Here is a 72,089-nt window from a genome sequence, read left to right on the forward strand (position 1 = left end):
GGAGCTGCTGATTGTGGCGACCGAGGATAGCGCCCTGTTTATTAATAGCGGAGCGGAGTGGATCTGCTGGGTCCATACTGGCCAGTCCGTACTGTCATGAACCGAAGTTCCGAGCGCAGGCTGGACTCAGTAGCAGAACACACACACCAGGGTAGGAGAGAATAAAGAAAGTACATTTTATTACAACTAAAGGTGTCCCGTGAGGGTAGCCGGAAAAACAACGTATGGAACCAGAAGAAACCGAGGGACTGGGAAGGTGAACCGCGCAGGGAATGCCGAGAGCGGGGCTGTGAGAGGCTGTAAAACAAAACCAAAGACAGAAGTGACCGCATAGTTGCAACATCAAAGGGAAATATTAATTAATTAGCATCAAGTATATTTGTTGCTTAAGCGTTTGCACTATAACTTAAGTAGGATTATAACTTTTAAGGAAGGAAAGATTTCAGATATTTAGTTCACTGCTTCAGTTATTTTATATGAAATTAAAACATTTACGTTGGTCAAATATGATGCTCTAAATCAAATAAAAGTTTGAAAATAAATGATGTATTTTTAAATGCTGCAACAAATGTTCACAAAAAGTAACTATAATTAAAACCAGTTAAACAAAATCAAATGTTTGAATCATGCTTAACCAAATGCCAGGCTGGAGAGCTGAACCTAAAGTATACGTAGAAAGATTTCAACATCTGAGCAGTTTTTAATGTTTTTATCTAGTGCTGTCAAGAGATTAAAAAAAAATAGAGATTAATTAATTATGATTTTTAATTAATTGATCTAATTAATCTCTTTTTTAATCTCACCTAAAAATAGCTGAGGAAAGCCCTCAACTTATTGTGGCAGACCAAAAGACTGATATAACAAAGAAAGTGACTTTATAAAGTCATTTATTGTTTAACAAACGTTAAACAGATGCAACCATTTACATACTGTTGTATTCTTTTGTAAAATAAGTGGAAAAATAAATACAAATAAAATCAAATAAATTAAGTGCTGCAAGTTAGCACATCAGAGTTGCTCTTTTCTGAGCAATACAGCACTGAAATTCCTCTGCTTCAGATAATGAAAAATAAAACTGACATTGCAGTGCTGCAAGTTAGCACATCAAAGTATTCTTCCATCACAAAAAAAAAGTGCTGAACATCAAGCAATCTATTCTAGTAGGCTACAAATGACACAGCAGCTATGCTGACCACATGTGTCTCATTTCTTCTTCCTCAGCCAGTCGCTAAGACACACCAGCCTGGTAACATTTTCTGGAAGCAAGGCTGCCCTTTTCTTTTGCACTATGTGGCCTGCAAGGCTAAAGAGTCTCTCACAGGGTACAGAGGTAGCTGGGGAGGCCAGGTACTTTTGTGCTAGGACTGACAGCTTTTCATAGACTCCTGAGTGAGCATACCACCACTGCAGGGGACAGTCATCAATACTGATGCTGGGTTCTGCTCTGTAGCGCTGCAGCTCTCCAGACTCAATTCCATCTTCTGAGTCAGAGTCAGACCCCAGAAGGAGTTCGCTCCTCCTCTTCTTCTGAGCTGGTCCATCATCCTCTGTGGAGGGCTGGAGACTATCTGCTCTTCTGGGCTCTGCTGCCTGGAGCATATTCTCCAGAATGGTCCACACCTGAATGAATGAATGAATGAATGATTGTGATTAAAACTAAGTGCTTTTTTTTTTATTTTATTTAATCTTGTAAAGAACTTTGTGTTCCATATAATAAATAAAAGTTTGATTTGGTCAGAGGGCCCGGTGGCGCCAGTGTCCGGCAGCCTCGCCTCTGTCAGTGCGCCCCAGGGTGGCTGTGGCTACATTGTAGCTTGCCATCACCAGTGTGTGAATGTGTGTGTGAATGGGTGGATGACAGGTTGTGTAAAGCGCTTTGGGGTCCTTAGGGACTAGAAAAGCGCTATACAAATACAGGCCATTTACCATTTACCATTTGATAATGAATTGGACTCATTAGTCCAGCTTAACCTTATTGTCCTACCTGTTCCCTCTTTTCTCTTGGAAGACATTTCAAATCCTTAAACCGTGGATCCAATGCTGTGGCCACCTCGAACCATATCTCGTTGCCATTAGCTCGTCGTGCTGCCAGATCCTTCTGGAAGGCATTCTTGAACTTCACCACGTAGGCAGGATCATCATCAGTAATGTCCATGACACGGTACAGATGGCGAAAAGCAGGCAGCACTACAGAGCAAGAGACGTAGGCCTCACCACCCAGCAGCTCTGTCACATACCTGCAGAGGTGGAGAGGTTTGCTAAATAAACCTAGCTGGATTCATTTAAATCAAAGTGTAACTGATTTCCAATTTAATTGTCCTTAAAAGTTCCTTGTTATGTTCATTAATTTTGATTTTACACATGTAACAGTAGTTTATATAATTAAAATGGGAAGGTGTTTATTTGAACTTACTTGCATGGTTCAAGCAGGAGCTCCAGCCTCTGCAGTTTTGCCCACTCAGCTTCGGTTGGCAAGACCAACCTGTGGTTCTGTTGGTCCAACGTAGCCTGGACAGCCTCTCGGTTACATAGGAGGCGTGAGACCATTGCGAGAGTCGAGTTCCACCTGGTGGGTACATCCTGTATAAGTTGATCGCTCTTCTTTCCGAGTGCTACTTGTTGTTGGTTAAGTTCTGTGGTACTCGCAGGGCTTTGTTTAAAATGACCAACAATCTTGCGGCACTTTGCCAGTACACCGACAAAACCACTGCTATCGAGACATACCGTGATGGTCCTCTGGAGAATGTGAGCATTGCAGGCGATGTGCTCATATGGAAGTGCTCTCATAGCAGCCAGCATGTTTGCTGCGCTGTCTGTGCCAATGGTGGATATCTTGTTTTCAATACCCCAGTCATTTGCTACCTTGAGGAACTGTTCGGCGCATTTATCAGCAAAGTGCCTGGTTTCTGTTCTCATGACGGTCAGTGCAAATGAGTTGAGGTTCCACTCACTATCAATAAAGTGTCCAGTCACCCCAAAATAGCTGTGGTTGCCAGCTGAGGTCCAGTGATCTCCGGTTATAGCAACACAGTTGGGAGAATCCTCCGCCAAAATCTCAAGTTTGTTTTTCTTTTCGCCGTCGTACATTTTGCTGATTTTGGTCGTTACTGTAGTCCTGCACGGCGGCTTGTATGACGGGTCATTGGACGCAATTTGCAACACCTCTGTCAATCCTTCGTCCTCTACTATATTTATCGGCCTACAGTTCATCGCTATCCACTTGGCAATAACATTAGTCAGCCTGTCGTTCGCAGACTTGCTCATACGAGGGGTATTCTCTAGTTTTGTTTGGCGAAAAGCTTTGCTCTGGCTTGCTATATTGCTAACGTCTTCACTGCTAGCTGTTGCTGCACTCGCGGCTGGGTGCTTTGCGTTGAGGTGATAGGCCAAACTTGAGCTGCTTCGGTGGTAAGCAAACTCCTTCTTACACTCTAGGCAGACCACTTTACCTTTGTCAATGGTGCCGTCGGGGCGTTTATGAAATACAAATTTCCCGTTCATTGGGCCAACAACTCTCAGATGCGCCTCCATATCCACACTGTAAGCTAATCACCACTTCTCACCTTGACCTCACGACGTGACTCCACCCCCAACAAGTCAAGCACAAGGAGCCCAGCACATAAAAACGGATTTTATAACATAGCAACTCTCATACAAAATCAATGACGTCAAGAGATTAAAAATTAGATTAACGAGATTAAAAAACACAACGCGCTAAATAGCATTGTAATTAATTAATCGCAATTAACGCGATAATTTGACACCCCTATTTTTATCACATATAAATGTCACAGCAGTGGGTCCTGGCCCAATGCTTTGTGTTTTTGGTTTTCTTTGACTCTTGTTTTTCTTGGTTTTTGTTCTTCTTATTTATCAGGCTCTCAGTAATCTTAGTTCTCCCTCCCTCAGTGTTCATTTCAGCCTGTGTTTAGTTTCTGTTCCCATGTCCCACGTTTCATCGTTTCATGTCGAGTCAGCCCTGTCTCTCTGTTTCCTGTGTCTCCCCAGTCAGCCCCGCCTCCCTCGGGCACTCATGTGTGATACAGAGTAATAAACCTGACTACATTTGCTACACTCTCTTTATTACCTGTTACTTTAAAATTCATACACTAATTATGTCTGCCCATCTCTCTAATGTGAAGGTCAAAGGTCAACATCCCAGTGACATAAGAATAATCCCAAAGGGGCAAAGGCAGCGGTTAATTTAGCACATTTAGCATTAAGGGTACAGCAAGGATATACTTTTACTTATTGTGGCAGGGGTGTGGTCTCTGGCCTGCTGCAGTGGAGTGGGCAAATTAGGGAGACGACACCATCAGATCCCGAGCCCTCCATGTGTTAATCAAGAGACGGCTGCTGTGCTACATCCATAAATAATGAATAAATTAGGAGCTAAAGCTGAAAGGACAGTTTATTTGTACCATCTTCACGTGAACACATTCAAGAACATCACAGATGAAGAAACATTAAAAACTTCCACACTACATAAAGCAAGAAAAATAGTTTTTCTTTCAGGTGGTTTCAGAAAAACAGAAACATCAAACATCTCCAAGACTCTCTTTGAAATAACTAAAAACCTTTGTTCTCATGGTCCAATCATGAGTGAACTCCCCGATGAAGCCTTGTGTGCTAAAACATGTCAGAGTTTTAAAGGTTAAACATGAGTTTCCAAAACGTTTTGCTGGAGAACAATGAACTATTTGACTGAGTTTCAATCATTTACAGACGAGCAAAACCAGGACAGAGAAAAAAGTACAAAACTGACTCAGTAAAACAACAGAAAAGAAGATCCCATGTAGATCTGTATTATGTAGAAGTTCAGCCCAGCAACAAGTTCAGTTCAACACAAGTTTAAATGATTCTATCTGAACTCTGTGGAGCCTGATCTCAAGCTTTTTGAGTCTGACCAGAGGATCTTTCTGTGTCTTCAGATTCACTGTGATCCAGTGATGGGAGTGATTTCAGCCCTGAGTGATCACGCTGATGTTTGCACAGAGCAGACAATGAGGTGAATGTTTGGGCACATTGGTAACAGTGAAACAGTTTATTAGTAACGTGGGATCGTTTGTGTGCAGAGTATGAACTGAGATTCCTGAAGCTCTTGTCACACTGGTCACAGCTGTAGTTTCCTTCCATGTGTCCACGTTCATGAATGTTACGATTATGTGAATGTGAGAAGCTTCTGTCACAGTGTCTGCACTTGTGTGGTTTCTCTCCTGTGTGGACTCGTTTGTGTGTTTTAAGCTGACCTGCTGTGGTGAAGGATGACCCACACTGATCACAGACGTGCTTTTTAACCCCACTGTGAATCAGTTCATGTCGTTTTAACTCACTTGGTGTGGTGAAGCTTCTCCCACATTCTTTGCAGTATTTCAGTTTGTCTCCAGTGTGTCTACGTTGATGTACTTTTAGGGTCTTTTGCTGACTGAAAGTTTTTCCACAGAGGTCACAATGAAAGTCTTTCCCACCACCACAGTGATGACAGGGTTGAGAACTGGATCCATCTGTGTTGCTCTGCTTCTAAACAAAGACACAAAGACAGTGTAAGTCAGTCCTTCAACATTTGTATCCTGAACGTCGCCTGAAATAAAGAGCATCTCTGCAGACGTCCAACTACATTTGACTGTTTCAGTTAACACACTCAGTTTACTGGGCTGCAATAACTACAATACTACCACCATAATACTACAGTAATACTAAAATCATAACTGAAAGGAAAATCTGAATAATCACTCAGAGCTGCTTTTCCATGCAGTAGAATTGCTAACATGCTAACACAGTTTAATGAGCAGAGTTGTTCCAAACAGTCAGGCTAAATGACAAGATAACAATATAAATACATACCTCACAGTAGCTGCACTTGTAGAGTCTCTTTCTGGTGTGGATCTGTTGGTGTCGTCTCAGGTCATGTGGAGATTTAAAAGTCTTCTCACACAGGTCACATTGATAAGGTCTCTCCTCAGTGTGGGTAAACATGTGTCGTTGTAAGTGTGCGTCTGTTGTAAACTCTTTGCCACACTGTTCACAGCAGTACACATCATGTCTGGTGTGAATGCGTAGGTGTTCATTTCGGCTCCCTCTCTGGCTGAAAGTTTTTCCACAGATGTCACAGCTGTATGCCTTAATTCCAGAGTGGGTAACTAGATGACTCTGTAAGTGGCTACTGTGAGTAAAAGCTCTGCCACACTGATCACAGCTGTACGCTTTAACTCCACTGTGGACGAGTTGGTGTTTTTTTAGGGAAACCTTGAAGGAAAAAGACTTTCCACACAAGTCACAGCTGAATGGTCTCTCTCCAGTGTGGATGACCTGATGCTGTTTTAGTGAAGCCTTCAGAGTAAACTCCATCCCACACTCGTCACAGCTGTATGCCTTAATTCCAGAGTGGGTAACTAGATGCCTCTGTAAGCTGCTACTGTGAGTAAAAGCTCTGCCACACTGATCACAGCTGTACGCTTTAACTCCAGTGTGGATGATTTGGTGTTGTTTTAGTGAAGCCCTCACAGTAAAACCCTTCCCACACTCGTCACAGGTGTGTTTTTTCTCTCCCTTTCTTCTGTGAGGTTTGTCGGCCTCCTGAGAGCGCTGACTTCTGGCTCCATGTTGGTCCTGCAGTGACAGAGATACAAACAGAGGCAGTGAGTGAAATGCAGTCGTGGAACAAACTCAACCTTCAAACTCCATTAACACTAGTTTTAAACCTGAAGGTGGAGCGTGGCACCAAACACCTTAAAGGTCTCTTATCCCCACCTGCTGGTAGTTCTAACACATTACATCCAACCTGCTGTTAAAGATAATTCATGACTGTTCAAACACTAAAATCATGCCCATCCTTCCTGATTGTGTACACACACACACACACACACACACACACACACACACACACACACATTATTTTATAATTTAGATTATTTTGTTGTTTCCTATTACATATTTCTATAATTTGTATAGATTTATACAGAATTATTCAGTGATAATAAATCCTATGTTTGTTTATTCTAAAGGAACCCCGTTAGCTTCCACAACAGATGTTGCTCGTCTTCCGTCAAATACTCACATAAAATATTACACAATAAAGTGGATTCAAGATATCCACATAATTTCACTCTTACATCCACAGTGAGGTTTCACAACTGTTCAAATATAAGCAATCAATAATAATAATAATAATATCAATAACATTGAGGCACATTACACAAATTTCAAAAACAAATCATGTCTTACAATATTTACAACAACTAAAAGCTCTGTAAATCAGCTTTTAAGTGTTCATTGAAGTTTTGAATAATTCTCTAATTCTTTAAGGCAACTTATTCCACTTAAAAGTTGCTCTAAATGTAACAGTTTTACAAAACGTTACTTTTAACTCGAGCATTTACTAAATTGCAGCTTGTTGAAAACTGTGTAATATGATGATGTATTTCATCTGGATACTGCAGCTGAGCAGAATAAATGTGGTGTGTTTAACAGAATTGCTTTCTTTAGAACTACAAGTAAGCCATAGAATATTTTAGCCTGTACAGGAAGCCAAGAAAGGTTATTATGCATTTTATCAATATTAGTATAGTATGAACATCTTCACACTAATCTGGACGCCTTATTCTGGACTAACTGAAGTCTGTTAAGATCTGTCTTATTAGCTGCTGACCAAATGATTGAACAATACTCCAGATGAGACATTACTAGTGCATTAATGACATCTTTCATAATGAAGAAGTGATACACAAAGAGCATTTCATAGCCATAGCTATGCCTTGTCGGCAGAGTTATGTGACATTAGTGATGTTTGTACTTTCAGCGTTAACTTGGTTTTAAAGCCTTTAAAATATACGCCGTTCAATAGTCGACCTTAATCTGACAGAGAATGTGATGATTTTGTGGATAATTAAAGTCAGTCATATATCCACAAACACAACAAGCTGAAAGTCAGTGATGCTGCTCGGTTTGCAGTCCTGAACATCACGGCACAAGCAGGATTCACTGCACTGTTAATGTTAGCTGTGTTATATTGCTGCCTCTGTTCGGTGGTGTCGAGCCAAACGCACTTTAACGTGTGTTTGAACGAGCTGACGGTTCACTCGTTAAGCTGAAAGAAAGATGCTTTAATCACAGCAGTCACACATGTGTCCACTGCACCATCTGGAACTCTTCTTGTTTACACTCGTAATAACACAAACACTAAATCCTGCTTCTCTGGTGCTGTTGTGTAGCAGTGTGTACACCTGAGACTGTCACCTGTCTGTCTGTCCTGCACTCTCTCTCTGTTTCTTTCTCTCTGATTGTGGAATAAAAGTATGAACATGTGTTTATAAGTTACACTTGTGTTTGAATCCTGCAGCTTATCACGCATTTGATTTCCATGTGTGACGACTGCAAGTGTCCAGAGTGAGGACAGACTGAGGGACCCACTGCTGCACATCATCTGTGAGGCTTTGCACCCCTGATGATCCACCAGGACAAACTCAGCAGTGTGTGAGGAAGAGGAGGAGGAAGAGCCAGCAGCAGCTGACAGATGGAGAGAATAGACAGACTGTTCCCTGTTTGTGAAGGACTGCTAGGAAAGTTTAACATAACTGTCTGTGCTGAATCAGTCTTATTAGGTAATGTTCAAATAATGTGATCATCCCAGTGTTTCCAGTGTGTACTCAGGGCCTTCAAGTTACACACTATGAAAGGCAGCAACAAGTTTAATGTTCAGAAACCTAAAGTCTGTATCAGCAGCAGAATGGAGCTAAAAATAAATGTTGGTTTCAGTTCTATGAAGCTTTGAGTATTTTGGATCAGCAGCTGCTGTGTTTGTTGCATCATATTGCTGTAACTGTTTATATGCTTTATATATTCTGAGCTAAGTTGATCTATAGTGTTACATGATACACTCTCAGAAATGGAGGTACGAGAGAAGAACATTTTTGTACCTATAGGAACATTTTTTTTTTAAATGTTCCCTTAAAAGTACATTACTGGTCTTTAAAAGTCCAGAAATGCCCCTTTAAAGGTTCAATCTGAAATAAAGTACAAATCTGTATTATAAAATCTTAAGCAGCAACTTCTCCAGGTTCCAATATTTATGCAATTCTCAAACCTTTTGGCCACGACTGTATAACCTCTTCTGAAGTTTAGTGGATATTATACATGGTTATGCTCAGGATGTGTCGGCCAGTTTCCACTGGAAAAGCCTTTTGGTTAAACTGTCAGTGAGGAATTTGCATTTGCACTGTTACATTTTTATATAACTTTAATGCACATAAACAACAGCTGCTTGTTTCAGTGAAAATACATTGATGGGTTTTTAATAAAGTTGTGCAGCTGTAAAGTATTTTGTCTGGTGTCAATTCTATCGTCAGCTACATCGTTATGGCAAATGTTCAAATGTATATGGTGATAAATATCTTTGGTCATATGGTCCTGCTGTGTCTGTCACCTTCTGTGTTGAGCTCATTGTTTCCTCTGTAGTGGCTGAGCTGAGTCCAAGTAGCTGAAAATGTTCCTCTGCTGCTCCGTCAGACTCTCCTCCTCCTGCTGATCAGCTGGGACACAAAACAGATCTTTGTTAGGCTCCACACTGCACTGAAGAGTCAAAGTGTCTCATATGTTCATCTGACAAGTAAAAGAACACATTTTTGTTTCCCGAGGTGGGCAACTTGTTGGAAACAAACACAAAAGGTTTGAACACTGATACCTGCCATTGCTGGCATTGAAAGATGCAACGCCAGCAATGTGGATTGTCAAGACTCAAACCAATCATCAAGCAAAGACAACAGGGATCATTTGTTTCTGTTTATTTAGCATTCACAGCATTTGTAGTTGCCTTCTGTGCAGGGGAAGTCCACGCACACTGTGTGGTACCGCCATCCGCAGAAGGTGCATTCAACCTCTGTAAGAGAAACGAGGTTGTCTGAGACTGAAATGATATTCACTAAAGAAGTGGTGATTTGTAAAACTTCACATTTTGATCCGGGACGTACTCTGCATGAAAACAAGCGCTCACTCTTCCTGCTCAACAAATGACAAGGGCGGAGCCTTATACCACGTGATACAGAAGCTGTGCCGTGTGATGCTAAAATTAGCAGGGAAAAAACAACGGAGAGCACGTCAGGGATGACGAGAAAGTGACAGGAGAAAATCCGTCCCGGTCAACCACCCAAACATCAATAACGGGAACCTTATACAGCGCTTCCCTATACACGTCGAACTCCCGCAGGCACAAAGACATCACGGAGGCTATCACTTATCACCTGACCAAAGATATGGCTCCATCAACACTGTGCAAAACGAGGGATTTAGGAAAACGATCAACACCCTAGACAAACGCTACACAGTGCCGTCCCGCAACTATTTTTCTATTGTTGCACTACCTGCTCTGTACACGCAGCGTCGAGCAACGGTGGAGACGGAATTTCAAGCAGGACAACATTTTGCTGCAACAACAAAACGTGAGACATTTGTTGTTTTATGTTTATTTATTGTTATGAGAGAATCATGATCTCAATTCTAAGCCAAAAAATCGTGATTCTCATTTTATGCAAAATCGTGCAGCCCTAACATTAACACAAAACTATTGTTTCACCAGAGAAACACACATGAAGAGAGAGAGAGAGACAATAACAGCTACCAAACAGTCGTCATAATTCGTCACACAATGAGAAAAGGACAAATCAACAAGTAACAATGACTAATTAATATTAAAATCTGTAACATAATGTATTGTTTGGAGTTTAGTCTGATTGGTTCAGGATGAGCTGCCATTATCCAATCACACGTCTGCTTACCTGCATCTTTTCTCTTTTTTCTAACCTGAGCACCTGATGGCTTTGAACTTTTGTTGTCCATCTTCCATTGGTTTGAATTTTGCGCTCCAGTACAAACACAAATCCCCCAACCCGAGGATCAGCACAATTAACCTAACAGACCTACACCTTAGTTCACAGATTCACTTTGTCTAAGGTTGATTTCTGGGATTTCACACAACCCAGGATTCAGATCGTGAATCCATGATGGGCTTGGATTTACATCATTATAAATGAAATGTGCTCTACTTGGAAGCAGCCGGCCCCGCCCCTTTTGACGGCTTGTGTGAGACTTTAAATCATCAAACTGTAAATTATAAATTAAATTGTTATTGATCCTTTACCCCGAGTCCTAAAGTGTAGATTTATTTTCTTACTCTTCTTATATTTATTGTTTGTTTACTTGCACCGCTGTAACTGCAGCCTCGTCGTCTCGTCTCTCTATATGCTGGACTGTCTGTAGCGGAGATGACAATAAAGTTTACTTTGACTTCAGCAGCGCGCAGGCGCACCGAGGGCTCTCGCGCTCACTTTATAGAATTTAGAAAAAACATCGGTGCAGATTATAAGTCTGTATCATAATATCTGTTTGTTGTTTTTATTTTGTTTTGCGAGTTGTTATTAGATGCCGCTCCAGCCAGCCAGAGACTCCCCGCCCTCTCCTCCCTGTGCCGCCAGCAGCAGGCGCACCTCGCAAATGGAGGGCGCCCTTACTCCCAGCAAATGGCTGACAGAAAACCGATCGGTGCCTACGAATTTCCCAATATGCGCTGGCATGACGTCGGGGAAGCATGGGTACGACCGATTATTTTATTTTTTTCTTGCCCGTGATGCCCCCCCCCCACCACGATGCATTCTATTGGTTTGCACACTTACACACACCCAGCTGTGGTTTCCTGTTTTGCTGGACTCTGGAGAGCCCCGCCTTTAACGCTCTTCTCTCACAGAGAGCAACAGAAAACTTGGAAAAACTCCAGATTGACTGAACTCAGTTCAAAGTTACCTTGACACCTTTAGATGTGAGAGGTAGTGATGGTCCGCTTGAAGCTGACGCTCCGGTGCGTGTGTCAGAAAGATCAACGCGCTGCTTCAGAAGCACCGTGTCGAGGCTTGATTCGTTTGGCCAGAGTCACGTGATCAGTGACGTCTGAAGCTTCGTTTAGAACGTACCTTTTTTTAAATCGAACTTTATTGAAACACAATGAGTATACAACATACAAACAGATGAAGTTTACAAAAGAACAGAACATGAACATACAGAACCAGGAGTAAAAAAATGATGATATGAGTAGGCGAAAAAATTCAACATATAAATATTGTTCTGAGAGGCTTTTTGTTGGTTGAGTCTGAAATTGATTGTATGTACAATTCATATCCTTATAAAAAGGCAGAAATATGGTGTTTTATTAATAAACTTACATTTATGGATATAAAATAGCTAAAAGTATTAACAATTTTTTTATAAAAAAAACATTTATCATTCTTCCTGGGGAACTTAAAGAAACAGAATAAAACATTTTCCATCGTAAAGAAAACTCCCTTAAAATATGGACAATAACAAAACTGCTAAATTCTTCCAGAATCTCTGTGTAGAGGAACCAAAAGAGATGTGCCACAGTTTCTGGATGATCCCCACAGAAAGTTCAATTAGTATTTATGTCTCTTTTAAATGTTACCACATAGTGACTGGCTGGGTCACATTTATGAAGAATTTTATATGAGATTTCCTTCACCTTGTTCACAATTAGATATTTATGGGATCATCCAGACTGTCTTCCAGGTGATATCTGGAACATGTCGGTTCCAGTAAGATATTCTATATATGGGAGAGACATGATATCTTCTTGGAATAAACTACGTATTCTCTTATTGCTGTTACCAAGTTCCTGTGAAAAGCAGATTTTTCCCACTGCTGACTCAGCTGGATCAGGGAGAGTGACTGAGGCAGATATTGAGATGTCAGTGTTTTTATATAACATTAAAGTCCCTGAGGGTATGGCACCAAGCACCATTGAGAATTCCCCAACACTGTTTGACAAGTTTGACGAGCATCTTGACTTTTGGTCTTTATATTAACAGTCCTGGATATGTGACTTCTTGTTTAACAGAAATGTTACAGAGAGCATTTGCAGTGCAGCCTTTAATTGCTAGTAATTCACATTTTTTTAGATTTCGACAAAAATCAAATGCCTCAGAGAAATCACTAATAACACTAAGGGCTGGACGGATTTGATTTGCATTCTTCAAGAAGAGTGTGGTGTCATCAGCTAGCTGGCTGATGATGAGCTCCTTATCAGCTGTGCTGATTCCTTGTATAACAGGTCAAATCTCGGGGTGGAGTCTTAATCATTTTAATTGAGCTATTGCCATTCGTGTACAAGGTTTTGATAGCTTTACAGAAAAATGCCAAATTTTTCCAAAGAGTGGAAAATAAATTGATGTTCAATTGTATCAAAAGCCTTTTAAAAATCCAGGAAGAGAATGAAGCTATAGTCAGATACCAAATCAGAGTAATCAAGTAGATCTAAAACCAGTCTCATGTTCTTAGAAAGGTGTCTGTTTCTCATAAAGCCTGATTGTGTCTCATCGATAATTGTGTCCAAGAACTCTTTCATTCTGTTAGCAAGTACTAAAGCCATAATCTCATAGTCATCATTGAGCAGACAGATGGGTCTCCAATTATCAATAAGAAGTAAGTCTTTGTTTGGCTTTGGAATAAGTGTTATGAGACCCTGAGTAAGAGTAGGAGGGAGGATGTTATTCTCTACACTTCCTATGAAAAGCTGCAGTAAGAACGGAGCCAGGAGATTAGAAAATGATTCATAAAACTCTGCAGTTAAACCATCTGTGCCGGGAGATTTGTTGGCCTTAAGTGCAGAAATAGGATTACAAACGTCCTCCACAGTCAGAGGGCTGTCACAGTGACTTCTATCTTCCACAACAATAGTTTTTAGGTTTTTAATATTATTGAGAAACAGCGTTGAGACATATATATATATATTCTACTTTTCTAAATGATTGACTATTTCAATGGAGAACCTAAATGACACGGACCCGTGTTTGTTATTACATATCTCTATTTTGAATGTGACAAGTCTATCATTGCCTGTTATTCATAGGTATTCACAGAGTTTTTGGCCTTTTTTCCTCTATAAAAGCTAATTGACTCTTTACAGTGGCCTGCTATGGTTAATAATAACATGTTCAGTCATGAGTGAAATCAAAGCTTTTCTTCACTTTAGCATTTAACATTCCCAACAATATAATGTGATACCTTAATTAAAACACAGCTAATAAAACACAATTTTCTTAATGCAAACATCAGTGACTCAACATTAGCAACCAAAGGGTTCAGTCTGCAGCTCACACTCATGTGAAGCTACAGCCTCCCCCTTTAGTCTCTGTCATCCTTCTGCTCCTGCACAAACAAAGCAAGACAAAACCTCCACCCTTCTTCTACAGGCTGGGTGAATTGTTGTGGACATTCACTAATCCTAAAGTCGGCACCGTTTTTGTCTCAGTATCAAGTCAGTTAAACTTTTAGTCGTCAGTCCGTCACAGTCCAGTCACATGCATACATCCACACACATTCATACCAGATATTGCTGATAATGGAGTCTCACGCGCAGCCTATTCGAGCCTCCATCACCAGCAAGATGATGTCATCATTTTAAAGGAAAACAGCTCCTTGTTTTTGGACTGGATTGACTCGCTGCAATCCTTTTAGGCTCAGGACTTCTCATGTGATCAATGTCCCATATAAGTGAATTTCTCCCAAGCCCATTATAATCATGGAGAAAAACACTTTGCCACTGTTTCCAGTAAGAATATTTTATAGCGCTTTAAAGTTCAACCTCTCAGGTCTGGATTAAAGAGCTGATTTGTTAAATCGGGAACTCACAAAATACCAAAATATCACCACCGGTGGATCACACCTCTCAGATGTTCTTATCTCAGTGCACTGTAACAAAAGCACAAACAAACGCAACCAATAAAATACTAATAAAGTAACAAATACTGGGGCCCATTGCAAACATGTCCAAGCATAAAACCATCTTTCTCTCTCTTAGAGAAAGAAAACAATCCAAACCTCACTGATAAAATCAACCTAGTGTCAAGCAAAACCCAAAAATCAACCAAAATTTCACCAGAAAGTTTTTCTCCCTCCCGGGACAATATTGTGCAGGAATACAGGCACCGTAACTCCTTTTGCACTGACAAAAACATGTTGGATTTACTTGATTCAATAGTGGACACTGGTTGCACACAAAGGTTTTGCTTTGGCAGAAACTTAAACACCTGAGTTAAATCAACACAACCTTTTCATATTCAGTAAAGCTGCATGTTGTGTTCATAAAACACGATTGAAACATGTTCAGATGGAGTAAGTTGAGCTCCTGGAACATTTTAATCCTTCAATTGAAATTGAATGGGTCTACAACAACTACCATCCTCCTATCTCTATCCTGGTTGCAGCAGGGCTGGGAAATAATCCTGAAGTGATAGGTTACCAGGCAGGGTACACCCTGGACAGCTCACCAGTCTATCAGATAGAAACACACAGCCGTTTACATTCATGGATAATTTAGCCCAGGACCTTCTTACTGTGGAGCAACAGCACTAACCAGCATGCCAACAATGGAGGAAATACAGGAAAGCTATGATTTCCTGTATTTGAGGCAGAATTATTTTGTTCTTGCCCTTGACAGGTTAATCCACAATAAATAGCAACAGCATGCATGTGGTGTGTGTGTCGTTGTCTGCCTCTTATAACTCCAGTGATTTTCCTGTAGTTTGAAATCTTATGCGGTGTTGACACAATAATTTGTTGTAAACCAGGAAATTCCCAACTGTGGTAGAAAGCACAGCTTAGCCTGAGAAAATGTTCAAAGAAAAGTCGTCACTTCCTGATTTCTGCTCCACTGATAAATATTGTCACACTGGGGTTTTTGCAAATGATATCAGTGAGCACTGTGTGGCAGCTGGAGTCAGACAACTGAAGCTCCCACAATCAAGACCACAAACAGCTTTCAAAGGAGATTTGAAGCTTTTCTGGCAGCAAGCTTCATGATTTATGGGACTGGAACTGGAACAGAAACTACCTGATCACCAATGGTGAGCTGGCATGGAATTATTTTTATGACATTTTATCAAAGTTATAAATAAGCATGCCCATTAACACATAGTGAGTGAGCATGTTGTCTTCCCACGCAGTGAACAGCGGATGCTAATGTTTTTGTCACTTTTTACAGAGTCAAACTCAAAGTAAGGTCAGTGCTTCCACGCTTTAAACGCTGCACGCTCACACTCTCTCCACACTCGATAGATTATCCATTGTTCATCTGCACACAGCTGCGGTTTTAGTAACGCAGTAACGCAGCGTGCTTACGGGAAAGTAACAGTAATCTAATTACCTTTTTTGCAATAGTAATCCCTCACTTTACTTGTTTCTTGAAAAAAGTAATCGGATTACTGCCCATCTCTGGTTGGAGCTGTGCACTTGTGGGTTCCACCTTGTGTACACGTTTATCTTTGCTGTGTGTACTTGTACCTCTGAGTGGAAGCTGAACTCTTGAGTTCGAGTATCGAAGCATCAGCTGTGACGTTAAAGTCCAAACAGCTCGTTCATTTGACGTGCAAATGAACGAAGGTAACGCCGTTTTCATGTGGATGTGTCACTGAGACACTTTCCACATCCACAGCTCACAAAATGGGAAAACTATAGAAGTATAACAATGAAGAAGTTACTATGTTACGGGTCCCAAGGATGAAGACCTCGATGACAAATATGTTACCTGTAAAAGCAGGTGAAGAGCAGAGTAAGGAAGACACGATGCGTCTCTGCTTTCCTCCAGAACGTGTCTGAGTCTGATTTATTTCACACAAATAAATGCTATAAAACACTAAACATGAGCTTTCAATATACTGTTCAGCTGGTTCCTCATTCACATCAATTACATTTACTTATTTCACAACATCAGTGAAATATACTCTTTTTAACTGGTTCAGTTTCTCAAGTTCACACTTCTTTCCATAACAGCTACATCCTTTTATCATATCAATAAACACATCACATTGTCTTCTGCAGTGTCTTACTGGCTAAACAGTTCTATTCAATAACAGCATTGGTAAATACATTACATTTGTTCCCTCCAGTAATTTACTGGCAAAATCACTATTTAGTGCATCATGAAACACAGCTTGTTGAATCAACCCATGAATGCCTCTGTTAGCTACACAGAGTTGCTCAGAGTGCTTGTGTTACACTAGCTAATCTACTCAGTCACTTTAACAGAACTATTAACATTCACATCTCACAGAACTGATTTGATTGGAGCATTACAACACGTTTGCACAGAGCATAGGAGCGCACTGACTCTGCTTCACGAGCGCTCCACCTAACGAGCGGGCTCGCGGTGCGGTCGCGCGGGACACTCCTCTGGTTTTCTCCCGTGTTTACATATAAATAACTTTGGCGGACCGCCTTAACTCTCCCATTCACATTAACGTGGGTAACCATGGTGACAATAAACAACATTTTCGGTGCGAGCACCGTGTACCGACCTGTAAAAGCAGGTGAAGAGCAGAGTAAGGAAGACACGATGCGTCTCTGCTTTCCTCCAGAACGTGTCTGAGGAAGCAGCGGAAGGTGGGCTCCACTTACTGCTCCCCGAAACCCCGGAGCAAGCACCAAAGTTCCGCCCTCACTGCTTTCTAACATAAAATGAATCCCTGTTACATGGATTTTCTATCCTCTTAAAGAAACTGAAAATAAATACATATAGCAATGAAAAATGTCCCGTTACATGAGTGTTTTACACAAAATAATATTCATGTGGTCATTCCCTCACAGGGGTGCCACAACTACACTGCTGTTTTGACAGAGACACAGTGTGTTTATCTAACTTGGCTGAAGCCAAAGTTCTCCAGACAAATTCAGTCTGTTTCTGCCAAGTGTGAACTCACTGGATGAGCGCCAGATACACAGAATCAAAAAGGGATAAATTACTTTTCTTATGTCATGTTCCCGTCACAAACTGGCTCAAGGAGAGGGGAAGCAGGAGTCCACAGATGAAATGTTCCTATAAATAAAGTGGAATTTATTCAAACTTTACCAAAACTTCAACACATCAAATACAAGCAGTTCAGCAGGGAGTGGATGTGTGTTGCATGTGCCAGGTGGATGCAGAGAGAGGCCAGGGCCACGTTCAAACCTGAACACGCTGCACAGTGTTTTGTTCCATTTGTTAGGGATGAATGAAATGCTTCCTTGAAAGGATGTGTGCAGTCACCAGTGGGCGTGGAAGCATGTGCGCCCTCATTTGGTGGGTGTGCAAGAAAAGTCCTCCTGTCACACAGCAATGCCTACATAAATCACACCACTCTGCTTAAAATAATAATGTTTAGTGAAGCAGGTGAAGCAAAGGGCTGCTTTTAATAGGCTGGGAGACCCAGGTGTGCTGCTTTAGCTGCTGAGCCTCTTATGACAGAACAGCGGAGAGTGGTAAGAAGGGAGGAGGGGGTCTGGCTGTGTTTGTGAACGATAGATGGTGTAACTCTGGGCATTTCTCTATCAAAGAGACGCTATGCTGTAAGGACATTGAGCTGCTAGCGGTTAGCATGAGACCGTACTATCTACCACGAGAGTTTACACACGTGATTATGATAGCTGTGTATGTCCCGCCCTCTGCTAACGCTGCAGCAGCCTGTGAGGTCCTGCACACTGTAACCAGCAGACTCCAAACACAGCACCCTCAGGCCCTTTTCCTGATCTCTGGGGACTTTAAAGATGATGTAACCATTTAATTATGGTTACATAATTAATTATGTAATTAATTATGCAAAATGCAAAACGCTCAGCTGTGTCTCCAATCAAAGCTCTGTAACTTCAGAGGTGATGTTCATATGTTGACTAATGGTTTTCTTTCATTTTTGATGTACTGCAGAATATTTGTATAAAATCCAGGCCAGGAAAATCTCCTTCATGTGTTTCTGTGTTTTGTCTTCAGCTACGTTGACACAAAGGCCTCTGCTGTGACGCTCACACCTTTGATAAAGTCTGGAGAGTGTCAGCTTCCTGTTTATAGATACAAAAATATGTAATGTTGTGAACTCTGGCCGCAGCGGCGCAAGAAAAAGGAGAATTACGGGAAGCACTCACAACAGGTAAAATCAAAATAACAAAGTAAAGTACGATAAAATAAAAACAACAAAAGAACAACACAATATACTTCCCCGTACTGTTACTGCTAACCTCTGTTAACCTAGTAACTCTTACCTTCTAACTGACAGCTGGTCAATAAACGAGCTCCATAAACGCTCCATATTCACCTTTACATGGAATATAAAGGGAAAGAAGAAACACAGTGCTGTGTCAGTGTTAGACATATAGATATATCCTTGCTTTTAATACATTTGAAGGTGGGTGGGAGAGGTGCTTCTCCGCGTAGTCTACGGTCTCTTTGGGATGGGTAAAGCTTTTCCTCACATCACCATGGGTCACTAACAGCTTTGCAGGGTATAGCAGTCTGTACCTGACGCCGGTCATCCCACGTAGTCTTCCTCTCATATTTGCAAATGCGGCTCTGCGTTTCCAACAGAGGGAGGGAAATCTGGGAGGATGTTTATTTTAAAAACCCTTATACATCAGGTTCTTGTTCTCTGCAGCTTTCAGCAGAATTTCCTCACCAATGTGGTAGTAGTGCAATCTCAAGATGATGGGCCGAGGAAGATGACTTTGTTTGGGACGCTGGCGATTCACTCTATGTGCTCGATCGATGAGTGGCTTCTCCTCGAGAGATAGCGCCTCCGCCAACAGGTGTGAACCAACTCAGTCATCTTGGGTCCCTCTGTGCCTTCTGGTATTCCTGCAGTTCTTAAATTATTCCTCCTGGAGTGCCTCAAGAGCTCCACATCTCTCATCTAGCTTCTTTACCTCCGCAGACAAACACTCCACAGTGGCCTGGAGAGTGGCGATGGTGTCAGAGTGGTTCGAGGCACAGTCCTGCAGTTCAGTCAAAGTGTTATCATGCCTGGCCACGTCGCTTTTTATGTCCGAAATTGAGGGCTGGATGCTCTGGTTCAAGGATGATATCTCGCCTCCTATGGTGGTAGAAATCTCTAATATGCAAGTGTCCAGTGCTAGTTAGTTAGTTCTAGTTCTAGTGGTTAGTGGGGCTTTATTTGATGATTCTAGTGTGTGTTACATTGTTGTCATATTGTTGAGTCGAAGAGCTGTACAGTGTTACAGTTTCTGTAGAGTCTGGTATAAGGAACTCAGATCCCTCTGTGAATAATGTTCACTGAAACTGATCTGTAGTTAATGAACTAGTCAGGATTTACACTAGAGAATGTTTCTGCCATTACATGGCCTGTATTTGTAGAGCGCTTTACTCGTCCCTAAGGACCCCAAAGTGCTTTTTTGCCCAAGGACACAACATGTCCAAGCCGGGGCTCGAACCGGCAACCTTCCGATTACAAGACGAGCTGCCAACTCTTGAGCCACGATCGGCCCACATATTGTTGTCTTTTGTTGCAGACACCAAGTGTTGAGATCCTGTCTCAACCTCCTACATTCTTCCAGCAGGTTACACATTATTTTTTGTATTTGGAATCAAATATATGTGTCAGTTGGGCCTAGTGCAGGGGTCAGCAACCTTTAACACCCAAAGAGCCTTTTGGACCCGGTTTCCACGCAAAGGGTCAGGGTTCGGGAAAACACTGGGAGCCGCAAATACTTTGTGACATCTAAAATGAAGATAACACTGTGTATATTGTTTTTACCTTTATGCTTTGTGTGAACAACTACAGTGTGTTGCTTATGAAATCCATGAAGTGCTACAGAGAAAATTACATTTGATTTATGTAATGAACACATTTTGAGCTCTTAAAGAAATATAACAAAGGAAAGCTGAACTACAATGATCCATGTAGCAAACACAAACTGTTATATCGCCTTTGGGCTTTTGGAGCCTTGACCTGACTTTTAAAAAAAGCGCGTTCATGCAAACATCGTCGGGTCTGCCGTGATATGTTTACAACGGGACTTCTGCTCCTGAACCTCTGCGCACAGCGTCTGCAGGTAAGGTAACTTTATTTATACCCAAAGGCAAGGTAAATTTGCTTTACAGACAAATGACAGCATTTGACATCCCTTTAAAAACACACATACCTAGTAAATATATAAAGCTCACTGTGACACATACTTTAATATTTCGAATCAAAAACAGTTCTTATTTAATTCAGTGACAGCAACGGGGACAAAGCTGTTTTTATAACGCTTTGTCCTGCATCTCGGAAATAGAAACCTCCGTCCTGAGGGAAGAAGCTGAAATTCACCCCTTAGAGGATGGGAACCATTTTTAAGGATTGATAAAGCCATCCTCTGTACCTGCTCAGAGTACAGGGAGGCTAAACAAGACTGTGGCTCACCTATCAGACGACTGGACCATCTCACTATCTGATTCAGAGAGTTTTTCTCTGTGACAGAGGTCTGACCGAACCATGCCACCAAACAAAAGGATAAAACAGACTCAATAAAAGAACGATAAACAAAGTTAAAATTTTTTGGTCAATGTGGAAATGAACAAGTTTCCTAAGGCAATAAAGGTGCTGGTGACCCTTTTTACAAACTGATTTGCAATTTTGATCAAAGTTCAGTTTTTCATTGATTATGGTCCCAAGATATTTATATGATTGTACTTGCTCTATTTTCTGACCTTTAATTAAAGTGACTCCGTGCCCATTTTGTTGTTTCCTAAAATCAACAACCATGTCTTTTGTTTTAGATATGTTCAGCTGGAGATAAGACTCCTCCCACCACTGAACAAAGTCATCAATGACTGGGCCGTGGTCAGTTTCACCCTCTTTCAGTAAGCTGACAATAACAGAGTCATCTGCATATTTAATAATGACCCTGTTTTCATGTCTGCCCTGACACATGTTTGTATAGAGAGTGAATAATAAGGGCGATAGGACGCAGCCTTGAGGAGAACCTGTGGAGGAGAACACTGGGTCAGACAGAACCCCATTTATTCTCACTCTTTGTGACCTGTCAGTTAGAAAATCTAAAATCCAGCCCAGCAGGTTTTTCCTGATTTCAAACTGTTCTAAAAGTCTTTTAATTAAAATATGGGGCTGTGTTGTATTAAAAGCCGAAGAAAAATCAATGAAAAGAAGTCTTGCAAAAGTCCCTTTACTCTCTACATGTTTAAGAATCAGATTTAGTAAAGTCAAAAGTGCGTCCTCCACTCCTCTGTTGGGCCTGTATGCAAACTGCATTGGATCCAGCTGACCTTCAGTCTCTTCATAATCACATTTCTGAGGATTTTTTCAAAGACTTTCATGACAACTGAAGTGAGGCAACAGGCCTGAAGTCGTTTAAATTTAGGGACAGGAACCACGACTGCTTCTTTGCAAAGAGAGGGCACATGTTGTGTTTGCAAGGATTTGTTAAAAATAACCTGAAATATAGGACTGAGTTCATCAGCACCAGATTTAATTAGGCGGCCACTAATATTATCAGGACCCTGGCTCTTGTTCACATTGACTGTATGAAAGGCCTTTTTAACATCGCTGAGTTCAATGATAAAGTGCTGAGTATCTCTCAGTTTCTGTTTCAGTTCCCAAATATCCTCGCTGAAATCAGAAGAACTAAAACGAGCAGAAAACATGTTTAAAGCATTTGAAAATCTCTGTCTGAATTAAAACATCTAAAATGACCTGACTGCTGCTCTGGGGATTTTGAAACCCTGCTATGGTTTTCATACAAGTCCAGGCAGACCCAAAAGTTTTTGCAGCAAATTTGCTTTCAAGAAGGTTTTTGTCTGTTTTGCTTTCAAGATCTCGATTTTCATTTCCTTGGTAGCTGTCTGAAAATCGGTAACAGCCCCTCTTTAAAGGCCTGTCTCTTTTTCCTTAAACAGGATTTGACACTTTTAGTGACCCATGGCTTATTGTTAGCGTAAATTTTAACGCGCTTACGGGGTGTAATCATGTCTTTACAAAATACTGCACAGGAGCTAGTAACATCCACCAAAGCGTCGAGATCATCTCCACAAGACTGAAGACGGGGCTGTACGAAGTCACTTTATCTCTACAGACTGTAAGCTGTCGTCTGTGAGGCGTGAGCGTGTTTATTTGAACACAGTTCACGGTGGAGAACAGCTGCTGACATAATGTGGATCCCAAGATCCATAACTGGCCTACCTGGGGCTGAAAGTCTCCATAAATGCAGGCGTTTCGGCGGCTACACCGGCTTCCACGAGTGTGACGCTTATTTTGAGAAAATAATAGAATATAAATGTATTTTTATATTTCAATATCACAATAATCTTCCACTGTAGAACTACAAGTTAAAAAAGAACTAACATAAATCAAATCCACTTCAGCTAAATACTTCTCATTTATTTCCATCTTACATGCTGTGACTGCAGCCATTCCCACATCTCTGTGAATGGGACTCATGGACATGGATCAGTGGTTGTTGATCAATGGTCCTGAGAATCTGCATAATTAAGATGAAGGAACGGAGCTCCCAGCCCATCGTTCCTGCAGCTGCTTTCAGTCTTTATGCAAATGTCCTGTTTGTAAGACTGAAACCTGCAGCTGAGACTGAAGACGTCACCTGATGATGACGACACGTTTCTCCCACAAAACGCTGCGTCCAGATGAACAGAAGCAACAGACTCACTTTCCTGGATGATTGAGATGCATCAAGACTTCATTGTGTGTTACTTCTCATTCAGCACAGACACATTATTCCTGTTAGGTCATGTCAGCTGTCACTCAGTACAAGCACAACTGTGAACAACACAAACTTCTCTTCAATGTGTCACAGAAACACTAAGTGTGAGAGCCTGTATGACACACAGGACAGACTGTAAGCTCTGCTGGCTGCACAGCACTTTGTAGCAGTTTTCCAACATGTCCTCCACCCGTGATGTCAGTGGTGGGACCCCAGTCACAGCACTCAGCACCACCTCCTTTAAATGTATTTTATAGCAGTTCCTCCCGTTACTCGGTGCAACGCTTCTTAAATGTGTTTTTGCAGGATAAAACACAGCAGGTGGTGTAGAGAGGACGTCAGCTGACGGAGCAGAGGGAGGCAGACTGTGGATAAATGACAGAGTGAGAGGAGAGCAACCATGACAGAAGCACAGGTGTGGCAGATAGAAGTGGCTTTATAGACACTTATTGTCAGTCCTCGTGCATGCTGTGGAAATAAGTGTCTGTGTCATGAGGTGACATGTGAGCTTATCTTTGGTCAATAAAGCTGAACGACCAGTTTTCACTTTGCTTGTTACGCTTGTTTAGTGACGTCTGGGTTTCTGTGGAGCCCGAATTTTGATGAGTTCTGGTGAAATCATCTGAGATCATCTGAGCATCGGTGAAGAGTCAGCAGAGAAAGTGTGGGACAGAAGTTTGCTTTGGACACATGGACTGAAATCAAAAAGTAACAAACAGGATTTCCAATGGACAGTATGGAGAAGTGAAAGTACACAAAGGCTGTGCTGGAACACGTGTGTTACACTTTTTGACAGCTGAGAACAAAACACAATATTTTGCATCATCTCTGCAGTGTCTCTTCTTTCCTCTGCTGTTGTGCTTTTAGCTCCAAACTGTTTCAAATGGTTTGTCAGCAAGTTGACCTCTGACCTCTGCAGTACTAACTCCTGACCCGTACAAAGAGCGGGCGTTTCTGACCTTTGACCTGCAGCTGTATGTCTCTCAGTCTCAGTTCTTCTCTCCGTCACTGATGGAGCAGGTGTAGTTGCTGCTGACAGTCAGTCGTTTGTTTTCTCAGAGTGAGGCTGAAGTCTGAACTGTTCAGAGCATCAGGTCTCATCAACGTGCGCTGCTGTAACGCCGCTTTGTCCTCTGAGATCACCAGGTATGAAACCTGAGTGCTGACAGAGCAGCATGTTCCCCCTCATTCACCTCCACCACCACAGCCAAGGCATGCTGGGAAACTGAGGACACACAGACGGAGAACTGAAGTGTCTGCTGTGTGTTCATCTCAGAGTCCTCACAGGTGACACATTAGCTCCAGAACACCAAGCCAGGTGTTTGAAGCCTGACAGGGATTCTTCCCATCCAGAGGGAGGATTTAGCTGCACAACAATGAACATTAGTGTGTAGTTTAGAAACACAGACTGTGCCTGCACTGCATCTAGTGAAGAAAACTGTTACTGCCAGAGAACCAGGCTCCTTTAAAGCAGCTGATATTAAGGTTGAAAAATCAACAATAAGCTGATGTAATCAACGTTTCACAAAATGGTCAGCAGCTAAAATCTGGAGCCGTTCTTTGGTGGTAATTAACAGTTTGTTCTTGTTAGCTAATTATGTAATTAAAGGTAGCAGCAGAAGCCTTGTGTTGAAAGCCCATTCACTCACACATTCACACAGTATGTGTGTGTCTGTGTTACACTGTGGACATCCCTTCTGTTGGAGCGCCATCTTGTGGCAGGTTTAAGAAATGTTCTTCTTGTAAATCCAAACTGATGCACCTCCATAGCAGACTGTGGAGGCTTTCAGTGACATGAAGACTTGATTTATACTGTCATATTCTCCTGTTACACAAAGCACAGCACGCTGAACATGGATGAACTGAAACTCCCAGCATCTGACTGAGGAAAAGCACAAATCATTCTCACACTGACTCCTGCTTGATTTTAGATTTGCTTTCAAATCCTCACACTTTCATATGAAGCACTAAATGGGCTCCAGACTGTTTATCTCAGCTTCCTGTCAAACACACTGCTGCTCACACCGAGGCTCAGTTTACTCCTCCAGCCTGGCTTAACCTGCTGTCTGTTAAAAACAGTCCCACACTCCTCTGTTTAATCCTTCTGATCAGACTCTTTGATTTTGTATTGTTTTTACCTGAAGTTGTGTTTTTGACATGGTTCTGTCTGTGAAATAAAGCTCACACACACACTGCTACAGTCCTTCATACACTTAGAAACGAAGCTGCTCCTTTCCTCAGTGCTGACACATAAAGAAGAGTTGCTTTTATATCCAACACGTCTCTGTTCCAGAAAACAGCTTCAGCAGCCTCTGAGTCTGAACTTGGAGTTGGTTATAAGCCACAGGCCTGTGTGCACAGCAATGAGGAAATATAATGCAGTAAGTGAAACATGGATGTGTGGAACAGATTATCCCAAAGGTTGATTCTGTTCATCTGGACGTTCTCAGTGAAACATTTGGTCTCTCGGTCAGGTGACTCCTTTAGTCTCAGCTGACTGCAGCTTTCCAAACCTTTGTCACTGGATCACTCACTTCATCTCCAACGTGTCCCTGACACAGACAGCTGGAGCCGTTACAGCAAAATCATTGATCATCGTTTTTAGAACATTAGCTGGTGTTGGTGGGCAGGCTAGCAGTGCTAATTGTTAGCACTAGTTCTGCTGCTCTCCCTTTGTCTCTGTTATTGTTGGTCTTTAGTGAACAATATAAAGTGTCTTCATGAGACTGTTGCCTAATGTTCAAATGTAGATAACACCACCTGCACCAACCTGTTACACAGCACAACCCTCTGGTGTAGCTTTGGCTGGAGCACATATTGGCAGCTCCAGTGACATCACCACTCCATGGTGACATCATCTCTACAGACTGTGGCTGTTACATATCCTCACCTGGTAATAATAAGACTGTCCTCAGCTGCACACAGCTCCAAGATGAACAAACTGAAGTAAATACAAATTAGAGTTACGATAGATTGAAATCTTGTAATCAGAGCTAATTCTTAGTGAAACTCTCACAACATCATATCATGATCCTGGGTTAGTGTCTCGGTCTCAGATCACAACATCAGCACAGGCTTGGCTTGGGTGAGGTATTGAGTGGTTCTTGTCCATGACAGCTGCAGGTACAGTGCCATCAGCCATGCTGCACCACATGTCTGCCCAGGAACATTAGTGTGGCTGAGTCTCATGTAAACATTGTGCTAAAGTGGTGGGAAAGTGGCTGCAAGCTGGCTGCACTGTGTCCAATACTCTCAGTATGATATCCACAAACCTCTGAGTGTCACAGAGTGGGCCTGTGCTCAGCTCACTGTGCCCCATTCAATTCTACTTGCATAGTTTTACAAGTAAAATTAAATATACAAGTTGCTCAATGATAAGTTATTGTAGTAACAACTAAGTCCATGGTCATTATTTGTTAATAGTAGCTTAAAGCTTCTGCACCAATCATGGAGCAGCAGGTTTAGAGCATGTGGATCTACAAAAGTAAGTCCCAGTAAGATGGGCTGAGCCTTACATACTAGAAGAAACATGTCATTCCCAGCAGATGAAGCGCCCTTTAAAGCAGGATCTCACTTTAAACCTAAAGAACTTGCTATGAGCATGCAGTGCATTCATGGTTATTATTCATACGATTGTGGGGAGCTAATAAAGTGCAACTATCACATTACATTTTATTATTAAATTGTTGTTAACAATCCCTTCACTTCTGCTTATCTAATTCATGGTTGCAGGATGGCTGACAGCTTCCATTAGGCAGGAGGTAATGTCCATTCTGGCCACAGTGCAACCCACAATGTGTAACTGACACTATTATATTGCATTATGTCACATTGTTACATCTTTTTAATAAATGATGACAGTCAGCTGAATTTGCTGCCCCCTTGGTGGAGGACATCAGGATCAGCAGCTGCTGCTCCATCACAAACACCACAGAAGAAGAACAACACTGGATCAGATTATCTGGACGTGTTTGACAGGGACAGTGTTCATGTTCATGGACATCAGGACAAAAACAGACGATGGAAACCTGCCAGATTTGAGCTAAACTGCTCGTTTCCATGTGTAGTCCCTGGGAGGTCACATGACCAACAAAGACACCCAAGCTGTGTCCCAAAACGTCGGCTGCATCCTCCGGAGGCCGCATTTGAAGGCCGATGACGTCACAGCCAGGCGACGAAGGCTGTCCCGATTCCTCGACTTCTTCAAATGCGTCCTTCATTCCCCCGAGTTTGAAGGATGGGTCGGGTGTGTCCTTCGTGGCCCACCATATCCCAGAATTCATAGCGCGGCCCAGCTAATTTCAGCTGCCAACAATGGCGGCCGCTACTAAGTTTTAAAATTAGTCTTATTAATCTTTCTGGGCCACAAAATAAATTTTTAACATATATTAAGGGGAGAAAGTAGCTATGTAAACTTAAAATATCTGCTGGGTTCATCAAGACATCGCATATTTGCAAAAGCGCTCCGACGTTTTCGGAGACGTCTGTTACCCACCCGCTCGATAGCAAGCCGGGGGGTTCAATGGTCACTCCAGCCGGCGAGAGCAGCGGACTCCCAGCTTCATCGTTTTCAGACCCCTGCTCTTTGGCTACTCAGGTTAAACATGATATATAAGTCAGAGGGCCCGGTGGCGCCAGTGTCCGGCAGCCTCTGTCAGTGCGCCCCAGGGCGGCTGTGGCTACACTGTAGCTGCCATCACCAGTGTGTGGATGTGTGGATGACTGGATGTGTGACGCGCTTTGGGGTCCTTAGGACCAAGTAAAGCACTGTACAGGCCATTTACCATAAGTCACTCGGATAACTTAAAAATGTAATTGTTTGCCTTTTTTCTGTGTTTCATTTGTTCCGGAGTAAATCGGTTTGGCTGAGATCAAAGTTCCTCCGGGATTTTCACACAGCTGAATAAACGTCAAACAGAAAACTGATGAAACAGAAGTGTGAGAAGGGTCGAGAGTTTACTCCAGTGTCCTGTAATATTTTAGATAGCAAGGAGCAGACGGCGAGTTTATTAAACTCCACCCACACAGCGGTGACACAGGTCTGAAGGCTGGACCGTCCCATTTCACAGCCTCGCACTTCTGGCCTTCTCGGTCTTTGCAGGACCCGGCTGTTGGGTCTAAACTCAGACCCCGCTGTATCCAGGACTTATTCCCATGAAAGAAAAACAAGGCAACAGTGTTCGATCGATTTCTTGCGCAAGGGAGGCCCTTCCATCTGTGACCAGCACGTCGAAATGACCACAATGGTGGCCTCCTCTCGCTGCCTTTTATTGACAAACTTCAAACAATAGTTTACAAAACACCTCCCCTTGCAACCCCCCTTTGGTTACAAAGACAAGGCACTGTATGTAAATGACATACACTGAGTGTGTGTGTGTGTGTGTGTGTGTGTGTGTGTGTGTGTGTGTGTGTGTGTGTGTGTGTGTCTGCTGATCAAAGGGTCATAAACCCAGGAAGCTTACATCAGAAGAAACAGACCTTTCAGAAAGGATGTATCTACAATAAAACCTCCCCCAGCACAGAGTGGCTGGAGAGGTGGTCAGAGTCAGAATCAAAGGAATGGCTTTGATCCTACTGCTTAAACTAAGACTGTACAAATTTAAGAAACACAATGGCAACATTCAACAATTAGACTTAACACCGGCCCACGTAGGCTAGGAAGGCCGGGTCCTCCGAAGGATGCGGCTGACGTTTTGGGACACAGCTACAGACACACAAGAAAAGCCAGAGAAACAAAGGCAAATCCAAAGAATCCATCATACTGAGTCAAAGTGATCACAGGTCTTTTTTGTTGGAGCCTTCAAAGTGGAACATGTGGACTGTTCCTTTATTACTACCACTGAAGGCCACGCCCCTCTGCTCATGTGATCACGTGGTTTGTAGGAACGCTCCTCTTCCTCAGAGGATCCACCTGTGCTTCCTCTCCTCTCTCCTCCACCTGTTACAGTGAGGGAACGTCCTCCATGATGGAGGAGCTGCTGGAAAGTGCTGAGAGCTTCCTCCAGAGTGAGACCTCTGTCACAGTTCAGAGGATCTATGAACTGATCGCTCAGCCATCAGAGGAGTCGGATCAATGGAGCTGCTTCTGTTCCTGATGTCCCTGTTTGATCCTGGACCTGAACTCTCCCTGCAGAGGAGACGCACACCTGCACTGTACTTGGTGACTTTAAATATGTTTTGCACATGGACTTAGCTACGATTGAGCATGCTATATTTGATGTGTTTTCTACATATATTTTTAGATTTAAGCCTTACTCTCAGACAATTAACACCACTGAAGCTGAAACTGAGGCAATAAATGGCTCCTTTCGATGCAGAGGAGCAGCTGCTCTACTCTGACCACCTGCTCCTCCCCTTATATCTAAGGCAGAGGCCAGCCAACCTCTGCAGAATGCTGATTGACCCCTTTTACGGTGCTTTGGGTATCTGACTATGATGCCTCCTGGGTGTCCAGAGGGTTTTGGGGCATGAGGAGGCCCAGGGAGGAAGCAGGATTTGCTGGAGTCAAGTCAAGTGTAGCTTTAGTTCTGTCTTCATGTTTTTTCTTGTTCCAGTCATTTCTCTACTAACTCTTGTCACTGTGTCCTGTATCTAGTCCGTGCTTCTGTGCTCCTGCTTTTGTTTTTCCTTCGTTTCTTGAGTTTAGTTTAGTTTCTAGTTTTTCTGTTAATTTCCTATGAAAGTATTTCTAGCGAATGAAGCTACGCTTTAAGTTTCCATCTGTGAGCCCTTCATTTGGGTCCTTCCTGCATGTCACACAGCACATCATGACAAACTCAAAGAAACACTCAGTTTTCATCAGTCAGATTCTGCTGTGTCCTAATCTTAGAGTTTTGATAATGGTCTATCTGTGACATGTTTGCTGTTTTGTCTCCCTGCTTCCATTTAGGCTACAATTTACTAGCATAGCAGCTCTTTTCTGGTGCGTCACAAGTTGCCAACACTACCCATTTATAATTCCCTAATTGAAGCCAGAGCAGGTTAAATTCATGCTATATGTTACCATGGTAATTTACTGTTAAGTAAACCAACACACACATCTACACACACCGACTCAGAATGAAGAGAAACACACATATGAACACATCTGCACTCGTTGATTGAGTGAGAAATGACACACACACACGCACACAAGTCGAAATGCTGATTCAATTCACTGAGACGTGATCCATACACACACACACATGCACACGCTTGTGCAATGAAGAGTGATACAAACACACACACATGCACACGCTTGTGCAATGAAGAGTGATACAAACACACACACATGCACACACTTGTGCAATGAAGAGTGATACACACACACACACATGCACACGCTTGTGCAATGAAGAGTGATACAAACACACACACATGCACACGCTTGTGCAATGAAGAGTGATACACACACACACACATGCACACACTTGTGCAATGAAGAGTGATACACACACACACACACACACACACACACTTGTGCAATGAAGAATGCTTTACTAACAGATGCTTATGCTGACACACAAAATGCTGCACACAAACATCCAAACACAGCATCTGTTCCAACAACAAGAAGCCATTGATTGTTTATTGGTTAAATGCGTTTCATGTCACCCAGAGGGCATTTGTGCAGATTTAGGGGACAGGGTCTAAAGCAGTTTGGTTATGAAAACAACGTCTGTTTGTGGCTCAAGGCCTCGACTGAACTGTTTGCTGTGCTTCACACGGCCTGATAAAGAGCAGTGGCGCAGAGTGAAAATGATGAATTAACGGTGTGAGTCTTATTTCGGAGCGCCACATTTTGTGATTGAGATTTAATTGTGTCAAGAGATTTATTCTAAAGACACTTCTTCAGCGGAGAATCTAAAGGTAGAAACACACAGACGCTGCAGATTTTACTTGCAAGGGCATGAACACAGATGCTCCCACCAGAGTGGGGCCTGTGATGTGCGCTCTGTTCCTGCACTTTTCTTTATTTATATACAAACGTAATACAACAGTGAATACATCTATTCATAGGCAGAGGGATGTTAGTGTGTAGGGAGTGTGTGTGTGGTTCTCTTCTTGTTAGTGCAGATCAAAGTGTCCAGCTCTCCTCTTCCTGGCAGGAGTGAAATAATCACAGCTGGTTCAGCTATTATCGCTGTGAGGAAGAATTTATCAAATCTAAGTCATCAAAAGGTCATCATGCAGTATTCTGTCAAATACAAACTTATATCACTCAAAGCTTATACTGACTACTAAGTACAATTTTATATTGACAAACTGAAGGAGGAACACACTGAGAAAAAAAGGGAACAAAAAAGGGCAGCTCTTGGATTTACGTGAGCATCTCGCGTGTGTTTAACACGATTGCCTCAGGCTTTAAAGATTGCTGTTCTGTATGTTCATGTTCTGTTCTTTTGTAAACTTCATCTGTTTGTATGTTGTATACTCATTGTGTTTCAATAAAGTTCGATTTAAAAAAAGGTACGTTCTAAACGAAGCTTCAGACGTCACTGATCACGTGACTCTGGCCAAACGAATCAAGCCTCGACACGGTGCTTCTGAAGCAGCGCGTTGATCTTTCTGACACACGCACCGGAGCGTCAGCTTCAAGCGGACCATCACTACGTCTCACATCTAAAGGTGTCAAGGTAACTTTGAACTGAGTTCAGTCAATCTGGAGTTTTTCCAAGTTTTCTGTTGCTCTCTGTGAGAGAAGAGCGTTAAAGGCGGGGCTCTCCAGAGTCCAGCAAAACAGGAAACCACAGCTGGGTGTGTGTAAGTGTGCAAACCAATAGAATGCATCGTGGTGGGGGGGGCATCACGGGCATTGGCAAGAAAAAAATAAAAGAATCGGTCGTACCCATGCTTCCCCGACGTCATGCCAGCGCATATTGGGAAATTCGTAGGCACCGATCGGTTTTCTATCAGCCATTTGCTGGGAGTAAGGGCGCCCTCAGTTTGCGAGGTGCGCCTGCTGCTGGCGGCACAGGGAGGAGAGGGCAGGGAGTCTCTGGCTGGCTGGAGCGGCATCTAATAACCAACTCGCAAAACAAAATAAAAACAACAAACAGATATTATGATACAGACTTATAATCTGCACCCATGTTTTTTCTAAATTCTATAAAGTGAGCGCGAGAGCCCTCGGTGCGCCTGCGCGCTGCTGAAGTCAAAGTAAACTTTATTGTCATCTCCGCTACAGACAGTCCAGCATATAGAGAGACGAGACGACGAGGCTGCAGTTACAGCGGTGCAAGTAAACAAACAATAAATATAAGAAGAGTAAGAAAATAAATCTACACTTTAGGACTCGGGGTAAAGGATCAATAACAATTTAATTTATAATTTACAGTTTGATGATTTAAAGTCTCACACAACCCGTCAAAAGGGGCGGGGCCGGCTGCTTCCAAGTAGAGCACATTTCATTTATAATGATGTAAATCCAAGCCCATCATGGATTCACGATCTGAATCCTGGGTTGTGTGAAATCCCAGAAATCAACCTTAGACAAAGTGAATCTGTGAACTAAGGTGTAGGTCTGTTAGGTTAATTGTGCTGATCCTCGGGTTGGGGGATTTGTGTTTGTACTGGAGCACAAAATTCAAACCAATGGAAGATGGACAACAAAAGTTCAAAGCCATCAGGTGCTCAGGTTAGAAAAAAGAGAAAAGATGCAGGTAAGCAGACGTGTGATTGGATAATGGCAGGTCATCCTGAATCAGACTAAACTCCAAACAATACATTATGTTACAGATTTTAATATTAATTAGTCATTGTTACTTGTTGATTTGTCCTTTTCTCATTGTGTGACGAATTATGACGACTGTTTGGTAGCTGTTATTGTCTCTCTCTCTCTCTTCATGTGTGTTTCTCTGGTGAAACAATAGTTTTGTGTTAATGTTAGGGCTGCACGATTTTGCATAAAATGAGAATCACCATTTTTTGGCTTAGAATTGAGATCATGATTCTCTCATAACAATAAATAAACATAAAACAACAAATGTCTCACGTTTTGTTGTTGCAGCAAAATGTTGTCCTGCTTGAAATTCCGTCTCCACCGTTGCTCGACGCTGCGTGTACAGAGCAGGTAGTGCAACAATAGAAAAATAGTTGCGGGACGGCACTGTGTAGCGTTTGTCTAGGGTGTTGATCGTTTTCCTAAATCCCTCGTTTTGCACAGTGTTGATGGAGCCATATCTTTGGTCAGGTGATAAGTGATAGCCTCCGTAATGTCTTTGTGCCTGCGGGAGTTCGACGTGTATAGGGAAGCGCTGTATAAGGTTCCCGTTATTGATGTTTGGGTGGTTGACCGGGACGGATTTTCTCCTGTCACTTTCTCGTCATCCCTGACGTGCTCTCCGTTGTTGTTTCCCTGCTAATTTTAGCATCACACGGCACAGCTTCTGTATCACGTGGTATAAGGCTCCGCCCTTGGCATTTGTTGAGCAGGAAGAGTGAGCACTTGTTTTCATGCAGAGTACGTCCCGGATCAAAATGTGAAGTTTTACAAATCACCACTTCTTTAGTGAATATCACTTCAGTCTCAGACAACCTCGTTTCTCTTACAGAGGTTGAATGCACCTTCTGCGGATGGCGGTACCACACAGTGTGCGTGGACTTCCCCTGCACAGAAGGCAACTACAAATGCTGTGAATGCTAAATAAACAGAAACAAATGATCCCTGTTGTCTTTGCTTGATGATTGGTTTGAGTCTTGACAATCCACATTGCTGGCGTTGCATCTTTCAATGCCAGCAATGGCAGGTATCAGTGCTCAAAGCTTTTGTGTTTGTTTCCAACAAGTTGCCCACCTCGGGAAACAAAAATGTGTTCTTTTACTTGTCAGATGAACATATGAGACACTTTGACTCTTCAGTGCAGTGTGGAGCCTAACAAAGATCTGTTTTGTGTCCCAGCTGATCAGCAGGAGGAGGAGAGTCTGACGGAGCAGCAGAGGAACATTTTCAGCTACTTGGACTCAGCTCAGCCACTACAGAGGAAACAATGAGCTCAACACAGAAGGTGACAGACACAGCAGGACCATATGACCAAAGATATTTATCACCATATACATCTGAACATTTGCCATAACGATGTAGCTGACGATAGAATTGACACCAGACAAAATACTTTACAGCTCCACAACTTTATTAAAAACCCATCAATGTATTTTCACTGAAACAAGCAGCTGTTGTTTATGTGCATTAAAGTTATATAAAAATGTAACAGTGCAAATGCAAATTCCTCGCTGACAGTTTAACCAAAAGGCGTTTCCAGTGGAAACTGGCCGACACATCCTGAGCATAACCATGTATAATATCCACTAAACTTCAGAAGAGGTTATACAGTCGTGGCCAAAAGGTTTGAGAATTGCATAAATATTGGAACCTGGAGAAGTTGCTGCTTAAGTTTTTATAATACACATTTGTACTTTATTTCAAATTGAACCTTTAAAGGGGCATTTCTGGACTTTTAAAGACCAGTAATGTACTTTTAAGGGAACATTTAAAAAAATGTTCCTATAGGTACAAAAATGTTCTTCTCTCGTACCTCTATTTCTGAGAGTGTATCATGTAACACTATAGATCAACTTAGCTCAGAATATATAAAGCATATAAACAGTTACAGCAATATGATCCAACAAACACAGCAGCTGCTGATCCAAAATACTCAAAACTTCATAGAACTGAAACCAACATTTATTTTTAGCTCCATTCTGCTGCTGATACAGACTTTAGGTTTCTGAACATTAAACTTATTGCTGCCTTTCATAGTGTGTAACTTGAAGGCCCTGAGTACTTTCTCCCACACTGGAAACACTGGGATGATCACATTATTTGAACATTACCTAATAAGACTGATTCAGCACAGACAGTTATGTTAAACTTTCCTAGCAGTCCTTCACAAACAGGGAACAGTCTGTCTATTCTCTCCATCTGTCAGCTGCTGTTGGCTCTTCCTCCTCCTCTTCCTCACACACTGCTGAGTTTGTCCTGGTGGATCATCAGGGCTGCAAAGCCTCACAGATGATGTGCAGCAGTGGCTCCCTCAGTCTGTCCTCACTCTGGACACTTGCAGTCGTCACACATGGAAATCAAATGTGTGATAAGCTGCAGGATTCAAACACAAGTGTAACTTATAAACACATGTTCATACTTTTATTCCACAATCAGAGAGAAAGAAACAGAGAGAGAGTGCAGGACAGACACAGGTGACAGTCTCAGGTGTACACACTGCTACACAACAGCAGCAGAGAAGCAGGATTTAGTGTTTGTGTTATTACGAGTGTAAACAAGAAGAGTTCCAGATGGTGCAGTGGACACATGTGTGACTGCTGTGATTAAAGCATCTTTCTTTCAGCTTAACGAGTGAACCATCAGCTCGTTCAAACACACGTTAAAGTGCGTTTGGCTCGACACCACCGAACAGAGGCAGCAATATAACACAGCTAACATTAACAGTGCAGTGGATCCTGCTTGTGCCGTGATGTTCAGGACTGCAAACCGAGCAGCATCACTGACTTTCAGCTTGTTGTGTTTGTGGATATATGACTGACTTTAATTATCCACAAAATCATCACATTCTCTGTCAGATTAAGGTCGACTATTGAACGGCGTATATTTTAAAGGCTTTAAAACCAAGTTAACGCTGAAAGTACAAACATCACTAATGTCACATAACTCTGCCGACAAGGCATAGCTATGGCTATGAAATGCTCTTTGTGTATCACTTCTTCATTATGAAAGATGTCATTAATGCACTAGTAATGTCTCATCTGGAGTATTGTTCAATCATTTGGTCAGCAGCTAATAAGACAGATCTTAACAGACTTCAGTTAGTCCAGAATAAGGCGTCCAGATGTGTGAAGATGTTCATACTATACTAATATTGATCAAATGCATAATAACCTTTCTTGGCTTCCTGTACAGGCTAAAATATTCTATGGCTTACTTGTAGTTCTAAAGAAAGCAATTCTGTTAAACACACCACATTTATTCTGCTCAGCTGCAGTATCCAGATGAAATACATCATCATATTACACAGTTTTCAACAAGCTGCAATTTAGTAAATGCTCGAGTTAAAAGTAACGTTTTGTAAAACTGTTACATTTAGAGCAACTTTTAAGTGGAATAAGTTGCCTTAAAAAATTAGAGAATTATTCAAAACTTCAATGAACACTTAAAAGCCGATTTACAGAGCTTTTAGTTGTTGTAAATATTGTAAGACATGATTTGTTTTTGAAACTTGTGTAATGTGCCTCAATGTTATTGATATTATTGTTATTATTATTGATTGCTTATATTTGAACAATTGTGAAACCTCACTGTGGATGTAAGAGTGAAATTATGTGGATATCTTGAATCCACTTTATTGTGTAATATTTTATGTGAGTATTTGACGGAAGACGAGCAACATCTGTTGTGGAAGCTAACGGGGTTCCTTTAGAATAAACAAACATAGGATTTATTATCACTGAATAATTCTGTATAAATCTATACAAATTATAGAAATATGTAATAGGAAACAACAAAATAATCTAAATTATAAAATAGTGTGTGTGTGTGTGTGTGTGTGTGTGTGTGTGTGTGTGTGTGTGTGTGTGTGTGTGTGTGTACAATCAGGAGTGATGGGCATGATTTTAGTGTTTGAACAGTCATGAATTATCTTTAACAGCAGGTTGGGTGTAATGTGTTAGAACTACCAGCAGGTGGGGATAGGTGGTGCCACGCTCCACCTTCAGGTTTAAAACTAGTGTTAATGGAGTTTGAAGGTTGAGTTTGTTCCACGACTGCATTTCACTCACTGCCTCTGTTTGTATCTCTGTCACTGCAGGACCAACATGGAGCCAGAAGTCAGCGCTCTCAGGAGGCCGACAAACCTCACAGAAGAAAGGGAGAGAAAAAACACACCTGTGACGAGTGTGGGAAGGGTTTTACTGTGAGGGCTTCACTAAAACAGCATCAGGTCATCCACACTGGAGAGAGACCGTTCAGCTGTGACTTGTGTGGAAAGTCTTTTTCCTTGAAGCGTTCCCTAAAAAAACACCAGCTCATCCACAGTGGAGTTAAAGCGTACAGCTGTGATCAGTGTGGCAGAGCTTTTACTCGCAGTAGCCACTTACAGAGTCATCTAGTTACCCACTCTGGAATTAAGCCATACAGCTGTGACATCTGTGGAAAAACTTTCAGCCGGAGAGGAAGCCGAAATACACACCTACGCATTCACACCAGACATGATGTGTACTGCTGTGAACAGTGTGGCAAATACTTTACAACAGACGCACAGTTACAACAACACATGTTTACCCACACTGAGGAGAGACCTTGTCGATGTGACCTGTGTGAGAAGACTTTTAAATCTCCACATGACCTGAGACGACACCAACAGATCCACACCAGAAAGAGACTCTACAAGTGCAGCTACTGTGAGGTATGTATTTATATTGTTATCTTGTCATTTTAGCCTGACTGTTTGGAACAACTCTGCTCATTAAACTGTGTTAGCATGTTAGCAATTCTACTGCATGGAAAAGCAGCTCTGAGTGATTATTCAGATTTTCCTTTCAGTTATGATTTTAGTATTACTGTAGTATTATGGTGGTAGTATTGTAGTTATTGCAGCCCAGTAAACTGAGTGTGTTAACTGAAACAGTCAAATGTAGTTGGACGTCTGCAGAGATGCTCTTTATTTCAGGCGACGTTCAGGATACAAATGTTGAAGGACTGACTTACACTGTCTTTGTGTCTTTGTTTAGAAGCAGAGCGACACAGATGGATCCAGTTCTCAACCCTGTCATAACTGTGGTGGTGGGAAAGACTTTCATTGTGACCTCTGTGGAAAAACTTTCAGTCGGCAAGCTGCCCTTAAAACACATCAACGTAGACACACTGGAGACAAACTGAAATACTGCAAAGAATGTGGGAGAAGCTTCACCACAACAAGTGAGTTAAAAAAACATGAACTGATTCACAGTGGGGTTAAAAAGCACCTCTGTGATCAGTGTGGGTCATCCTTCACCACTGAAGGTGAGCTTAAATCACACAAACAAGTCCACACAGGAGAGAAACCACACAAGTGCAGACACTGTGAGAGAAGCTTCTCACATTCAAGTAATCGTAACATTCATGAACGTGCACACATGGAAGGAAACTACAGCTGTGACCAGTGTGACAAGAGCTTCAGGAATCTCAGTTCATACTCTGCACACAAACGATCCCACGTTACTAATAAACTGTTTCACTGTTACCAATGTGCCCAAACATTCACTTCATTGTTTGCTCTGTGCAAACATCAGCGTGATCACTCAGGGCTGAAATCACTCCCATAACTGGATCACAGTGAATCTGAAGACACTGAAAGATCCTCTGGTTTCTGTGTCAGACTCAAAAAGCTTGAGATCAGGCTCCACAGAGTTCAGATAGAATCATTTAAACTTGTGTTGAACTGAACTGGTTGCTGGGCTGAACTTCTACATAATACAGATCTACATGGGATCTTCTTTTCTGTTTTTTACTGAGTCAGTTTTGTCCACAGAGTTCAGATAGATAGATAGATAGAAGCCATGTTGATGTATTACCTATATTGGCTGAAAATGTTCATTTGCAGAGAAAAGACACAGGCAGACTATACTTACAGGATCTTACATGTTATTATGTGACGTTACTGAAATCATCATGAACAACAGGAGTGGTGATTCCTGTAACTTTGTGTATATAATTTGGCATTTCTTACTGATGTAGGCTGTTGTAAAGGCTCACCTTCTAGCACATTCACTTCACCAGATGCACCTTGTTTCTTTTCCTCACCTTTGATTGGGTGTGGTGCTTGGCCTTAATTGCACTTACCTGTCACTCGTTATAGAAGGACTGCACTCACCTACCTCTCAGTTTTTCTTCACTCCCACATGGGGCGGCAGCTGAGAGAGAGCAGTCCATGTGTGTCTTTCTTTCCTTTACCCGTTATACAATAAAACGACAAAACCTGCAAATAATGACTGCTTATTCTCATTCTAATCCGATGAGCCCATGATGATGACTACTGAAACCCTGAACCTTCCTTCCTCCAAAACATGGTCCTTCGAGCCGGAGTAGCATTAGCGTCATGGATTCACAGCAGCCATTGACTGAAGATTTGAGGCGTTCCGGTCGTGATAGTCGACCTCTTGCCCACCTGCAGCAGTATGACGTTCAGTATCCTGGAAGTAGAAGTGCTCGATGTGATACAGAGAGTCAAACAGAATGCCAGCATAGTGATACAGACACACATGGGCTGCAGGATCCTGATGGGGAGTCGGGAAGTCTACCAGAGACATCGCCTGCTCCTTTACCCACCAATCAAGATGAGGTGATGAGGGAACTCCTGATGACAATGAGGGAGATTAGGCAACTCCTGATTCAGTCATCTCCTCCCCATTCTCGCAGTTCCTCCAGATCTTCAATTCACACTGTCTCTGATGAAAGCAAATCCTCTGTTTGCGGTTTACAAGCCATTCCCCAAACACATCAGCAACATGAGCAGTTCCCAGTGATTGATCCAGCAACATGTCAATCACCCTCTCAGCCCCCCCAGTTTCAGAATCAGAATCAGAATCAGAATCAGAATACTTTATTGATCCCTGGGGGAAATTATTTTTTGTTACAGTGCTCCATTTTAAACCAACATTAAGACAAGACAGACAATACGCTAACTAAGAATAGTACAATATATAACATATATATACATACATACATACATAAGTCACTTATAAATAAATATTTGGAAAAGAAACATGTGTAGTTGTAGCAGCAAACAGTGTGTTAAGTGGATGCGTTGTACAGGGAGATGGCCACAGGCAGGAATGATTTCCTGTGTCGTTCAGTGGTGCTTTTCGGTAATCTCAGTCTCTCACTGAACGTGCTCCTGTGACTGACCAACATGTCATGGAGTGGGTGGGAGGTGTTATCCAACATTGTCTTTATCTTGGACAGCATCCGCCTCTCCGACACCACCTTGAGGGAGTCCAGCTCCATCCCCACAACATTGTTGGCCTTACGGATCAGTTTATTAAGTCTGTTGGCATCTGCGACCCTCAGCCTGCTCCCCCAGCATGCAACAGCATAGAGGATCGCACTGGCCACAACAGACTCATAGAAAATCCTCAGCATTTTCTGGCAGATGTTGAAGGACCTCAGTCGCCTCAAAAAATAGAGACGACTCTGGCCCTTCCTGTAAAGTGCTGTGGTGTTTTTAGCCCAGTCCAGTTTATTGTCAATGTGTACTCCAAGGTATTTATAGTCCTCCACAATGTCAACACTGACCCCCTGGATTGAAACAGGGGTCAAATGTTTCCTGGTCTTCCTGAAGTCCACGATCAGTTCCTTGGTCTTTGCCACGTTGAGCTGCAGATGATTCTGCTCACACCACGTGACAAAGGAGTCGACCACAGCCCGGTACTCTGTCTCATCATCCCTGCTGATGCATCCAACCACCGCAGAGTCATCAGAAAACTTCTGAAGATGGCAGGTCTCTGTGCAGTGGCTGAAGTCTGTGGTGTAGAGGGTGAAGAGGAAGGGGGAGAGGACAGTCCCCTGTGGTGCCCCTGTGTTGCTAATCACTTTGTCAGACACACACTGTGGGAGACGTACATATTGTGGTCTTCCTGTCAGGTAATCAACAATCCAGGACACCAGAGAAGCATCCACCTGCATCGCTGCTAACTTATCACCCAGGAGGGTCGGCCTGATGGTGTTGAAAGCACTGGAAAAGTCAAAAAACATGACCCTCACAGTGCTCGCCGGCTGGTCCAGATGGGTGTAGACACGATTGAGCAGGTATATGATGGCGTCCTCTGTTCCGAGACGAGGCTGATAAGCGAACTGAAGGGGATCCAGATGTGGTCTTACTATGGGTCGCAGCTGGTCCAGGATGAGCCTTTCCAGGGTCTTCATGATGTGGGAGGTCAGTGCCACGGGCCTGTAATCCTGGGGGCCACTGGGACGAGGCGTCTTTGGTACAGGGACGAGGCATGATGTCTTCCACATCACCGGGACCCTCTGCAGACTCAGACTCAGCATAAACAGTTTATGAAAGACTCCACACAGCTGGGGGGCACAGGCCTTGAGGACAAGGGGACTCACTCCGTCTGGTCCAGCAGACTGAGTGAAGTCTCCTCATTTGCATCTCAACCTGGTATTGAGTGAAGGTGATGGGTGGGGGAGGGGTGTCAGGAATCTCACAGGAGGCAACATGTGAAGAGAGAGGCTGGCACAGTGGTGTGGCTCTGGATTCCAGGCTGACTGCAGGTGAGGTTGTGGGGGTGGGAGCAGACACTGTGGTGTCGAATCTATTGAAAAACAGATTCAACTCGTCGGCTCTATTCTCACCTCCCTCAGCTCCCCTGCTGTTGGTTGGCCTGAATCCAGTGATGGTCTTCATGCCCCTCCACACCTCTCTCATGCTGTTTAGCCGTCACTCTGGTGCAGTTCTGGCTGCTAGCCCTCCTTTCCCCAATTCAACAATATTAGATGCTGCAGTTCCTTCAAGTGGTTTGCCTAGACCAGTTTTCAGCCTCACATCACAGGCTGCTGGCTACAAGCACATGACCACAGTGACTGGTTTCACTGGTGTCTGTCCCAGTCTGTGGCAGAGATACAGGAAGTCACAGACAGCCTGCACACAGCGTTTCCTCTGGAGTGTGTTTCACACCCTGTTTGTGTTTCTCACTAACATGTTGTAGTTCTTCCTGCACACAGCAGCACTTTGATCATTTCTCCTGCTTTTCTTCCTTTTCTAGCTTTTATACACTGACAGTAACACAAAACTCCAAAGTCATCATTTGAGGAGCTTCTTAAGAGTTTCTGTGAGTTTAGTGAAGTCAGCCTCTCAACAATAAGTGTGTGTGTGTTGATTATCTAATGTTCAGAGAGGACTGCACTGATGTAGCATCCAGGTGAGCAGCTTATGAGCCAACAGGGGAAATTTAGCTGTATTCTTGTTGTTTAAATGTAATAATTTATGATTTCATGTTCCAATATTTCACTTTTCCCAACGTTTTGTTATCATTTGGTCTGAAAACCATGACAAACAGCAGTGTTACAGTTGTTAGCATTAGCTGCTATAGAGCACTCAGTCACTGTATTGGTGTTAGCGACATGAACATATCTGAGCTAACTGTGTGTTCCAGATGTGCAGCAAACCCAACTGTCCCTGTGTTTTCCTGCTGTAGACATTATCCCCATGATGCTGACGTCCTCTGGTGGGACGAGCTCACACGTTTATGGATTCAGATGCTAACTGGACCAGACTGGTGTCAACCTTTGTGCTATAGAAGCAAATCAAAGAAGAACCAGTTGAACCTGAGCTGTCTGTAGTGGTGACACCAACACCATGTCACCTGCACATGCTGACCGAGGGTCAGTGTTGAACCTATAAGCTGTGTCCTCACAGTTCAATATGTCCTCACTGCACAGGTCAATGACATCAGAGCTGTAATGTTGTTCCCGTCTCACTAAAACTTCTGGCATAAGGTGACTTTTCTGGGTGATTCCTACTCCAGGGTCACCAGTTTGAATCCCGCTGTTACTGCTGGGAACGTGCTGCTAAAGTGCCCTTGAGCAAGGCCACGTCCAGCTTCTGAAGCCAACCCTGGGCTCTGCTTGCTGGCAGTGACAGAGTAGATGAAACAGCTCAGTGGATGCTAACTCACAGCTAACAGCGCTCTGTCATGGATAAGTGAAATAAAGCTGACTGACCCACAGCTGCACACAAACACCTCCAACACCTACAGGTCAGCAGATCCACTGCTGTCTCTGATGGGCCCAAACTTTGCTTGTTCAGCGTTTGCTGCTGCTGACTTTGAAAATCACACCAAACATGGAATCAAATATATCGACTCAGCTTAGACTACAGAGAAGCTCGGCACTGCTCACAAAACCCAAACACAAAAGGCTTTTTAAAGACAACAATCACTTTGACAGACACACAAACACGACTGAGTACAGAGCAGCTGCTGGTTTGAAGCCACAGAAATGTTCAAATGTTTAAACACACTGCAGCGTTGCAGCCGTGATGCATTTGTGCTGCTAAGGCCACACACATCAGCTGCCTTACATTTTAGTACCAGTTCATCTCTGACCATGGCAGCACAGTCTTTCCAGTACAGTGATGTTGGTGGGGACAGTGGGGACTGATTGTTCATTGGCTGTAAGCCGGTCACATGGACGTTTAACTGGTGCTTTGATTGCTCTGTAGTCTGTTGTGCCTGTGAGCTGCTCCTAAAATGAGACAGATTATAATTGTCACCATTCTGTTAATGACTCTTATTATGTGCGCTCTCCTCCACTGTCACACTAAACACATTAAACCTTTATTTTTGTGTAAAGTCAGGATTTATTGGCTCTTCTTAAAAGCGTCATGAAGTGCAAAACTCAGCAAACATTATACAAAAGTAGATTTAGAAGCTGAACTGAAAACATTTAAAGTGACAGTCAGCACAAATCCAGCTGACATCTCCATCCAACCCAAGTCTTCATTTAAAGTCATTATGACTGTGACACACGTTTGTTACAGTATTAATCCTGCCTGATGCTGCAGGGCCAACATCATGAAACAGGCTCAGCATTTATTTCCATTATGAAACTTTATCATTAAAAACAAACCATTGTTCTGCAGTCGTCCCAGGACTGTGGGTCAAACGTTCTCTCCACATGTTTAAGGCTGAGCTCACTTTATCGTCTGCCTGAAGGAGGAAAGCAGATGTTACTAAACATCACAATAAAACATATGAAATGGGTGCACATGAGGAACGTCTGCACTGTTAAAGCCATGCAAACATCTTCACACATGAAGCAGCAACACCTCTCAGTTTAGCAGCAGCTGGTAAAAGCCACAGTGATCCTGGAGCCTCCCTGAAGGACTCGTTCATCAGTAACTGTCAGGAGGACAATTAAACCTTCTGCACACGTCCTGTAGTTACACACTCGGGAGGAAAGACGACGTCCTCGCTCTGCAACATGATCTGTGTTTCATCCAGGACGCTCAAACACAGATTGGTTTCCAAATATTAGACGCACTGGTTCTTCATGCGTTTCTACCTGAGCACTCAGAGTCATTTCTACAACAGGCCTCCTTCACCTGCTGGTGCCTCTGTTTCTGTGTTTGGCTGTTTCCATCAGTGCCTGATGTTTGTGATCTTTGATCTGTTCTGAAGTCTCTCTTTGTAACACAAATGTTGTTTGGCTTCTTTTGCAAACAAGGCAAAAGAACTTTAATGGATTCATTTGCTGATCTTACTTTTCTGATGCAAAGCCGTCCTTTCAACGCTTTAGAAAGAAAACCAAACAATGTTTTTAAAACTTTCCCAAAATGTAAAAGCTATTAAAACCATAAACTTCTGCTCCTTGATCATGTGATTCTTCTTCTAGACTGTCTGTAATTGTTATTGCTGATTGTCAATAAAGTTGTTTTTTATAAGTTATGTTGTAAAGGAAGCTTGTGGCGAGGGAGGAGGGGCGACTAAAAGCAGGTTCATATAGTGGGAAAGTCCTCAGGTCATGTGAGGATATTTACTGATGCGTCAACACTGTCAGATAAAAGAACGGCTGCTGCATTTGTTCTCCCACAAATAAGTTTGGTGATGAGTAAAAGAATTACAGATGATGTGGCAGTTTATACTGGGAGCTGGTAGTGATGTTACTGGCTTGAACTGGGTGGAGGACGCACTAATATGGAGGTATGTGGTTTGCTGGGACTCTAGCAGCGTGCTAGTGAGTACAGGTGATATGTCTTCAGACTCTAGGCAACATATTGTTTTTGATATACTTCATTTACTGTATAGAATCAAACACAGAGGGATAGAAGTGGATTTCTTATGGCTCCCTGTGAATATCGGTGTTGATGCAATGAACAGGACGATAAGTTTAAAAAGGTGCAGCAAGAAGAAGTCGTGCAGGTTTGACTATAAAATACAGTGAAAGTGAGGTGAAGAGTATAATGAAGGTAAAGATGAAGGACGAGTGGCAGGCACACTGGGACAGAGACGGGAAAGGCAGATATTATTATACAGAAAACAGTCGTGTAGAAGAAGCTGCAGCAGAGACCAGGATGGAATCTGGAGAGTCAGAGTTGGTCACACAGGCTTGAATAGCACACTTAAAAAGGTAAACATGACACAGGAAGTGTGACTTCTGTGGACCAGAGGAGACGTTTGACGGGTTGTTAGCGTAGTCAGGATGCTGGATGGAAACGCTGTGCCTGACAGGATGATTACAGGCTGGACTTTGTCTTCCTGTTACAGATGGATCCAGGCCCTGGATGACTGCTGGACACACATGACCCACACTAGGCTGCCTTCATCCATCCTTTCCTCCTTCACTGAGACTCAGAGTCAGCATGTATGTATTTATCAGTGATTTGAATCCTTTCATTACAGAGTGAAGTTAAAGTAGACGTGTGAACACACTAATAAACACAAAGGGACACAACTACTACTCCATGATGTAAAGCTGAAGTATTACACAGCTTTATGAACCTCCTGTTATCCTGGTAGACGAGTACAGCAATAAATCTTTTACTTGAACATCTTCTGGCTCCAATAAGCTTTGAAATGTGACCATGAAGTTAGAGACACACTGACTGAAACCCACAGCTGTGACTGTGGATCACATCCACACACAGTGTAGCTGCTGTCTCTGTGTGAGCCTTTGCACTGCTGCTCGCAGCACCGTTATATCACTCAGCGCTCGCTGCTGTTATTGAATCCACTTTTTACTGTCCGTGCAATCAAGCTCCTCTGCAGAGCTAGAAAATATCTTCGAACCAGTTTATGTGTTAGGGGATCCTTTGCAGCTGTGACTGTTGCCTCTGTTTTTGTCCTTTGGTTCCTGGGAGCCTTTTACATTTCCATCAGCAACAAATATCTGAACAGGCTTTATTGTAGGAAATACAGGATTAAATAGTTGTCATTATTTATTAGATGTTGTTAAAGATGATCAGATGTTTGTTTAGTTTAATGCTGTGGCTTCAGTCAGCATCACTGTGCTGTATAGTTTTATTTTTCTGATCCTTCTGTTAAAGTTGCTGAATAAAAGCTGGTTGGTCTGCACCTCACCTCTGCCTCGAGCCTCCTTCTTTAAAGCAGCAGAGGCTCTTCATTCAGGTATCACAGCTCGAGTTGTTCTGCAGGAGACCCAGAGTACTGTCCTTGGTCCATAATGACATTAACTTTGATTCATGTCAACACGAATCCTGAACGTCTGTGATGAACACACTATCAGCATCACTGACATATTTCATCATTTAAAAACACTTCCTGTCACTGTGGTGGTTACATTGACATCATGCAGTTTGTGCTTTGACCTCCAGAGGGCGACAAATCAGCACAGACAGAGAGCTCCATTCAAACTTTGCTGCCATCAGGAATAATTCTTCAAATATAATCATCAGTGTTTGAGCAGTTATGATATCAGGGACAATCTAGACATGTGTGACAATACTGAACATGTCACATGACACACCTCAAACATCATGTGATCCACTCTCAGTCTGCACTTTCATTCATGACTTCATGAATTTATGATCAGTTTACTCCTGAAATATTCAAATGCTGCAGGGTGAAGAACAACAAAGTGCTGACACATGTTTGTGTTTCAAACAAGAAAACCAGCAGAAATAAATCATCTTTGGACAACATGACAGAGATTAGTGAGTTTCCAACTTGCACTTGAATGCAGCACAGACAGATTCTGATGTTCGTGGTTGTAAACGTGTCCTCAAACGCCGCTCTGACTCTTTCCTTCCTGCTCAAAGTTCCTCTTTTCTGAACTTGGTGTTTGTGCCTGACGCTGATCGTCTCCGTGTGGAGCTCCGTGTGAAGGTAACGTTAGCAGTGTGTAATGTTTCCTGGCTAACATCAGCTGTGTGCAGCTCAGTTCCAGCACAAATCTGCCGCTCCATAGTTCACGGTAACGGACTCATGAGGTCGACCGTTAAACGCTCTCCCGCCATTTTGTCTGTGTGCGCGGATGTGTACGTTTTTGTTACCACTGTCATCTCATCAATAGCCTATTTGTAAAAGATCTCTGTTCATAGTTTAGTTGGATTTTAAAACTCTGTAGTTGGACAGTTTTATTTTGGACTGATGCTAAAATTCTTGCTGATTGTTTCTGTCGAGGTTTTGTACTTGACATCCGCCATTTTGGATGTGATAAGCTGTAGAGAGTGCGTCCAAAAAGAGAAACCAGAAAGAGAACCTGTTTTATTAATAACCTCTTGCAAATAGAAGAATATGAAAAAAACAACAACAAATAGGATAAAAACTTTAAATTACTTGAATTTTTAAAATCACCACCATCTGTTAACACAAATTTGATCATTTCAAATTTTTGTTTTCATTTTCTCTTCCCAGTTACTTCTTTCTCATTCTCTTCATTCTCCTTGTCACCTTACGTCTCACTCCTTAACTGAAGTTATAGTTCTAACATAAGAAGTCCCACCAACATCCTGTATTTAATCTCTGTGTTGTCACAGTTATTATCATCAGATCAGACATGAGACCCAGACAACAACATAAGTTTACAAGCTAACATCATGTCAGCTAACATTAGACGATAGCATCATAAACTTTAAATTACTTTGCCTCTGATCAACAGTTTGATTACATTCTCACATCACAGGTTTATTTGCTAAGTGTGAGTCCGCCCACATTAGATCCACTTTTCAGCAGGTGGAATAATTTGTAGTATATAGGTAATACATCAACAATGCTGCCGTGGCTAAGTTAGGAATATTTAAAATGTCATTTCCAAAACTTGCATATGATCTGCAATTTGTAGCAGATCTACTGACTGTCACAGAGCAGCTGGAGCAGTCTCGAATGCAGGTCAGTGCACTGCTGCCCCCTGTGGCCAAGTGCCATAGCTACTGCTGGATGAACTCGTGACACATCTGCACCTGTTTCTATGAACACATTGAGTCTGAGTGGCTGCACTTACACTGGTGCATTCAAACATATTGAAAGATGCCAGCAATGTGGATTGTCAAGACTCAAACCAACCATTGAGCAAAGACAGCAGGATCACTTGTTTCTGTTTGTTATACAGCCAGATTTACTCGTGACACACATGTGCAGCTGCTTTATCACCTATTCTGAATTTGTTTCAAGCACAATACATTTGTTACACATGTTGGGATATTGTGTTTGTTTTAAATGTTATATACCTGTGTGGTATGTGACTTGTGTTGCCATGACGCCAGGTCTCTCTTGGAAATGAGATTTTTAATCTCAATGAGATTTTTTTTTACCTGGATAAATAAAGGACTAATATATAACTTTCAGTGTTTTCCGGTCTTCCAAAGGAAAAAAAACCTTCAACTACATGACATGCAGTTGTGTATTTGTTTTCACCTTATCATACACTTGAAGTTTTACAAATCACCACTTCTTTAGTGAATATCATTTCAGTCTCAGACAACCTCGTTTCTCTTACAGAGGTTGAATGCACCTTCTGCGGATGGCGGTACCACACAGTGTGCGTGGACTTCCCCTGCACAGAAGGCAACTACAAATGCTGTGAATGCTAAATAAACAGAAACAAATGATCCCTGTTGTCTTTGCTTGATGATTGGTTTGAGTCTTGACAATCCACATTGCTGGCGTTGCATCTTTCAATGGCAGCAATGGCAGGTATCAGTGCTCAAAGCTTTTGTGTTTGTTTCCAACAAGTTGCCCACCTCGGGAAACAAAAATGTGTTCTTTTACTTGTCAGATGAACATATGAGACACTTTGACTCTTCAGTGCAGTGTGGAGCCTAACAAAGATCTGTTTTGTGTCCCAGCTGATCAGCAGGAGGAGGAGAGTCTGACGGAGCAGCAGAGGAACATTTTCAGCTACTTGGACTCAGCTCAGCCACTACAGAGGAAACAATGAGCTCAACACAGAAGGTGACAGACAGAGCAGGACCATATGACCAAAGATATTTATCACCATATACATTTGAACATTTGCCATAACGATGTAGCTGACGATAGAATTGACACCAGACAAAATACTTTACAGCTGCACAACTTTATTAAAAACCCATCAATGTATTTTCACTGAAACAAGCAGCTGTTGTTTATGTGCATTAAAGTTATATAAAAATGTAACAGTGCAAATGCAAATTCCTCGCTGACAGTTTAACCAAAAGGCGTTTCCAGTGGAAACTGGCCGACACATCCTGAGCATAACCATGTATAATATCCACTAAACTTCAGAAGAGGTTATACAGTCGTGGCCAAAAGGTTTGAGAATTGCATAAATATTGGAACCTGGAGAAGTTGCTGCTTAAGTTTTTATAATAGCATTTTGCCTGCACTCCAGAATGTTATGAGGAGTGATCAGATGAACTGCATCGTCCTTCTTTGCCATGAAAACGAACTTAATCCCCAAAAATATATGATATATGAAATATTCCTTTATTGGGTGAGAAAATCAGACCATGTCATAACTGCTGTAAGTCACACAGAATAGATATCAGAGCCTTAAACGGGCTGACTTCTGCTAAATGGGTCAAACTGGGCAGAAAGTCTACAAACACATAACATCCTTATAGAATATGATGTAACACTATAGATCAACTTAGCTCAGAATATATAAAGCATATAAACAGTTACAGCAATATGATGCAACAAACACAGCAGCTACTGATCCAAAATACTCAAAGCTTCATAGAACTGAAACCAACATTTATTTTTAGCTCCATTCTGCTGCTGATACATACTTTAGGTTTCTGAACATTAAACTTGTTGCTGTCTTTCATAGTGTGTAACTTGAAGGCCCTGAGTACTTTCTCCCACTCTGAAAACACTGGGATGATCACATTATTTGAACATTACCTAATAAGACTGATTCATCACAGACAGTTATGTTAAACTTTCCTAGCAGTCCTTCACAAACAGGGAACAGTCTGTCTATTCTCTCCATCTGTCAGCTGCTGCTGGCTCTTCCTCCTCCTCTTCCTCACACACTGCTGAGTTTGTCCTGGTGGATCATCAGGGCTGCAAAGCCTCACAGATGATGTGCAGCAGTGGCTCCCTCAGTCTGTCCTCACTCTGGACACTTGCAGTCGTCACACATGGAAATCAAATGTGTGATAAGCTGCAGGATTCAGACACAAGTGTAACTTATAAACACATGTTCATACTTTTATTCCACAACCAGAGAGAAAGAAACAGAGAGAGAGTGCAGGACAGACAGACAGGTGACAGTCTCAGGTGTACACACTGCTACACAACAGCACCAGAGAAGCAGGATTTAGTGTTTGTGTTATTACGAGTGTAAACAAGAAGAGTTCCAGATGGTGCAGTGGACACATGTGTGACTGCTGTGATTAAAGCATCTTTCTTTCAGCTTAACGAGTGAACCGTCAGCTCGTTCAAACCCACCACCACTTCCCCTGCCGGTGGCGGACTCCCTCAGGTGTCGGTGTGTTGGTGGTTCTTTGTGTCTGGGGGTGGGCGTCCGGGTACACACCGGCTCACTCCTTGGCGGCCGCTTGTCGGGGCCTGGGGCCTGGGGCTCGCTCGGGCCCCTTTGGAGGTGGGGTGCCCCCGGCCTCTCGGCCTAGGGCTCGGTCACTCAGGCGCAGCTGGGGGCCGGCGGAGCTCACGGGCGCGTCACTGCAACCCCCCCTGGCTTCTGCTCCGTGGCTGCTGAGTGAGCCCTCATCTGGGACTCTCCTCAGCTCTTACTGGAACAGTGGCGCGGCTGCCCCTCTGTTGGTCTTCCATGGTCTCTTGTGTTCTGGGGGCCTCTGGATGTCTGGAGTTTTGATCTCCTCCATACCCGTTTCACACCCTGGAGGACGGGGCTGTGGCCCCCCCACACTCCCTAGCAGATCATTACATGGAGAAACCTTTGGAATGCAAGCATGCTGATCCACACAGGTATGCACACATGGGTATTCACAGACGCGGACTAAAGCTTTCTTGGCTGCTGCCTCAAAGCACACTGTGCGCTGTCTATCTTGCGTGCTGCACAATATCGTTTATTACTTAGTAAATACTGATATCTATGACTAGCTAGTTTATTGTGATGGTGCTTTGTCTTCTCTATTATTATGTTGCTCTTTGTTGTTTGCTGTCTCCTCTGTTTGTTTGTTTGTTTGTTTGTTTGTTTTTTCTCCATACAGGTGACCCAGGAGTTTTTTTTTTTTTTTTTTGTCTCTCTTCCCCCCCCTTCTCACCGTCTCTTCTCCCCTTGGGTTTTCTTTCTTTCTCTCCCCCTCTCTCTCTCATTCATTCCCCCTGTCCTATTTATTAAAAAAAAAAAAAAAAAAAAAAATGACAAAGGATGAACTGAAGCTCTGCCATCACGTAATGTCGCATACCGCTGTTTCTGATGTCATTTATAGAAAAAAAAAAAAAAAAAAAAAACAAAAAAAACAAAAAAAACAAACACACGTTAAAGTGCGTTTGGCTCGACACCAGAGGCAGCAATATAACACAGCTAACATTAACAGTGCAGTGAATCCTGCTTGTGCCGTGATGTTCAGGACTGCAAACCGAGCAGCATCACTGACTTTCAGCTTGTTGTGTTTGTGGATATATGACTGACTTTAATTATCCACAAAATCATCACATTCTCTGTCAGATTAAGGTCGACTATTGAACGGCGTATATTTTAAAGGCTTTAAAACCAAGTTAACGCTGAAAGTACAAACATCACTAATGTCACATAACTCTGCCGACAAGGCATAGCTATGGCTATGAAATGCTCTTTGTGTATCACTTCTTCATTATGAAAGATGTCATTAATGCACTAGTAATGTCTCATCTGGAGTATTGTTCAATCATTTGGTCAGCAGCTAATAAGACAGATCTTAACAGACTTCAGTTAGTCCAGAATAAGGCGTCCAGATTAGTGTGAAGATGTTCATACTATACTAATATTGATCAAATGCATAATAAACTTTCTTGGCTTCCTGTACAGGCTAAAATATTCTATGGATTACTTGTAGTTCTAAAGAAAGCAATTCTGTTAAACACACCACATTTATTCTACTCAGCTGCAGTATCCAGATGAAATACATCATCATATTACACAGTTTTCAACAAGCTGCAATTTAGTAAATGCTCGAGTTAAAAGTAACGTTTTGTAAAACTGTTACATTTAGAGCAACTTTTAAGTGGAATAAGTTGCCTTAAAAAATTAGAGAATTATTCAAAACTTCAATGAACACTTAAAAGCCGATTTACAGAGCTTTTAGTTGTTGTAAATATTGTAAGACATGATTTGTTTTTGAAATTTGTGTAATGTGCCTCAATGTTATTGATATTATTATTATTATTATTGATTGCTTATATTTGAACAATTGTGAAACCTCACTGTGGATGTAAGAGTGAAATTATGTGTATATCTTGAATCCACTTTATTGTGTAATATTTTATGTGAGTATTTGATGGAAGACGAGCAACATCTGTTGTGGAAGCTAACGGGGTTCCTTTAGAATAAACAAAGATAGGATTTATTATCACTGAATAATTATGTATAGATCTATACAAATTATAGAAATATGTAATAGGAAACAACAAAATAATCTAAATTATAAAATAATGTGTGTGTGTGTGTGTGTGTGTGTGTGTGTGTGTGTGTGTGTGTGTGTGTGTGTGTGTGTGTGTGTGTGTGTACAATCAGGAGTGATGGGCATGATTTTAGTGTTTTAACAGTCATGAATTATCTTTAACACCAGGTTGGATGTAATGTGTTAGAACTACCAGCAGGTGGGGATAAGAGACCTTTAAGGTGCCACGCTCCACCTTCAGGTTTAAAACTAGTGTTAATGGAGTTTGAAGGTTGAGTTTGTTCCACGACTGCATTTCACTCACTGCCTCTGTTTGTATCTCTGTCACTGCAGGACCAACATGGAGCCAGAAGTCAGCGCTCTCAGGAGGCCGACAAACCTCACAGAAGAAAGGGAGAGAAAAAACACACCTGTGACGAGTGTGGGAAGGGTTTTACTGTGAGGGCTAAACTAAAACGGCATCAGGTCATCCACACTGGAGAGAGACCGTTCAGCTGTGACTTGTGTGGGAAGTCTTTTTCCTTGAAGGATTCCCTAAAACAACACCAACTCATCCACAGTGGAGTTAAAGCGTACAGCTGTGATCAGTGTGGCAGAGCTTTTACTCACAGTAGCCACTTACAGAGTCATCTAGGTACCCACTCTGGAATTAAGCCATACAGCTGTGACGAGTGTGGGAAGGGTTTTACTCTGAAGGCTAAACTAAAACAGCATCAGGTCATCCACACTGGAGAGAGACCGTTCAGCTGTGACTTGTGTGGAAAGTCTTTTTCCTTGAAGGATTCCCTAAAACAACACCAGCTCATCCACAGTGGAGTTAAAGCGTACAGCTGTGATCAGTGTGGCAGAGCTTTTACTCACAGTAGCAGCTTACAGAGTCATCTAGTTACCCACTCTGGAATTAAGCCATACAGCTGTGACATCTGTGGAAAAACTTTCAGCCAGAGAGGGAGCCGAAATATACACCTACGCATTCACACCAGACATGATGTGTACTGCTGTGAACAGTGTGGCAAATACTTTACAACAGACGCACAGTTACAACAACACATATTTACCCACACTGAGGAGAGACCTTATCAATGTGACCTGTGTGAGAAGACTTTTAAATCTCCACATCACCTGAGACGACACCAACAGATCCACACCAGAAAGAGACTCTACAAGTGCAGCTACTGTGAGGTATGTATTTATATTGTTATCTTGTCATTTTAGCCTGACTGTTTGGAACAACTCTGCTCATTAAGCTGTGTTAGCATGTTAGCAATTCTACTGCATGGAAAAGCAGCTCTGAGTGATTATTCAGATTTTCCTTTCAGTTATGATTTTAGTATTACTGTAGTATTATGGTGGTAGTATTGTAGTTATTGCAGCCCAGTAAACTGAGTGTGTTAACTGAAACAGTCAAATGTAGTTGGACGTCTGCAGAGATGCTCTTTATTTCAGGCGACGTTCAGGATACAAATGTTGAAGGACTGACTTACACTGTCTTTGTGTCTTTGTTTAGAAGCAGAGCGACACAGATGGATCCAGTTCTCAACCCTGTCATCACTGTGGTGGTGGGAAAGACTTTCATTGTGACCTCTGTGGCAAAACTTTCAGTTGGCAAAAGACCCTAAAAAGACATCAACGTAGACACACTGGAGACAAACTGAAATACTGCAAAGAATGTGGGAGAAGCTTCACCACATCAAGTGAGTTAAAAAAACATGAACTGATTCACAGTGGGGTTAAAAAGCACCTCTGTGATCAGTGTGGGTCATCCTTCACCAGTGCAAGTCATCTTAAATCACACAAACGAGTCCACACAGGAGAGAAACCACACAAGTGCAGACACTGTGAGAGAAGCTTCTCACATTCAGGTAATTGTAACAGGCATGAACGTGCACACATGGAAGGAAATTACAGCTGTGACCAGTGTGACAAGAGCTTCAGGAATCTCAGTTCATACTCTGCACACAAACGATCCCACGTTACTAATAAACTGTTTCACTGTTACCAATGTGCCCAAACATTCACCTCATTGTCTGCTCTGTGCAAACATCAGCGTGATCACTCAGGGCTGAAATCACTCCCATCACTGGATCACAGTGAATCTGAAGACACAGAAAGATCCTCTGGTCAGACTCAAAAAGCTTGAGATCAGGCTCCACAGAGTTCAGATAGAATCATTTAAACTTGTGTTGAACTGAACTGGTTGCTGGGCTGAACTTCTACATAATACAGATCTACATGGGATCTTCTTTTCTGTTGTTTTACTGGGTCAATTTTGTCCTTTTTTCTCTGTTCTGGTTTTGCTCGTCTGTAAATGATTGAAACTCAGTCAAATAGTTCATTGTTCTCCAGCAAAACGTTTTGGAAACTCATGTTTAACCTTTAAAACTCTGACATGTTTTAGCACACAAGGCTTCATCGGGGAGTTCACTCATGATTGGACCATGAGAACAAAGGATTTTAGTTCTTTCAAAGAGAGTCTTGGAGATTTTTGATGTTTCTGTTTTTCTGAAACCACCTGAAAGAAAAACTATTTTTCTTGCTTTATGTAGTGTGGAAGTTTTTAATGTTTCTTCATCTGTGATGTTCTTGAATGTGTTCACGTGAAGATGGTACAAATAAACTGTCCTTTCAGCTTTAGCTCCTAATTTATTCATTATTTATGGATGTAGCACAGCAGCCGTCTCTTGATTAACACATGGAGGGCTCGGGATCTGATGGTGTCATCTCCCTAATTTGCCCACTCAGTAAATCTCACTCATGGCCAAGAAATTGAAATAAACCTTGTTTCCCTGCTGGATAGTGATCCACTGTAACTCTGCTCCTCCTTCCTGTTTAGGATTTCTCTGGCTGAAGTAAAATTCCCTCCATCCATCACTTATCCCAGCTAACCCAAAGTGACGTTCCCCCCCAGGGGAACATAACAAGTGGGGGCTCGTCCGGGATCTTTGAAAAGGGAGTTCTGTGTTGGATTTGGTTTTCTTTTTGATTATCTCGCTTTGGCACCTTTTAGAGATTAATAACTTCCCAGTTAAGGTAGGTGAGTGCCCAGCTGAGCTTTTTAAGTTCCTCCTTCGGGCACTCTTTTGTTATTTTGCCTTTGTTGTTTTTGGAGTAATCCTGGGTGGGGATTAATTCTCTGTCGGGGGTAAGCAATTCAGGGCTCCGGTCGCTGAAGTTCTGCCTTTAAAGTTGCCTCGAGCCCAGCACGCTCCGGAAGATAGACAGGGCAAGGTTTTGGAACTGGGTAAGTTGTTTTGTTAACGTGTGTGTGGCGGGAGGTACGTTGGTCAGCTAAAGTAAGTTGTGTAGTGGTCTGTTAACTGTCTTAATTAGGTTGTGTTTTGTTAACTCTTCACCATCCCCAAAATGGTTGACACAGCTGCTAGTGTACAGGTGTCTAGAGGCTCGTTTGTGAGCAATAACATTCACCTGGTTCCAGACTTCTCTGAATCCAGTGTTCACAGCTTTTTCAGTGTGTTCGAACGCCTGGCAACTGCACTGCAGTGGCCTCAAGATGTGTGGGGGGTGATGTTGCTGTGTCGGTTGACAGGTAAGGCTCAAGAAGCGTGTTCTGGTCTGTCTAGGCAGGACGGCCTGGTTTATGGAAAGATCAAAAGTGCCATCCTCCAAGCCTATGAACTGGTACCTGAGGCCTATAGGCAGCATTTTCGAGGGTTGGAGTTGGCGCAGGGACAGTCTTGACTTCGCCAGGGAGAAGGCGAGGCTCTTTGATAGGTGGTGTGCGGCAAGCCAGGTTAATGATGTGGGGTCCATACGTGAGCTTATGCTGGTGGAGGATTTTAAAAACTCTGTTCCTAAGTCTGTGGCCCTTTATTTAAGTGAACAGAGGGTTACAACTCTACAGCAAGCTGCCACCCTGGCAGATGAGTTTAAGCTGACTCATACAGCAAGTGCGGTAGAACAGGATATCCCTCTGCACTATAGCGCAGCCTGGACAGGTAAAAGTGGGCCAGCTAAGAAGGAAAATGCAGTTATGGTGTTAAGACCTAGGCCCAAACTGTGTTTTTTCTGTCACAAGCCTGGCCATGTGGTTGCCAATTGTGTCAAACTGGCACTCAAACAGAAAGCCCACTCAACACAAAAGGGGCCTGTTTTGAGAAAAGTCAGTCGTGGCTCTCAAACTGACAAGCTTGCCAGGCCTACGGAAAGGCTAAACCTGGAGCATAATTGCTTGGTAGCACCCCGTAATCAGTGTACGAGGCCAACTAACCCTGAGCTGCCGCTGGTTGATCCTTTCTCCGGTTCATGTTCAAAACCACCCTTCAGATCTGCACCCCTTGCTAACAAGTATGTCTGTGTTTCAGCGAAGCCTGCTAGCTGCCTGCTGGGTTCTCCACACGTGATAGTTCGAAGCCCTGGTTATCCCATGGGACACTGTTTCGAGGGTTTGGGGCCACTCTCTGGGAATGTTGTGAACCCACTGAGATGGGATTGGCAGTTTCCGCAGGCAATGCCTAACCGGTGCTATGGGGTTTGGTAGGTGGAAAGCCTGCAATTTCTTCATGAAACGGCTATGGACTCACTTTGTGTTATCGTAAATTTGACAAACCATGGGTTTGCATTTATGTGAGGGGGTGTTACGGCCCTAGCAGGGCCTCTCTCTCTCCTGAGGATGCCTGTGTGGGAGTGTCCCACTACCTCCTGCCCGAGGTGCCACCTTTCCCTCCTGTACAGCTGACTCCCATCAGCAATTAAAGGTATTTAAGCCCAGAGCAGGGTGAGCTCTGGGCCAGAGTGCCATTTGTGTGGGTACAGCCAGTGAGCTGAGTGTTTTTGCGGTGTTTCCAGCTGGTGAGCTGTGTTTTGTGGTTTTCAGCTAGTGAGCTGCGTTTTCCTTTTGACATTTTGCATTACTGACCAACGCCTGAGTTTTGTTTGTGTTACTCTTATGGTGATAGCGGCTTGTCCGTCTCTTTTAGTTTAATTACATCAATAAAACTGTTTTATTTAACTGTTTCGCCTCCTTGACTCCTTTTTCTGACCCGGTCACTTTTGTTACTTCCCCCTCCCCGCCTAGACCCCCACCCCCCACCCCCCAGGGGAACGTAACACAAATGGAAACATGTTTAAAAAACACAATGTGAGAGAGACGTTGAGGTCCTTAGAAGTTACCCTGGGTTTTTCTGTCACCCTGCTAGATGTTACACACCTTGTTATTGGACTGATTTCTACTGCTGGACTACTCCTGCGGAGAGTAACAATACTCTTACTAATTAGCTCCCTTTCACACCTTTGGGGATATTTATTTTTGTGTTTGCAGCGCTGTGAGCCAGAACAGCGAGAGAAAAATCTGCAACAGCGACGAGCCGAATGCTTACGTGAATCGCAGCAGCTGCACATGTGCTACGCTGAATTAGAGGATATCTTTGCTCTGGATTTCTATTTCTACTTTTTCATTTCTATACGATTCTTCTTGCATCTAAACAAAAATGATTCAATTCAGCTTTTACTCACAGTAGCAACTTACAGAGTCATCTAAATACCCACTCTGGAATTAAGCCATACAGCTATGATCAGTGTGGCAGAGCTTTTACTCACAGTAGCAGCTTACAGAGTCATCTAGTTACCCACTCTGGAATTAAGCCATACAGCTGTGACGAGTGTGGGAAGGGTTTTACTGGGAAGGCTGAACTAAAACAGCATCAGTTCATCCACACTGGAGAGAGACCGTTCAGCTGTGACTTGTGTGGAAAGTCTTTTTCCTTCAAGGGTTCCCTAAAAAAACACCAACTCATCCACAGTGGAGTTAAAGCGTACAGCTGTGATCAGTGTGGCAGAGCTTTTACTCAAAGTAGCCACTTACAGAGGCATCTAGTTACCCACTCTGGAATTAAGGCATACAGCTGTGATCAGTGTGGCAGAGCTTTTACTCACAGTAGCAGCTTACAGAGACATCTAGTTACCCACTCTGGAATTAAGCCATACAGCTGTGACATCTGTGGAAAAACTTTCAGCCAGAGAGGGAGACGAAATACACACCTACGCATTCACACCAGACATGATGTGTACTGCTGTGAACAGTGTGGCAAAGAGTTTATAACTCACACACACTTACAACAACACATGTTTACCCACACTGAGGAGAGACCTTATCAATGTGACCTGTGTGAGAAGACTTTTAAATCTCCACGTCACCTGAGACGACAGCAACAGGTCCACACCAGAAAGAGACTCTACAAGTGCAGCTACTGTGAGGTATGTATTTATATTGTTATCTTGTCATTTTAGCCTGACTGTTTGGAACAACGGTGGCACGGTGGTTAGCACTGTTGCCGCATAGCAAGAAGGTCCTGAGTTCAATTCCAACATCAGGCCGGGGTCTTTCTGTGTGGAGTTTGCATGTTCTCCCCGTGTTTGCGTGGGTTCCCTCCGGGTACTCCGGCTTCCTCCCACCGTCCAAAGTCATGTAGCTTGTGGGGATAGGTTAATTGGATAATTCAAATTGCCACTAGGTGTGAATGTGAGTGTGAATGGTTGTCTGTCCCTATGTGTTAGCCCTGCGACAGGCTGGCGACCTGTCCAGGGTGTACCCTGCCTCTCGCCCTATGACAGCTGGGATAGGCTCCAGCGCCCCCGCGACCCTGAAAAGGATAAGCGGAAGCGAATGGATGGATGGATGTTTGGAACAACTCTGCTCATTAAATTGTGTTAGCATGTTAGCAATTCTACTGCATGGAAAAGCAGCTCTGAGTGATTATTTAGATTTTCCTTTCAGTTATGATTTTAGTATTACTGTAGTATTATGGTGGTAGTATTGTAGTTATTGCAGCCCAGTAAACTGAGTGTGTTAACTGAAACAGTCAAATGTAGTTGGACGTCTGCAGAGATGCTCTTTATTTCAGGCAACGTTCAGGATACAAATGTTGAAGGACTGACTTACACTGTCTTTGTGTCTTTGTTTAGAAGCAGAGCGACACAGATGGATCCAGTTCTCAACCCTGTCATCACTGTGGTGGTGGGAAAGACTTTCATTGTGACCTCTGTGGAAAAACTTTCAGTCGGCAAAAGACCCTAAAAGTACATCAACGTAGACACACTGGAGACAAACTGAAATACTGCAAAGAATGTGGGAGAAGCTTCACCACATCAAGTGAGTTAAAACAACATGAACTGATTCACAGTGGGGTTAAAAAGCACCTCTGTGATCAGTGTGGGTCATCCTTCACCACTGCATGGAAGCTTAAAACACACAAACGAGTCCACAGAGGAGAGAAACCACACAAGTGCAGACACTGTGAGAGAAGCTTCTCACAGTCAGGTAATTGTAACATTCATGAACGTACACACATGGAAGGAAACTACAGCTGTGACCAGTGTGACAAGAGCTTCAGGAATCTCAGTTCATACTCTGCACACAAACGATCCCACGTTACTAATAAACTGTTTCACTGTTACCAATGTGCCCAAACATTCACCTCATTGTCTGCTCTGTGCAAACATCAGCGTGATCACTCAGGGCTGAAATCACTCCCATCACTGGATCACAGTGAATCTGAAGACACAGAGAGATCCTCTGGTTTCTGTGTCAGACTCAAAAAGCTTGAGATCAGGCTCCACAGAGTTCAGATAGAATCTCCTGTAAAAATCTGATGAGGCAGCTGTGAATCAAACTCTTCCCCTAGTTCCATTTTAAGCTTTCAAAACTGTCCTACTGTAGTGTTCATGTCAAGTGGTTAGCTTTCTTTTCATCAGTTGGTTGAAAACTCTGTTTCCTATTATAAAGTTTTTGTTTTAATGTATTTTGATGCACATAAATGTTTTCTTGTTCGGGTTCTTTATGTTATTGAATCTTGGAAATGTTAAATAAAAAATTCAAATGTTAAATAAAGAAAGATTTTAATGACAAAGATTTGAGCCATGATGTCATTTCCTGTGTTTCAGAGTAAAAACTGAAGTGACAAATGGAAACATGTTTACAGTCACAGTTAGATGAACTGTTTTCAGTGTGTTACAAAATTAATATATTATTAGTGCTTATTTAGTGAATATTGTCACTTGTTTAAACAGGTACATGGAGTTGTTTGCAGTGAAAGTTATTTTTCAACACAGTCAATATTCCTTCTCCTCTACCTGATATCCTTGGAGCATTAAGAAATGAGCCGTCAGAGGGTAACAGTCCAGAAATAATGCTAGACTCACCAACTCTCATCTGTGTCTCAGTCACAAAAAGGAGATCCAATCCATTGGAGGAAAAAGTAATTTATAATGAAGCTTTGTTTGCTAAGGACCACGCATTTGTTAGAGTCATCTTCATTGGAGCTGGAGCCTGGGTAGAAGTTGTCGGTGAAGCCCAAGTTAATGGGAGCAAATTCAAAAAGTTTATTCCATGACTCCCACGATGCAAAAAACAGTGGTGAGCAGGGTTCTGGACACCTAAGCCCACAACAGTAACCAGACAGGAGATAACAGGATCCAGGAGACGCCTTGGGATCTGGCGGAATGGACCATAACCAGCTTGAGCGGCCGCTGAAGAAAAGATAAGTCAAGCTTTAAACTTCACCAGCTGACCGGCACGTTTACCCCGGTGTCTGTGGCGGTGTGTCCGAGCAGGTGGTGGCACTTTATGTAGCAAGTATTTAAGGAACATCAGCCAGGAGCAGAGGATACCCTGTTTGTTTCTTCTGATTAGAGCTCTGAAAGCTGATGGCAAAAAACTGAAGATCCAAAGGTTTTTGGTGTTCCCCAGTTTTGAGTTGATTTCAGTGACAAGAATCATCAGAAACAGAACAAACAGTAAGAAAATTGACAGAGGTAAACAGCAAGCACACACACTGGAGCCATCTTAACCCTTAGTTTAATTATGTAAATTACAATTATGTAATCTGATCATCTACAAACTGAAATAATCTCAACATAAGCTGACGAAAGAAGAAGAAATTGAGGAAGAAATTCAGGCCGTGTACTGAAAACATCTTTTTTCTTGTTATCATAAGACATTTGGTGTGACGACTTCTATAACTCAGTTTTTGGTTTTGCTGAAGTAAAGTTTACACTCTGAGGAGTCACAGTGTTGATAGTGGACACAAAGAGAAAAGTTCCTGTAATGTAAAATGTAAAAGTTAAAGCTAGAATTTTAAAATGGAACCTAAATCTGATTGGTAGCCAGTGCACCGACTTTAAAACAGGGGTCATATGAGCTCCCTTGTTCGAGCAGGTCAGTAGCCTTGCTGTCAGTTTTGAACAACCTGTAGACGAGCTAGCCCTTTCTTGTTTAGACAAGTAAACAGGCTGTTGCAGTAGTCAAGTCTTGTAGAGACAAAAGCATGTATTATCATCTCGAGTTCACTTGTTGACACGATGGATCTAAGTTTAGAAATGTTCCTCAAGTGAAAAAAGCAGGTTCTTACTGTCTGATTTAAATGTCCCTCCAAAGAAAAAGCTTCATCGAAAATAACACCCAGGTTTCTAAGGTTATGTTTCTGTGAGGAACCTCAGTCACCCAGTCGCCGTTTAATATCAGGCACTGTCTGGTGCAATAATCAAAGTTTCTGCCGGGTTTATCTGTAAGCAATTATTGTTCAACCCTTGTTTAATGTTGGTTAAACAGTCAATCAGATTGGAGAGCTTATGAGCTTCAGCAGGCTTAAAAGAATAATATAGCTGAATATTGTCAGCAAAGAAATGATAAGATACTTCAGGAAACTGCTGTATTATCTGGCTTAAAGGAAACTTGTATATTAAAAACAGAATAGGTCCCAGCACAGAGCCCTGAGGAACTCCACACAACAACTCTGTAGATTCCGACGTGATCTGGTTTGCAGACACACTAAAACTCCTTTCAGATATATCAAAAGAAAACCAGTGAACAGAGCAGACATCCCAACCAGGTCTCTCAGTCTGTTTATCAGGATGGTATGGTTGACTGTATCAAAGGCTGAGGTAAGGTCTAACAAGACTAGGACTGTGTATTCTCCGGAGTTTGCTGACATAATATCATTAGTAACTTTCAGTAGTGCTGTCTCAGTGGAATGCAATTTACGGAACCCAGACTGAAAACGCTCATTGAAGTTATAGTTCTCCAAGTATGCTGTGAGGTGGACAGCTACTGCCTTCTCAAGGAGTTTTGACATAAATGGGAGTTTGGAGATTAAATTTTAAAGTAGTGTTGGATCCAGGGTGGGTTTTTTGAGCCTTGGTTCCACAATGGCATGTTTAAAAAGCTGGAGAACACCCCAGTCTGAAGAGAAACATTAAAAAGGTTCCCAACCCAAGGACCAATGGTGTCAAAAGCACTGATGAAGAGCTTAGTGGGGACAATGTCTTAGGGGCTTGTAGGTGGCTTCATTTTGTCCACCAGGGCTGCTATTTCAATATATATTTTGCAGTTGTAAACGTTGACCAGGAGTACAAAGGGAGTGCCTGACTCGGAGAACAAGAAAGCTTTGGGGAGATTTCAGCATTGATTTCTTTAATCATGTCAACAAAAAATCGGAGGAGTTTACTACTATCTACTTTAGAGTGTACATCTAAAGGTACCACATCTGGGGAGACAATATCACTAATTTTGTCAAAAAGAAACTTGGGATTTCTCTTGTTTTTTGATATGAGTCTAGAAAAATATTTGATCTAACAGTTTTCATTTGTCATTTAAGGAGTTTGGTTTTCTTCCATAGTCGTCCCGTTTTGCAGCATATTCTCCTTAAGTTTAAGATAGACTCTTTTATCCAAGGGCATGTCTTTTGTAAAGCCGAGCTTGTTTTAATAGCTGTACACAGCTTTTACAGCTTTGATATTCTTTGACACTAGATATCAGGTGAAGGGATTAAATGTAAAGGTTTCTATGTCCCATTTACACTAACCAGTATGTGAGATAGTCAGACTCAAATGTCAAGGAAGGTGGTAGGGAAGCAGACTACGCAGACATTTCAGGTTTCCAAAGGTGAGCAATTTATTTACAGTGAACTTAATTTAATGTGAAACTTCCCCCAAATCAACTGTATCAACAAAACTCAACAGACCATGGATCTGGTAACACAGCTCACCTCTCCTCTCTCTTTAATCTGGTAGAGTAGTGATGGCTCGCTTGAAGCTGAAGCTCCGGTGCGTGTGTCAAAAAAATGAACACACTGCTTCAGAAGCACTGTGTCGAACCTTGATTCGTTTGGCCAGAGTCACGTGATCAGTGCTTCATTTAGAGCGTGACTGCTTCGGTATCTGATTCAATGGTTTATAAGCAGGTGAATCATTCGCGGGGTTTTGATGGTGACAGATAGCAAACCACTGATATTTCTACTGAGAGATTTGGAGCCAGCGAGGAATAGAGGAGGTTCTGTTGTGTGGGAGTATTTTGAGTAGATTTTGGTCAATCGGGTGGGTTTTCCAGCTTTGTGTTCTGGCTGTTTGCTTTTGTTTTGTGCGTGTTTATTTTATTTGGAAACGGGAAAAACTTAAAATGTCAGAAATCTGTTTTTCATAATATAAATATCATTAAATATCTTTAGAAAGACTTCCATTTGACTCGTAACATTTAATGTTATAAAAAGATATATTTTATTTTTAAAATAATCTTAAAATGTTAGTCTACAAAATGTGCAGCAATTTACTGTATTTATTCTCTTTAGCTGATAGTTTGTGGGGCCCAGGTAGACTGTATAACTGCATCTTTACTAGTTTCTCTGCACTCCAGCCTCTTCTGTGCCATGTGAAGGGATTTTTCTTAAGGCAGGAGAAATTATTCAATTCAATTCAATTTTATTTATATAGCGCCAAATCACAACAAAAGTCGCCTCAAGGCGATGCAGAGAAAAACCCAACAATCATATGACCCCCTATGAGCAGCACTTTGGCGACAGTGGGAAGGAAAAACTCCCTTTTAACAGGAAGAAACCTCCGACAGAACCAGGCTCAGGGAGGGGCGGGGCAATCTGCTGTGATTGGTTGGGGTGAGAGAAGGAAGACAGGATAAAGACATGCTGTGGAAGAGAGACAGAGGTTAATAACAGATATGATTCAATGCAGAGAGGTTTGTTAATACATAGTGAGTGAGAAAGGTGACTGGAAAGGAAAAACTCAATGCATCATGGGAATCCCGGGCAGCATACGTCTATTGCAGCATAACTAAGGGAGGGTGCAGGGTCAACTGGTCCAGCCCTAACTATATGCTTTAGCAAAAAGGAAAGTTTGAAGCCTAATCTTGAAAGTAGAGATAGTGTCTGTCTCCCGAATCCAAACTGGAAGCTGGTTCCACAGAAGAGGGGCCTGAAAACTGAAGGCTCTCCCTCCCATTCTACTTTTAAATACTCTAGGAACAACAAGTAGGCCTGCAGAGCGAGAGCGGAGTGCTCTAATAGGGTGATATGGTACTACAAGGTCATTAAGATAAGATGGGGCCTGATTATTTAAGACCTTGTATGTGAGGAGCAGGATTTTGAATTCTGGATTTAACAGGAAGCCAGTGAAGGGAAGCCAAAACAGGAGAAATCTGCTCTCTCTTTCTAGTCCCTGTCAGGACTCTTGCTGCAGCATTTTGGATTAACTGAAGGCTTTTCAGGGAGTTTTTAGGACATCCTGATAATAATGAATTACAGTCGTCCAGCCTGAAAGTAATAAATGCATGAACTAGTTTTTCAGCGTCACTCTGAGACAGGATATTTCTAATTTTAGAGATGTTGCACAAATGGAAGAACGCAGTCTTACATATTTGTTTAATATGTGTGTTGAAGGACATGTCCTGGTCAAAAATGACCCCAAGGTTCCTCACAGCGTTACTGGAGGCCAAGGTAATGCCATCCAGAGTAAGAATCTGGTTAGATACCATATTTCTAAGATTTTCAGGGCTGAGTACAATAACCTCAGTTTTATCTGAATTAAGAAGCAGAAAGTTAGCGGCCATCCATGTCTTTGTGTCTTTAAGACATTCCTGCAGTTTAACTCATTGGTGTGTGTTATCTGGCTTCATGGACAGATAGAGCTGGGTGTCATCAGCATAGCAGTGTAAATGTATACTATGTCTTCTAATGATGCTGCCTAAGGGAAGCATGTATAATGTAAACAGAATTGGTCCTAGCACTGAGCCCTGTGGAACTCCATAATTAACCTCAGTGTGTGAAGAGGACTCTCCATTTACATGCACAAATTGGAGTCTATTAGATAGATATGATACAAACTGTATGTTATATGTAACGTGGTATTTTTCAATTATTGTATTTACCAACATCAAGAAGTCACAAGCAAAGAAAGACCACACAATGGTGCATGTTTAAACAAGGAGAGTTTACTGGTCAAAATTATTTATGAAACAAATAAAAAACATTTTTTTAACACCAAAAATACACGTTCAAAACAACACAACGGAGGCCCAATATCAGACAGAACTCCACTCTGTAGAGTGAGCAGTCATTATGAAGCAGTTGGTTTTCTTTTGTGGTTTCAATATGCTCTTCATAGTTTTGGCCAGCAGATGTCACCAGAGAGGACTGTGTTGAAAAGCTTCGAGTAATGAACCGTTTTTCAATACAAGCTTCAGAAAGCTTCATTTAGCCATCACTATGGTAGAGACTGGCTTTAAATAGGGCCATCAATTTCCCTCCAATTGCCCAGCCAGTACCACTCACTCAAATTGAGGGATCTAAAACTCTCCACAGATGATCTAAAACACAAAACCTCTTCACACTTCTAACATGCACATTTACACAACTAAATGGCAGTATTGATGAAAAGAAACACATTCAACAAATCCATTTAACCCTTTACAGCCGATCGGAGCGGGCACGCTCCATTTTGCGTAACTATTTTTAAATCCCGGTAGCACTGCAACCACGTAAGCTAGCGCAATAATTTTTTTTGCATATGAAACCAGAGGAGTTGTACTTACATCTTATGCCATCAGCTTGTCCTCGGTCACAGTTTCCTTCCACATATAGCTTTGCAAAAACTGCATAAAAATCACTTGCAGCAACAAAAACATGATATTCCAGAAACACGCTTCGCCGATCCGATCAGCTGTTTGTAACACTTCCTACGTCCATCAGCGCGAACTATCACATGACCGCATGACCTGCCCGAAACCGGAAGTGACGTCATTTTGCGGAAATGTAGTTTTTTTACGATCGGGGCCTTATGAGCCTATACTTGTGTTTTAAAAAGTTATGTTTGAGTTTATGACTTTCTGTGTCGTTTCTGGGATGCTTAGGACTCATATTGCACTGCTGGAAATAGTTTATTTTGATGCATATGCTGTTATTTTGCAAATTTGCACTATAATATTTATTTTCGTTTTTCCTGCAGTATATAAAAATTGGTGTATTTCAAAAATAAAACTATGAAGACACTCAAAATAAATTTCCTATGGTGGGAAACTAGTTTGTGCAACTTTTTTGTATTTACAGTTTTGAGGGATGAGCCTCTTAAATTTCTCTAACTAGAAATATATGTTAAAAAAACAAAAACGATTTTCAATTTTTTTGTAGTTTATTGCACTTTTTTGCAATTTATGTAATTACTATGCACCTAATGCAGACATATTATTAAAGTTTGGGCTATAATGGTTGTATTGATGTATAGCAACTTGAAATGCTCCCAAAAATGGCTCCACAGCATGTAAAAATATAATATAAGCTCTGGCGGACTTGGTTCTATGGTAGGTCTTAAAGGGTTAAACCTCAAAAGGAAGCATCTCTATGGAAAAACAAACCCCTCCACTTGGTTGGACTTTAAAATGAGGAAATGCTGGGCGGGCGTTTCCCCACACCTGACCCTCATGAAGACTGAAAAGACAAACAAAGTAAGAACAAATGACTTAATCTGTAACATTGGTGTTGCCTACTGGTGTTGGCCAGAGGGGCCGATGGCGCGATATGGCAGCCTCGCTTCTGTCAGTCTGCCCCAGGGCAGCTGTGGCTACAACCGTAGCTTGCCTCCACCAGTGTGTGAATGTGAGAGTGAATGAATAGTGGCATTGTAAAGCGCTTTGGGTGCCTTGAAAAGCGCTATATAAATCCAATCCATTATTATTATTATTATTATTAACATAATAAAATGTAAAGAAACATGTAACTGAGTATTCAGCTTCATTTGCAGAATGTTTGATTTGCCAGCAACTGAATGCTTCCACACACAAACCCGGCATAGTGAGTGAAGCAATGTTACTTAACAAATAGCAAATCATAGCAAATACATAGAAACAGAATAATGTGTTTAATATGCAAAAGAAGAAGAAGAAGTAAACACATATGGGACAAATGGAGACCATTGCAGCTCATCCACTTTGTCACACAGTAACAGTATAACTGGAACACATTTGCAATTTAGATCCAATATTTCTGAGAGAAATAAAAATTGATAGAGATATATGCATGTGTTATTATATTTATGTGTCCCAGATAATTGTTTTTCATCTAGTCATGGGACACCCACCCCTTCCTCCCAAGTTAACTGCAGCCAAAGCGAGCTAGTGGGGGTATTTAGACACTCACAACCAGTGGGGTAAAAAGAGCAACCAAGAAAGTGGCAGCCTGCACGGCCACAGATGTGCTGGAGGAGCTAGAAGCTCTACCCATGGAGAAACTCCTGGAGAACCTTGCTAAGCCTAACAGGGGACAGGTACTTCTGCCCAACCTGGCAGCCACAAAGTGAACTCATTTAGGTAAAGATAACCACATGCACCTAACCAGCCTGCACCAGCCTGACATTTCTTCCTCCTAAGTAAAAACGAATGGATGGATTGAACTTAAGAGTCTCAGCTCAGTTTTCTATTTTGACCACCTACACCCCAAGATACTCTTTTAAAAAGTGTTGTTTTCAGATCCCTTTGAAGTTCATAAAGGGCCTGTTCATTTTCATTCAGATGTTTTATTACATAAATGTTACTGTTTTCTTTTGATTTATGCTCCCACTACACTGCACCTCTACAAACAACAATGCCACGGACTGTCAGCTGCTTTTACATGCTGTGAACATGAGTAGGTTTGATCAGAGTTTCAATTATCAAAGAAAAGACAAACTGAGCAAAAAGAAGGAAAAAAAGACCAACTTCTTCCCAACTGACAAGAAAAATACTCGTCATGTTTTCATAATAAAGGATCAGGCTCCCCATTTATGACAGCTTGGACCAATAATGTATGTTACACTGATGCTACTGTAGAGACAGGGTCAACATCTCTATTTAAATATAATTAATATGCAAAACACAATAAAAGTTATACATGAATTATTCATTATTTTTACCATTGATAAAATTCATGTATACTAATCAAAGTTATACATGAGTAACGACATTATTAATAATGATTAATAATAATAATTCTAATGCCAACATGATGACTGTTCATAGCTCCTGCTTTGAAATACTGAACTTAAACATTGACCTGATGAAAGATCACAATTCACAGTGGCCCACTGTCAGAATCATTCTGAATATAAACTCATCGAGTTAATCTGAACCTTTCTCAAATGTGCTGTGAATAAATGCTGCTGCAAGCCACTGTGGGAAAGCTGTGTTATTATCATGGAAACATCTGTGACACATTCACAGAGGACGAGGACACAAAGGGACGACACGCAGAGGCTGTGTTAAAGTCAAAAATCCAAATCTTTAGTCCTAAACAGGCAGTGGTTACAAACAGGAAGACGAGCAGTCCATTAAACAGTCTACAGGGTCAAACATACAGAGAATTCAAACAGCTATTAAAAACAAATAACTGGACACTGAAAAACTTCAGTGATGTGTGAGGCACCAAAGGGAAGCAGCTGAGTATATTCAATGAATTATCTTCAAATACAAAGACAGAAACTCCTACAGGCAGCATGCAAACTGAGCAGGATACACAAAGATCAGAGATTACAAAATAAATCAGAAAAGGATTTCAAACTTACTGAGAGCAAGGCCTCTGTTACAAATCTGTCTAATAGAAAAACATGCTGTACAGATACAATACGCTCAGTGTTCATGGTCATTTAAAAACTGGCTCTACCTGAACCACTTCAATATTTTATGAAGTCACTGAGTCGACCATTTCTACAGTTTGTTTCCTTCATTGCAGTTAGAGTGCGGCTGGTAAGGATGAAAACACACACAGAGCGTAAATTGTCTTTGTTAGTAACAAACGTCAGCAAAGAAAAGACAAAACACACAAACACTCTCATGATATTCATGAATCATTAGAAAGCATCCAAACACTCTGCTCGTGGACTTTTACAGTTTTATTTGCACTCGCTCATCTTCATAATCATCCTGATCAATACATGACAGGGGAGGCTTTGAGGTAGGCGGGGCTCTCTGCTGATGTCAGCATGAAAGGCAGGACCAGCGTCTGCCACATGTTGGTGAAACATCACAGTACACTGGCGTGGTTTCCTTTCCAGATGTTGGACGTTTGACACTTCAACGTTGAGGCCAACAAGAAGACACAGTTTTGGGTCGGGTTGCTGCAGGGTTTCTAACTGAGCAAAAGCAGAAGCACACAGACCAACAGGGATCAGATGCTGAGTGTTAGAGGAACATCTGTGCTGATCACTGAATGCTGCTGTGGTCTCTTGTTGAAGTTGGCTGGTGGGACAGTCTAATAGTGATATCCTGCCCATCGGAGGAACACTTTTAAAAACACATGCAATACTTTGTTTGTATTACAGTCACAGTTTATGTTATTTTTGTCCTTTAAAAGTGTTGCTGTACTATAAAGTCCTATAATTTGAGGCTAAAATGGCTCAGAGAGTCTCTCTCTCAGAGGATCTCCTTTGAAAGTGGAGACGGCTTTATCCGCTGATCCACGTCACTTTACCTGGATGTTTTCTTTGAAGCTGGATGAAGACTCCTCTCCCTCACTCCTGCTGCAGCTGTGTGGTCCAGTTGGCCTCTGAGGTCACAGTCAACATCTGTAGCAGAAGAGGGGAAATAAAAGCCCAGGTTACCAAAACTGGGAGCTTTTCCAAAATGAGCTGACGGTTCACTCGTTAAGCTGAAAGAAAGATGCTTTAATCACAGCAGTCACACATGTGTCCACTGCACCATCTGGAACTCTTGTTTACACTCGTAATAACACAAACACTAAATCCTGCTTCTCTGGTGCTGTTGTGTAGCAGTGTGTACACCTGAGACTGTCACCTGTCTGTCTGTCCTGCACTCTCTCTCTGTTTCTTTCTCTCTGATTGTGGAATAAAAGTATGAACATGTGTTTATAAGTTACACTTGTGTCTGAATCCTGCAGCTTATCACACATTTGATTTCCATGTGTGACGACTGCAAGTGTCCAGAGTGAGGACAGACTGAGGGAGCCACTGCTGCACATCATCTGTGAGGCTTTGCAGCCCTGATGATCCACCAGGACAAACTCAGCAGTGTGTGAGGAAGAGGAGGAGGAAGAGCCAGCAGCAGCTGACAGATGGAGAGAATAGACAGACTGTTCCCTGTTTGTGAAGGACTGCTAGGAAAGTTTAACATAACTGTCTGTGCTGAATCAGTCTTATTAGGTAATGTTCAAATAATGTGATCATCCCAGTGTTTTCAGTGTGGGAGAAAGTACTCAGGGCCTTCAAGTTACACACTATGAAAGGCAGCAACAAGTTTAATGTTCAGAAACCTAAAGTCTGTATCAGCAGCAGAATGGAGTTAAAAATAAATGTTGGTTTCAGTTCTATGAAGCTTTGAGTATTTTGGATCAGTAGCTGCTGTGTTTGTTGCATCATATTGCTGTAACTGTTTATATGCTTTATATATTCTGAGCTAAGTTGATCTATAGTGTTACATCATATTCTATAAGGATGTTATGTGTTTGTAGACTTCCTGCCCAGTTTGACCCATTTAGCAGAAGTCAGCCTGTTTAAGGCTCTGATATCTATTCTGTGTGACTTACAGCAGTTATGACATGGTCTGATTTTCTCACCCAATAAAGGAATATTTCATATATCAGTCTACTCTTCATTCTATCAGACACAGTTACCACAGCTCGCACATTTTCTTTTTACACATATATGTAAGCATTGAGCCAAATTTAGTAATGCCAACATATTAAACGAACAATATTTGTCTCTTATATATGATACATCTGTATACACACTGTCACAGATACTTGTGATGCTAGGTTGGCCATGAAAGAACTTTCT

At 42.2% G+C, this 72,089-nt stretch overlaps 1 protein-coding gene and 2 long non-coding RNA genes across 3 annotated transcripts; 1 reads left to right on the plus strand and 2 right to left on the minus strand.

Annotated features, from left to right (window-relative positions):
* Positions 1–870: 870 nt before the first annotated feature.
* LOC146577359 (E3 SUMO-protein ligase ZBED1-like) lies at positions 871–4,004 on the minus strand. Its single transcript, XM_085253539.1, has 3 exons — positions 2,414–4,004; positions 1,985–2,237; positions 871–1,620 (listed from the first exon to the last, which is right to left on the minus strand). The coding sequence occupies exons 1-3, from the start codon at positions 3,529–3,531 to the stop codon at positions 1,204–1,206; spliced, it is 1,788 nt and encodes a 595-aa protein (XP_085109665.1). The 5' UTR covers positions 3,532–4,004; the 3' UTR covers positions 871–1,203.
* A 27,994-nt stretch (positions 4,005–31,998) lies between these two features.
* LOC146577360 (uncharacterized) lies at positions 31,999–37,455 on the plus strand. The gene is made up of 3 exons (XR_014889405.1): positions 31,999–32,147; positions 34,412–34,517; positions 37,329–37,455. It is a non-coding gene; the product is annotated as an uncharacterized LOC146577360 (long non-coding RNA).
* A 32,105-nt stretch (positions 37,456–69,560) lies between these two features.
* Positions 69,561–71,453, minus strand: LOC146577361 (uncharacterized). Its single transcript, XR_014889403.1, has 2 exons — positions 70,769–71,453; positions 69,561–70,426 (listed from the first exon to the last, which is right to left on the minus strand). It is a non-coding gene; the product is annotated as an uncharacterized LOC146577361 (long non-coding RNA).
* Positions 71,454–72,089: the final 636 nt, after the last annotated feature.

Source organism: Mchenga conophoros, linkage group LG3, assembly GCF_057382185.1.
Source record: "Mchenga conophoros isolate Kocher_MC1m ecotype Shallow Benthic linkage group LG3, M_conophoros_male_GT1.1, whole genome shotgun sequence".
NCBI lineage: Eukaryota > Metazoa > Chordata > Actinopteri > Cichliformes > Cichlidae > Mchenga > Mchenga conophoros.

Excerpts from the sequence above, each read along its gene's own strand:
- LOC146577359 (XM_085253539.1), bottom strand. The coding sequence starts at position 3,531 with ATGGAGGCGCATCTGAGAGTTGTTGGCCCAATGAACGGGAAATTTGTA. Across the intron at positions 2,238-2,413 it reads CTCCTGCTTGAACCATGCAA|GTATGTGACAGAGCTGCTGG; the intron begins GTAAGTTCAAAT and ends CCACCTCTGCAG. Across the intron at positions 1,621-1,984 it reads CAAGAGAAAAGAGGGAACAG|GTGTGGACCATTCTGGAGAA; the intron begins GTAGGACAATAA and ends TCATTCATTCAG.